The following is a 71,600-nucleotide window of genomic DNA, read 5'->3' on the forward strand; positions in this document are numbered from 1 at the left end:
GGAACATAGGGTCTGATGAAAGGGTGGAACTGAAAGAAATCAGTATTTGTAGGGAAAAGGTGTTAGGAAAATTGATGGGACTGAAGGCCGATAAATCCCCAGGGCCTGATAATCTACATCCCAGAGTACTTAAGGAAGTGGCCCTAGAAATAGTAGATGCATTGCTGGTCATCTTCCAGAACTCGTTAGACTCTGGAACAGTACCCATGGATTGGAGGGTAGCTAATGTTACCCCACTATTCAAAAAAGGTGGTAGAGAAAAAGCGGAGAATTATAGACCGGTAAGCCTGACATCGATAGTGGGGAAAATGCTAGAGTCCATTATAAAAGATGTAATAGCAGAACACTTGGAAAGCAGTGACAGGATCGGACAAAGTCAACATGGATTTACAAAAGGTAAATCATGCTTGACTAATCGACTGGAATTTTTTGAGGATGTAACTGATAAATTAGATAAGGGAGAACCAGTGGATGTGGTGTATTTGGACTTTCAGAAGGCTTTTGATAAGGCCCCGCATAAGAGATTAGCGTGCAAAATTAAGGCACATGGGATTGGGGGCAAGGTATTGACTTGGATAGAGAACTGGCTGGCGGACAGAAAGCAAAGAGTTGGAATAAGCGGGTCGTTTTCCGAATGGCAGGCAGTGACTAGTGGGGTACCGCAAGGATCGGTCCTAGGACCCCAGCTGTTCACAATTTATATTAATGATCTGGACGAGGGAATTGGATGTAATATCTCCAAATTTGCAGATGACACAAAGCTGGGTGGGAGGGTATGCTGTGAGGAGGATGTCGTGAAACTCCAGTACGATTTGGACAGGTTGGGTGATTGGGCAGAAACATGGCAAATGCACTATAATGTGGATAAATGTGAGGTTATCCACTTTGGTGGCAAAAACAGGAAGGCAGATTATTATTTGAATGGCAATAGATTGGGAGAAGGGGAAGTGCAAAGAGACCTGGGTGTTCTTGTGCACCAGTCGCTGAAGGTAAGCATGCAGGTGCAGCAGGCGGTTAAGAAGGCAAATGGTATGTTGGCCTTCGTAGCAAGAGGGTTCGAGTACAGGAACAAGGTTGTCTTGCTACAGTTGTACAGGGCCTTGGTGAGACCGCACCTTGAGTATTGTGTGCAGTTTTGGTTGCCTTACCTGAGGAAGGACATTCTTGCCATGGAAGGAGTGCAGCGAATATTCACCAGGCTGATACCTGGGATGGCAGGAATGACGTATGAGGAGAGATTGTGTTGATTGGGCTGATACTCACTGGAGTTTAGAAGGTTGAGAGGGGATCTCATCGAAACCTATAAAATTCTGTCATGCCTGGACAGACTAGATGCAGGAATGATGTTCCTGATGGCCGGGGAGTCCAGAACCAGGGGTCATAGTCTAAGGATAAGGGGTAAGCCATTTAGGACTGAAATAAGGAGGAATTTCTTCACCCAGAGAGTAGTGAACCTGTGGAATTCTCTGCCACAGAGGGCGGTGGAAGCCAGTTCATTAAATATATTCAAGAAAGAGTTGGATATATTTCTTAAGGCTAAAGGGATCAAGGGATATGGGGAGAAGGCAGGGACAGGGTACTGAATTTGGATGATCAGCCATGATCTCATTGAATGGCGGAGCAGGCTCGAAGGGCCGAATGGCCTACTCCTGCTCCTATCTTCTATGTTTCTATGTTTCTATGTCACAGGTTTGGGAGGTGCTGTTGAAGAAGCCTTGGCGAGTTGCTGCAGTGCATCTTGTAGATGGTACACACTGCAGCCACGGTGCGCCGGTGGTGGATGGAGTGAATGCTTAAAGTCATGGATGGGGTGCCAATCAAGCGGGTTGCTTTGTCCTGGATGGTGTCGAGCTTCTTGAGTGTTGTTGGAGCTGCACTCATCCAGGCAAGTGGAGAGTATTCCATCACTCTCCTTACTTGTGCCTTGTAGATGGTGGAAAGGCTTTGGGGAGTAAGGAGGTGAGACACTCGCCGCAGAATACACAGTCTCTGACCTGCTCTTGTTGCCACACATCATTGAGGATGAGGATGTTCATGGAGCCTCATCCTTCCCATTAGTTGTTTAATTGTCCACCACCATTCACGACTGGATGTGGCAGGACTGCAGAGAGTTCTGATCTGTTAGTTGTGGGATCGCTTAGCTCTGTCTATAGCATGCTGCTTCCACTGTTTTGCATGCATGTAGCCCTGTGTTATAGCTTCACCAGGTTGGCACCTCATTTTTAGGTATGCCTGGTGCTGCTCCTGGCAAGCTCTTCTACACTCCTCGTTGAACCAGGATTGGTCTCCTGGTCCCCATATTGATAATAATGGTAAAGTGAGCAATATGCCGGGCCATGAGGTTACAGATTGTGGTGGAGTACATTTCTGCTGCTGCTGATGGCCCACAGTGCCTCATGGATGGCCAGGTTTGAGCTGCTAGATCTGTTCTGAATCTATTCCATTTAGCACAGTGGTAGTGCCACACAACACGATGGAACATAAGAACATAAGAAATTGGAACAGGAGTAGGCCATTTGGCCCTTCAAGCCTGCTCCACCATTCAACAAGATCATGGCTGATCTTCTACCTCAGCTCCACCTTCCCGCACTATCCCTGTATCCCTTAATTCCCTTAGTCCCCAAAATTTATCGACCTCTGTCTTGAAAAAAATTCAACGACTGAGCATCCAGAGCCCAAGGGGTAGAGAATTCCAAAGATTAACAACCCTTTGAGTGAAGAAATTTCTCCTCATCTCAGTCCTAAATGGCCAACCTCTTATTCTGTGACTGTGACCCCGTGTTCTAGATTCCCCAGCCAGGGGAAACATTTTCCCAGCATTAACCCTGTCAAGCCCCTTAAGAATTTTATGTTTCAATTGGATCACCTCTCATTCTTCTAAACTCTAAGGAATATAGGCCTAGTCTACTCATTCTCTCCTCATAGAGCAATCCCCTCATCCCAGGAACCAGTCTAGTGAACTTTCCCTGCACTCCCTCTAAGGCAAGTATGTCTTTCCTTAAGTAAGGAGACCAGAACTGTACACAGTACTTCAGGTGTGGCTTCACCAATGCCCTGTATAATTGTAATAAGACTTCTTTACTTTAATACTCTAATCCCTTTGTAACAAAATCCAATAAATTGCTTTCCTAATTGCTTGCTATACCTGCATGTTAACTTTCTGTGATTCATGTACAAGGACACCCAGGTCCCCCTGAGTGGAAACATTTTCCAGTCTCTCACCTTCAAAAAATATTCTGCTTTTTTGTTTTTCCTACCAAAGCGGATAACTTCACACGTCCCCACATTGTAATCCATTTGCCATGTTCTTGCCCACTCAGTCAACCTGTCTATTTCTCTTTGCAGCTCACAGCTTACTTTCGCACCTAACTTTGTATCATCAGCAAACTTGGATACGTACACTCTGTCCCTTCATCTATGTCATTAATATAGATTGTAAATAGCTGAGGCCCAGGCACTGATCCTTGTAGTACCCCGCTAGTTACATCCTGCCAACCTGAAAAAGTCCCATTTATTCCTATTCTCTGTTTTCTGTCCATTAACCAATCCTCAATCCATGCTAATATATTACCCCCAATGCAATGAGTCCTAATTTTGTGTATTAACCTCTTGTGTGGCACCTTTTCGAGTGTCTCTTTAAAGAGAATGCCCCCTTAAAGACAGTGCCTCTTTAAAGACAGGGTTCCTTTAAAGGCAGTGCCCCTTTAAAGATAGGTTTCCTTTAAAGACAATGCACCTTTAAAGGCAGTGCCCCTTTAAAGATAGGGTTCCTTTAAAGACAGTGCCCCTTTAAAGACAAGGGGCTAGATTTTCAGTATAGACAGTTTTGGGGCGCTAACCTTAGCGCCCGCCCGAAGTTAGCGCCCGCCCCAAAGTAGCGCCCCGTTGCCGGAAATTCAGTGGCTTCGCCCTAAGAGAGTGGTGGAGCGCTAAAAGAGGCGTTCCACTCCTACCTTTAGGCGCTAAGCCGGCGGTCCAGAGGGATAGCGCCCAGGCGGGGCGCAGCGCGGGTGCGGTCATTTTTGCACTGACAGCAGACCCCGTGGTGCCGACCAGCTCTTAAAGGGGGAAGGGACGAATTGGTCTGCTGCCACGCCCTGCACACTGCAGCCTTGCAAAGAGGCCTCAACACTGCTGCTCAGCCCCAGGGAGTCATGGCAACGCCAGAGAAGGCCCGTCAGCGTGCCCTGCGCTTCTCAGAGGGTGATCTGGACATAATGGTCACAGCTCTGGAGGTGAGGCGCAAGATCTTGTTTCCAGAGAGTGGGAGGAATCCAACCCACCATGACTACACCAAAGCCTGGAAGCAGATCGCCCAGAGGGTGACGTTCACCGGCGAGGCCCCCAGGACCCACAAACAATGCCGTAAAAAATACAACGATCTGACCAGGATTGTGAAGGTGAGTAGCCTTTCCAGTCTCCTCCTCATTCTTGCATGTACACCTGACATGATGGGCAAAGGGACCTGAAAGTCCTATTGGCCAGCCCTCAGCCAGCAGCATTGGGACAGTCATGAGCATCACATGGCCATTCGGCACTCTACACTTTGGCCAAGCTATTCCACCATGGGAGGCAGTGCACAGTACATCAGGGCTTCACTCTGTCCAAGCTATTCCACCATGGGAGGCAGTGCACACTACATCAGGGCTTCACTCTGTCCAAGCTATTCCACCATGGGAGGCAGTGCACAGTACATCAGGGCTTCACTCTGTCCAAGCTATTCCACCATGGGAGGCAGTGCACACTACATCAGGGCTTCACTCTGTCCAAGCTATTCCACATGGGAGGCAGTGCACACTACATCAGGGCTTCACTCTGTCCAAGCTATTCCACCATGGGAGGCAGTGCACACTACATCAGGGCTTCACTGCGCACTTACAGCCCGTCCTTTCTCTTGCAGGCTAAAGTAGCGTTTAATCGCCAGGCCCGTGCCAGGGGTGGCCGCGCCAAGCTGCAGAAGCTCACTCGGCTGGAGGAGCGCGTGTGTGTGCTCATGGGAGCCCATGTGATTGTCCCCACAGCGTGCGGTGTATCCGACCCTCCACTGCCCGGCAATGGTAAGGACCTCGCCTTTTGACCCTCTCGCGTCGCACTGGCCCATCCGAGCTACCTCCTTTGCCACTGTCCCACCAATGCGCTGAATCCCACCAGTCCTAACTCCCTCGCTGACGCCGTCTCCTCACTCTGAAGCTACTCTTGTGCATTCCTGCTTTCAGCTGGTGACGACCAGGACCCTGAAGCTGCCAGTGACAGCACCTCCGACCAGGAGGAGGAGGAGGAGCAAGCCGGACCTTCGGGGGAACAGTCACGTCCCGCAGGAGAGGAGGAAATGCTTGACACCTCCTCACTGGACGAGTGCCTGGAGGAACTGTCGCAGGGCAATGCAGCTTCTGGGACCAGTGGCGTCCAGCCACCCAGCAGCCGTGCGCGTGGCCCGCGGCCTTCCCCCCAAAGGGGGGAAGGATCAGAGGGGAGTGCTGCTGCTCGGCACACTCGCCGTCACCAACGCGGCAAGGGTCCCCTAGTTCGGCCCCCTCCTCCCCAGCGGGAGAGTCGCGACTCCAGTCCGGACACCTTCACTTCGGAGGAGGTGCGGAAGCTGGATAAGATGGCCGACGACTCGGACCGGCGCCACACGGAGCTCATGAGCGTGGTGGGGCGCATGCCTGAGGCCATCGAGTCGCTGGCGACCAGTGTGCGCGAGTTCGGGGCAGCAACTGCCGCGAGTGGCCGCATGCTGACTGATGCCGTCAAGACCCTGGCGGATGTGATGCGCGCGCACACCAGGACCACAGGGCCACTCACTGCTGCCACACGCGCTGTCTCAGGCAGGCATCGCCAGGGCAGGCGCCACGCTGCACCATCCCAGCAAGCCGCCCGTCGGCTGATTGCTGCGGATCCTGCAGTGCGGGCCCGGCCGAGTGCCACCGCGCCACAGCACCAGCCAGCGCATCCCAGACGCCAGCTGGCCCACATTGCGCCATCCGTCGCCGCCATTCCCCCTCTGGGGCGTCAAGGGCAAGCGGCTGCAGCTGATGGTGGCCAGGCTCAGGTGCGCCACTCAGCAGACGGCCCCTCGAGGCCCAAACCCCGTGTAGGCCGCCCCCCAGCGGCATCTGGCGGAAGGGCATCTGAGCCTCAGGCGCCTTCCCCCAGCCTCGCAGCAGCCACTGGGCAGAGCTTGCGAAGGAGCAGCAGGCCGGGCAGGGGAGGCAAAATGCTGGCCAAGGTCTCGCCCTCGCGGGCCACTCAGTAGAGGGTGTGGGCAGCTTTCCTTTAATATGGCGGTGGCCATCTTTATTTTGCCCATGGTTGTGCTTTTGGAGGGCTTATTTTTTGCGTTAGGCCGACGTTGAGGCCCGGTTTGAATAAAGGTGGAGTGGCTCCTCCCCAGTTTGTGGGAGTGAGTCGTTTGTTGGGCTTTTTGTGGGGCCCGTTTATTGTTTTTGGGGATTCATGTGGGAAGGGCTTTTCATTTTTGTGAAATAAAAAATTATCTTTATTCATGCAGTCTCCATGGTTGTTCTTCTTAGTGTTTGTTGGCTTCGCCGGCTGAGGGTTTGCGGAGCGGCTGCATTCATCTTCCCTCATGGCCCCTGGCCATTCCCTGACAGGGGGCTTAGAAGTACCGTGTAATAAGGTGGCATCGTGCGGCCCTTGGCCCTGGTCACTCCCTCCTGGGAACGTACTCCTGCTCCTTCTCCTCCTCCTCCTCCTCATGCTCCTCCTGCTCCTCCTCCTGAGGTGCTGGTCCAACGTCAGGTGGCAGTGCCTGAGTCCTGCGGATAGCCAGGTTGTGTAGCATGCAGCAAACCATCACAAATTGGGAGACCCGGTCCGGCGAATACTGGAGAGCTCCTCCGGAGCGATCACGGCAGCGGAACCGCTGCTTGAGGACCCCAATAGTTAGCTCGATGATGTTGCGGGTGGTTTGATGGCTCTCGTTGTAGGCCTCTTCAGCAGCGGTCCTGGGCGCGCGGAGCGGGGTCATGAGCCAGGTGCACAAAGGATAGCCTTTGTCCCCGATGAGCCATCCTCTTGGGGGAGGCTGTGCCTGGAACATGTCATGCACAGTACTCTGCCGCAGGATAAAGGCATCGTGGCTGCTGCCTGGGAAGCTGGCATTGACTGCCATGATGCGCTGCTTGTGGTCACATACCAGCTGCACATTCAGAGAATGGTAGCCCTTCCTGTTGCGATACTGCTCGCCATGCTCCAGAGGGGCCCGCAAAGCCACATGCGTACAGTCAATGGCGCCCTGCACCAAGGGGAATTCCCTGAGTCTGGCAAATCCCAATGCGCGCTGATGCTGGCTCTCGAGGGCCATGGGGAAGGAGATGAATTGGCTTCTCCTTCTGAACAGTGCTTCGGTCACGTGGCGGATGCAGCGATGCGCGCCATACTGGGAGATGTTTGCTATGTCCCCAGCAGCGTATTGGAAGGAGCCGGTGGCATAGAAGTTCAATGCCACCGTCACCTTCACTTCCACCGACAGAGACGTCCTGCACCTGAGCTTTGGCCGCAGATCTCGGCGAAGCAGGTGGCAGATCTCTGCAATCACCTCCTTTCGGAATCGGAGCCTTCTAACACATCGCGCGGCACTCATGTTTAGGTAGGAGCGCTGCTGGCGGTATAGCCTGACTGGGTAAGGCCTACGTGGCCGACGCCTGTAGCCCCCTCTGCCTCTAGCCAGGGCTGCCCCTCTCACAATGCGTCTGCGAGCCCTACGGACATGGCGCTGCAGCTGCGCGTTGGCACCCCATGCAGCCCCCATCAAATCCTGGCAAACAGTCTAATTTCCAAATGGCCACTTGCAGCGCTATTGCCTGAGTCCAAAAATACCTGGCTCTTGCTGCTTGAAACCAGTTAGCTATCCTCCTTGTTGTGTCTCCAGAAATGCGTTGCACAAGACTGTTTTCTGAAAAAAGGATGGCCTTTATACTGGAGAGGACGTTCCCTTTAATTAGCGCCCCCCGGGGCCCGCGCTGTTTGTGTTGCGTTCCTTTTTCCAAACGCTCCGGCCGCCCGCCGCACAATGGGGCGGTCCGACAGAAGTTTGCAATCGGGGCGGCCAAAGGGCGTTGCACGAGGATGTGACGTCATTTTCTGCGCGCGCATCCGGGCGGGCGCTAAACTTTGCGCCGGCGCTAACGGGCAACTTAATTTGGGGCGGGGCGCAAACTGCGCTGCGCCCGGGCGCTACACGCATAGCGCCCGGAAATCACTTCTCTTAAGGCGCTAACTGCTGGCGCAAGCGACTGAAAATCTAGCCCAGGGTTCCTTTAAAGACAGGGGCCTAGAAATTCAGTTCTGACGCTATTGCGGCGCTAAAGTCGGGCGCTCGTCAAATTTAGCGCCCGCCGGAAAGTGCAGGCGAGCTCGCCGAAATTCAGTAGATTTGGCCAACTTTTTGGCCGAGCGCTGCACAAGGCGTTGGAACCCTGTGTTCAGGCGCTAATCCGGCGATGCAGCCTAATAACGCCGATTCCGGGCGCAGCGCAGGTGCGATCATGTGGTGAGTGTCAGCAGACACCCTGACGCCGGCCAGCTCTTAAAGGGGGAAGGGTCAACTTTGACTGCAGCCACGCCCTGCATGCTGTAGCCCTGCAACTAGGCCTCAGGAGTGGTTGTGTGGCATATCAACGCCTGGAGGACATGGAGAGGGCCCGTGAAAGAGCCGAACGCTTCTCTGAGCATGCGCTGGGTGTGCTCCTTCATGGGGTGCGCAAAAGAAGGCGGGTCGTTTGCCCGGCTAGTGGCAGGAAGGCTCCCAGGAGCCAGTTCAGGGAGGCCTGGACCAAAATTGCCCGGAGGGTCTCCTCCAGCTCAGATGTTCCCAGGAGTGCGGACCAGTGCCGCAAGAAATACAACGACCTATGTCGGCTGGTCAAGGTGAGTACCCTTTCCAATGTCCCCCTCATCCTTGCATGTGCACCTCCCATTAGGGCCAAAGGGACATCCAAGGTCTAATGGCCAGCCCTGCTGCCGCTGCAATGGCACTTGCATGTTAATCAAGAGCTCTTTCTGCACTTACCACACTGTGCAAGCTATTCCACCATGGGAGGCCTCACACAGAGCTACAGGGCACCACACTGTGCAAGCTATTCCACCATGGGAGGCCTCACACAGAGCTACAGGGCACCACACTGTGCAAGCTATTCCACCATGGGAGGCCTCACACAGAGCTACAGGGCACCACACTGTGCAAGCTATTCCACCATGGGAGGCCTCACACACAGCTACAGGGCACCACACTGTGCAAGCTATTCCACCATGGCAGGCCTCACACACAGCTACAGGGCACCACACTGTACTTAGACGCCCTCCTTTCTCTTGCAGGCCAAGCTGGCGAGGAACGCCAGGAGCCTCCGTGTCACTGGTGGAGGCCCTCGCGAGTTCCAGGAGCTGACGCCTCTGGAAGAGAGGGTGGCCCGACTGCTGCGGCACCCGGTGATTGGGCCTGTGGCGATCGGCGACGCCGACCCTATACTGGAGCCCACTGGTAAGGACAGGACCGGCTGCACCTCTATCCTTGCCCTCGCGCATCAGATCTACATCCTTCCCCAGTGGCCGATAAATGCGCATAATGCACCAGTGCGGCCTCCCTCGCTGTCGGCCTGTCCTCACTCTAAAGCTACACTTGTGCCTTCCTGCTTTCAGCTGGTGAGGAGGAGGTGCTCCCTGAAGCCCACACAGCCAGGCCCTCGGAGGAGGAGGACGTGGAGGAGCAGCAGGAAGGCGCCACCTCGGGGGAACCCTCCTCCGCTCCAGGACATGCCAATGAAGGGGATACGTCTGGCGTGCCGGAGAGCCAGGGGGAGGCGGGGGAGGGGAGCCCCGAACCTGGTCCCAGTGGCATGGACGCCCGCGGCAAGGCTCCGGCGGCACGCGACCCTTCTGCCCAGAGGGGGGAGGCGGTGGAGGGGAGGGCAGAACCTGGTGTCAGTGGCATGGCCGCACGCGGCAGCGCTCCGGCGGCACGCCAGCCTTCTGGCCAGAGGGTGGAGGCGCCCTCCAGTCCGGACTCGGACGTCGCCCAGGAGGTGCGCCTCCTGGACGAGATGTCGGCGGCGTCGGAGCGCCGCCACGTGGAAATCATGGAGGTGCTGGCACAGATGCCTCAGGCCATCGAAAGCCTCTCTCAAAGTGTGGTGGCTTTCGGCCAAGCCCAGGCCAGGGGCCTCGAGGTTTTCGCTGCAGTGCACGCCAGGGGGGTGGAGCTCCTTGTGGCAGCGCATGAGAGGGGGGTGGAGCAACTCGAGGCAGCGCAGCACGCCAGTCGCCAGCTGAGAGGTGCTGTCCAGACAATGGGACTGCAGATGCGGGGACATGCCGGCGCAGTTGGGGCACTGACTTCTGCGACCCTCGCACTGGCGGGGAGGCGTCGCCAGGCCAGGCGCCGCCCTGCTGCCGCACACCGGTCTGGCCACCCACAGTTTGGCGCGCTTGCTCCCCGGCCAGGCCGCCCGAGTGCACGTGTGTCTGGCGACCAGCGCGCGCCTGGCATCACCCACCTTCTACCCATTGGTGCAGGCGAGCCTGCCACTCCCCCAGCCACGGTGCAAGGAGCTCCTGCAGCCACTGAAGAGGGCCACCCACAGCTGCAGCAGCCACCAGCCGGCCCCTCCCGGGCCCGCCCTCGTGTAGGCCGACCCCCAAGGGCATCTGGCGAGACGCCTTGTCACCCTGAGGATCCTTCCCTCAGCCTCGGCACAGCCTCACGGCCCAGCTTGAGGCGCAGCAGCAGGACGGGCCGGGGCAAAAGACGCCTGTCCACACACTCGCCCTCTCGCCACACCCAATAGAGTGTGTTCACCGAGGGTTTGGGTGATGCGGGGGCTTCTGTTCTGGGGGGCATTATGTGTTTTGGTTTTATGGGGGTCTTTGTGTTGTTGGGGGGGCTTGTTTTTGTTAGGCCAGTGACGAGGCCATTTGGATGCTGATGTTATGTTAGTCCTCCCCAGGTTTTGGGAGTGACAGAAGTTTGTTACTGTTTTTTGGGGGTCTTCTCTGTTTTGCTCTTCCATGTGGGAAGGGCCCTGAGGTTTTCAAATAAAGATGTTTATTTATTCACCATGTGCAGGTGTCATGTTTCAAGTGGTTGTTGGGTTAACCGGCTGAGGGCTTGCGAAGCGGCTGCGTTCAGTGGGCCAGGCCATTCCCTGACAGGGGGCCTAGAAGTGTCGAGCAATAAGCCCCCGGCGGACGGCCCTTGGACCTTGTCGCTCCCTCCTGGCCTGGTGCTGCTCCTCCTCAGGGTCCTCCTGCTCGTCCTCCTGAGGTGGTGGCCCAATGTCAGGTGGCAGTGCCTGAGTCCTGCGGATAGCCAGGTTGTGGAGCATGCAGCAGACCACGACGAACTGGGAGACTCTATCCGGCGAATACTGAAGAGACCCGCCCGAACGATCCAGGCAACGGAACCGTTGCTTGAGGACGCCTATCGTTTGCTCTATTAGGTTCCTTGTGGCTTGATGGCTTTCGTTGTATGCCAGCTCCGCTGGGGTCCTGGGCGCGCGGAGCGGGGTCATGAGCCATGTGCACAAAGGGTGCCCTTGTCCCCGAGAAGCCATCCCCTTGGTTGAGGCTGTGCCTGGAACATGTCAGCCACAGTAGTCTGTCGCAGGATAAAGGCATCGTGGATGCTTCCTGGGAAGCGGGCATTGACAGCTAGGATGCGCTGCCTGTGGTCACACACCAGCTGCACATTTAGGGAATGGTAGCCCTTCCGGTTGCGGTCTTGCTCGGCATTGCGGATAGGTGGCCGCATAGCCACATGCGTGCAGTCAATGGCGCCCTGCACCATGGGGAAGGCCGCGATCCTGGCAAATCCGAATGCACGCTGCTCCTGCTTGTGTTGGGTCATGGGGAAGGAGATGAATTGGTGGCTCCTCGCGAAAAGTGTTTCGGTGACCTGTCGGATGCAGCGATGCGCGGCGAACTGGGAGATGGTCGCGATGTCCCCAGCAGCGGCTTGGAAGGAGCCGCTTGCATAAAAGCTGAGAGCCACCGTGACCTTCACTTCCACCGAGAGAGACGCCCTGGACATGAGCTGTGGCTGCAAATCTGCATGAAGCCGCTGGCAGATCTCTTCAACCACCTCCCTTCTGAAGCGCAGCCTCTTAACACAATGCGCCGCAGTCATGGTGAGATATGAGACCTGCTCCCGGTATTGCCTGACTGGGTAAGGCCTACGTTGGCGACGCCTAATGGCCCCTCTGCGTCTAGCCATGCCTGGGCCTGTCTCAAAGCGTATGCCAGCCCTTCGCACAAAATGTCGCAACTGAGGGTTGGCCCCCCATGCAGCCCCCATTACAAAGTTCCAACCAGCAAAATCACAAGGATGCAAATGTCAAAGCACTGGCTAGAAGCCAAAAAGACCTCTCCTATGGTGTCCGAAATCAGTAATCTCTGTGCCTTGCTCTCTGTGCAGAAATCCAAACCAGTCCAGTCATTGCAGCGAAATGGGTAGCTTTTATGGGTGAGTGGATGTGCCCTTTAATTAGCGCTCCCCGAATCCCACAGGGCCTCTGTTGAGTTCCATTTCACAGTTCTTAGTAGCGCCACGCCAACATCGGCCGGGCGCCACTGAATTTCCGGTTTGGGGCGCACAAACGGCGTTGCACGACGGAATGACGTCATAAGATGCGCGCGCAGCTGACCGGGCGCTAACACTTTGCGCCGGCGCTAAAGCCCAGCTGAATTTCGGCGTAGGCGCAGATCCGGCGGTGCCCGGGCGCTAAGTGGATAGCGCCGGAAATCTGGCGCTAACGTCTGGCGCAAACAGCTGAATTTCTAGGCCAGGGTTCCTTTAAAGACAGGGGCCTAGAAATTCACTGGCCTTAGCGCCGCTTTTGAGGCGCTAGAGGGCCTAGCGGCGAAGTTATGGCCAGTTTTGAAATTGACAGGGGCCCTAAATCGGCGTTAGGCCGGTAGCGCTGCGCCGGCACCGATGACGTCATCGGTGTGCGCAGCGTCCCGGTTGCCATGGTAACCCGCCCGAACTCGGAAATTGAGTTGCGGCCGCCTCGCCCGTGGCAGCCGCAAGCAACGTTCTGGCAGAGGTGCCTTACAGAACGTTGCGCCGGCGCATTAAAGGCCCCGCGGCGGCCGGCCGCTTTCCCGCCGCCCGCCTGGCCGCAGCTCCCTCCCCGGACTTCCCCCCCCCCCCCCCCGGAACAGAAGCAAGCCCGGCACTTGTCCGAGGTGCCGGGCTCATTTTTAAAAAGATTATCGCGGGCCGCGGCCGGGTGCAGGCAGCTCCTCCTTAAGGGAAGGAGGAGGCCTGCACTTCCCGAACCTGCCGCACCGCAGCGGGCGCCGCAGCGCCGGAATAGCGCCGAAATTCAGCGCATAGCGCCAGTTTTCAGGCGCTAACAGTTTTCAGCAGCGCCGGCAGCCGTTTGGGCGCAGAAGTAGTGAATTTTTGGCCCGCCCAGCGCGACTTAGCTCCGGCACTAACTTCCGGCGCTAAAGCCGTCGCTGCGCCAAAACCCAATTTCTAGGCCAGGGTTCCTTTAAAGGTAAGCAGCAACCATTGGGGCAATAAATAGAATTAGTGGGGGGGGGGCTGGTGGGGGGCGGTGGCGGGGAAGAAGAAACTATGGGAAAACTATAAACGTAGGTTTAATGTTCCAGGACAGTTTAATTGTTGGAATCTTTCACTCTGTCATGAAGTGCTCCCACTTTCATTAGCACCTGAAGGAAGAAGTCTATATTTAGTGAGAGAAATCTGTCGCCTATACTTCAAACAATCAGTATTTATTCGGCATTGGACTGAAAACCCAAAAGCTGGCTGCCATTGCAATGTAATCGGGCATTCCTTTCCCTGGTATGTCAGAGGCAGAATGTTCTCTGCTGCTTTGGGAACAGCTGATGCCAGTGACAGGCCGATCACATAGCACAGGCTGTCTGAGGGAGCTATCGGTTTACATGGGCTACGTCTGCAGCATCTGAAACTTCAATCAGAACTCTGGCAGTACCCCTGCCACTGCTGCCGTCTATTCCTCCTGCCTGACAACTGAAGCTCTGTAGTTGGATGTGCAAGCATGCTCACAGACGAACATTTGAACGAAACCAAAATTGACCTTGGCGAGGGGCAAGGGGAACCAGATCAAAATGTTCCAGCGGCCAAGGAGCAGACCCCATCGGTGGAAGACCGGGACCCCAGAGGTGTCAATACCCACTTAAAGGTAAGTGACGCTTGCCCATATCATGGCAACTGTAAGTAAGGTTGCAAACTGGACTGAAGCACGTAGAACAGTGCAGTCAGGGACTTTTTGCAGTAAGCTTGGGCAGATGTAGACCATAAGCTTGCATAAGAAAGCCATACCTGTAAAGCTTGTCAACGAAAAATACAAGGGTTCATTTTCAGAAACTCCGCCCCCTGGTGTGGAGTCTTGCTTGAAGGGAGGGCAGATTGAAAAATTGAGCACAGTGGCCCACACACCTGACCCATGGTGCTCCCTATTCACTAGTCACTAAACTTAATTTCTAACGCTTCCTACATTACAACAGTGACTACACTTCAAAAGTACTTTCATTGGCTGTAAAGTGCTTTCGGACGTCCTGAGGTCGTGAAAGGTGCTACAGAAATGCAAGTCTTTTTTTTCTTCTTTAATGACAGGAGAACCAAGCATGCTGACCTCTGAGCCTGATGCTCTGATTTGTGGCTTGGAGGAAAATGTACCCTATATGCTGCAAATAAATAATCTCTTCATGAAAGAGTGCTCGGCAAACTTTTTTTTGTTGGGGGAGGGGTGGGCGGTGGGGGTGAGGGGCGAAGCTGAGCTGCAGGAGCCATGCATCATCTACATCTTGGTGATGTCATGCAATGATGCACTCGACACAATTTAGGTCATTGTGTTGTGTGTTTGTAAACAAACAATAAAGACCTACTCAATACATTTTTTGTATGTAGATAGATGGCGGCACTTGAAAGCTGTGCACAGATAAATGGGTGAAGTGTTTGCGTTGAGTCTCCAGTTTTTTGTGTGCACTGGGACATGGTCTATCTTGAACTAAAAATGAATTATCTTTTTTATGGTCAAACACTAAAAGTATGAAACAATCGAGGTGAGAGCGACATCGAAAAAGTGCGAATGCTTAACTTTTTCATCTTGGGAGAAGAGCAATATTTCACCCCTCTCTCCAAGATTTATTTAAATGATGCCCATGTTTGGCTGATGCCAGTAGAAAACTGGGCATTGGGAGCAGCGCAATAACCATGGAATTAATACCATGGCAAAGAAAGGTATCCATAAAAATGCATGTCTACCTTGAGTCTGGGGTCACGCGTATACTCGTTACCTCTGGTGGCATTTATAAGTGTGAGAAAGGAATCCAGTACCTTTATCCAGCATGCTTTGGGAAAATAGGTCAAGTTGGATAGTAAAGGCTCATGGGGGTGTTGACAACTTAAAAGTACCAGCGCAACCGCTGGAAAGCTGCAACTACAACAACTTAAAGGGAACAAGGGAGGTTAAGCAGCGAAGGCCTTGGGATCGTACGTATCCCTTGTCCTGGTGGGTGAGATCATCATACTTCCAGACCCAGTATATCGAATGTCCGAGATAAGATAAGAATTAGGACAACAACTCTCTAGCATAGAATGGTACTGCAGATGGCCGCAAGCAGGGTGGGTAATTGTGCAAGGCATGCAGAGAAACCCGATATAAGGAAAGCTGAGCCCCCAGTTGGGCAGAGCTCTCGGGCGATTAATTCCTGCACGAGGTTGATTCCGGAGATGAAGGGGTTGTCTTATGAGGAAAGGTTGAGTAGGTTGGGCCTATACTCATTGGAGCTTAGAAGAATGAGAGGTGATCTTATTGAAACATATAAGATTCTGAAGGGGCTTGACAGGGTAGATGCAGGGAGGATGTTTCCCCTCGTGGGGGAATCTAGAACGAGGGGGCATAATTTCAGAATAAGGGGGCACCCATTTAAATCGGAAATGAGGAGGAATTTCTTCTCTCAGAGGGTCGTAAATCTGTGGAATTCTCTGCCCCAGAGAGCTGTGGAGGCTGGGTCATTGAATATATTCAAGGCGGAGATAGACATGTATTTGAGCTACAGGGGGGTCAAGGGTTATGGGGAGTGGGCGGGAAAGTGGCGTTGAGGCCAAGATCAGATCAGCCATGATCTTATTGAATGGCGGAGCAGGCGCGAGGGGCCGAATGGCCTACATCTGCTCCTATTTCTTATGTTCTTATGATTCGGAACGCCAGGGTCATTGATAGATGATCCTGGGCACAGGTATTGAGGTTGTACTGTTTGTACCTGTGTATGTTAGATTTATGTTTTAGTGTATTGTTTCTAATTGGTAGTAACATTTATGTTTTAGTGGGTTAATAAAATTATATCAAGTCCAGTGGCAGAACTCTTTATTTAATCGATACCAAGTGAGCAAGTAAGATTAAACCACTCCACAATGAGGTGATGGCCCAACACTCTGGAACTCTCTCCCTAAACCCCTCCTGCCCATCTACTTCCATCTCCATCTTGAGAAGCCTCCTCAAAATCTCTCTGTTCAACTGAGGCTTCCGTCACCACTCCTACTTCTTGCACTGCTGAATAGTGCCCGTTTCTCTCCTGTGAACTTACTTCAGTAAAGGCATTTCAGTAAAGTGCAACTACAGTAGTGGGTATGGTGGTGCAGTGGTTAGTTACTGGGCCAGTAATCCAGAGAACCTGGACTAATAATCCAGAGAGTGTTTGTGAAATTGACTTCAGTTTAAAGAAAATCTGGAATTAAAAAGCTGGTATCAGTAAAAGTGACCATTGAAAGCTGCTGTAAATACCCCACTTGTTCACTAATACTTGGTCTAGACTACATGTGACACCAGTCCACACCAATGTGGTTGACTCTTAACCATCCTCTGAAGTGGCCGAGCAAGCCACTCAATCAGGGCAACTACATGCTGGCCTATAAAGTATAAAAAAATATCTAAAACCTCCTCCAGCCTTACAGCCCTCTGAGATCTTTGCATTCACAAATTCCTTCACCCTACCATTGGCAGCCATGCATTTAGAATTCCCTCACTAAGCCTCTTCTCCTTTAAGATGCTTAAAATCTACCTCTTTGACCAAGCTTTTGGTCATCTAGCCTAATATTGCCTTTGTGGCTCAGCGTCAAATCTTTTGTCTGATAACGCAATTGTGAAGCGCCTGAGGATGTTGTACTGTACTATGTTCACAGCGCTATATAAATGCAAATTGCTGTTGTATTAAAAAAGTGTTTTTTTGTATCATCTGGATGCCCACTAGGAGTGCCCATTTGCCCCTCTGCTGCCCAGGCCAATCCCTGCACCCCCCACTTTCCCTCCCCCATGCAAATGCTTAACAGAAATTATTTTTATCTGGGAGGTAAAAATACCATCAGGGTTGTGACAGGAGTAAACAACCCTGATCATATCGTGTCCCTCGAGCGAGACTGCACCAGCATTTGGACCATAGTTGCAAGCAGGATATTCAGCCAATGCACCTAGAAAAATGAAGAAAGCTGAAGACTTGAGCTAGAAGTTGGCGTTGGTGATATTACAGGACGGATACATAACGGGCTCACTTGACATTTCTCTGCGTGCTATTTTAATACAGGCCGTAAACCATTTATGTTAAATGGGGTAATGCCTCCACTAAAATAGCAGACACAGGAATGTCATCCGACCACGTTAAGTGTTCAACAGCGAATTATAATTTATGCACTGTACATGATACATTCCGCAGTGTGAATAGAAGTCCGCCATGTACATGAATCAATGCTGTATCTCTCAGAATATACTTTATGGTATCGTTGCATTTTCTTGTAATACAGCAACAACTTGCATTCATGTAGCACCTTTACTGTTGAAAAATGACCCAAGGCGCTTCACAGAGGCTTAAGGTGAAAATGGGCACTGAGTCAAAGAAGGAGATATTAAGACGGGTAGCCAAATGCTTGATCAAAGAGGTGGAGAGGGAGGTGATGAGGCAGAAGTGTTTAGAGAGGGAATACCAGAGTGTGGGGCCTTGGTGGCTGAAGGCATGGCCATCAATGGTTGGGCAAAGGGAGGGGCTCTGTGCACAAGAGGCTAGGGGCAGAGGAACGGAGAGGTTGGAGAGGGTGTTGGGATGGAAGAGGTCACAGAATTACGGAGGGGTTAGGTCTTGGAAGGATTTAAACACAAGAATTAAAATGTTAAATTTGAGGTGTTGGGGTACCGGAAGCCAATGTAGGTCAAAGAAGACAGGGGTGATGGGTGAACGGGACTTGGTGCAGGACAGGGTGTGGGCAGCAGAGTTTTGGATGAGCTGCAGTTTAATGAGGGTGCAGGCTGGGAGGCCAGCCAGGAGTGCATTGGAATAGTTGAATCTGGAGGTGATAGAGGCATACACGAGGGCTCTAAATGGTAAATGGGCTGAGGCGGGGTGGAGACGGGCGATGTTACGGAGGTGACAGTAGGCCGTCTTGGTGATGGAGAGGATATGGGGTCAGAAGCTCAGCTCAGGATAGGATGGCAAGGATGCGAACAGTCTGGTTCAGCCTGAGACAATGGGAGGGGGATGGAATCTTATACAAGTGCACAGATGAAAAGTGCATTTCTACCTTGCATTAAATTCACAATGAACCCTGCTTTATTTTTGTTTCTTTAAAGGTAAACTTTGAAGATGTGATTGCGGAGCCTGATTCGGTGCACAGTTTTGACAAAATCTGGATTTGGAGTGACGCGTTGTTTGAAGTGTCTAAATTATGGTGCTATAGGATCATCTCACTTATATTTGCTGTACCTGTGTCTTTAATCTCTGGCATCATTTTTGCTATTTTAAGCTGTCTACATATCTGGTGAGTTAAACTTGAATAAAATTGCATGCTATCAATGTGTTATTTTAGAGTTTCCTACTCAATAGCTCTTCACGGTTGTGAGCATTGAGCACAGATTCAACCCTTAAAAGCCGACAAATCCCCATGACCTGATGGCCTATATCCTAGGTTTCTAAAAGAGATATTGGATGCATTGGTTGTGATCTTCCAAAATTCCCTAGATTCTAGAATGGTCCCAGTGGATTGGAAGCTAGCAAATATAATGCCACTATTCAAGAAAGGAGGGAGAGAGAAAACAGGGAACTACAGGCCAGTTAGCCTGACATCAGTCATTGGGAAAATGCTGGAATCCATTATTAAGGAAGTAGTAACAGGGCACTCAGGAAATCATAGTATGATTAGGCAGAGCCAACTTGGTTTTATGAAAGGGAAATTGTGTTTGACAAATTTATTAGAGTTTTTTAAGGATGTAATGAGCAGGGTAGATAAAGGGGAACCAATGGATGTAGTATATTTGGATTTCCAAAAGGCATTTGATAAAGTGCCACATAAGATGCTGTTACGCAAGATAAGGGCTAATGGGGTTGGGGGTAATAAATAGAGGATTGGTTAACGGACAGAAAACAGAGTAGGGATAAACCGGTCATTTTCAGTTTGGCAGGCTGTAACTAGTGGAGTGCCACAAGGGTGGAGTGCTTGGGCCTCAGCTATTTACAATCTATATTAATGACTTAGATGAAGGGACCGAGTGTAATGTGTCCAAGTTTGCTGATGATACAAAGCTAGGTGGGAAAGTAAGCTGTGAGGAGGACACAAAGAGCCTGCAAAGGAATATAGACCGGTTAAGTGAGTGGGCAATAAGGTGGCAGATGGAATATAATGTGAGGAGATGTGAGATTATTCACTTTGGTAGGAAGAATAGAAAAACAGAATATTTTTTAAATGGTGAGAAACTATTAAATGTTGGTGTTCAGTGAGATTTAGGTGTCCTCGTGCAGGAAACACAGAGTTAGCACGCAGGTACAGCAAGCAATTAGGAAGGCAAATGGCATGTTGGCCTTTTTTGCAAGGGGGTTGGATTACAAGAGTAAGGAAGCCTTGCTACAATTGTACATGGCTTTGGTGAGACTACACCTGGAGTACTGTGCTCAGTTTGGTCTCCTTATCTAAGGAAGGATATACTTGCCTTAGAGGCGGTGCAACGAAGGTTCACTAGATTGATCCCTGGGATGAGAGAGTTGTCCTATGAGGAGAGATTGAGTAGATTGGGCCTATACTCTCTGGAGTTTAGAAGAATGAGAGGTGATCTCATTGAAACATATAAGATTGCGAGGGGGATTGACAGGATAAATGCTGAGAGACTGTGTCCTCTGGCTGGATAGTCTAGAACTAGGGGGCATAGTCTCAGGATAAGGGATCGGCCTTTCAAGACTAAGATGAGGAAGAATTTCTTCACTTAGAGGGTTGTAAATCTTTGGAATTCTCTACTCCAAAGAGCTGTGGCTCTGAATCGTTGAGTATATTCAAGGCTGAAATAGATAGATTTTTGGACTCTAGGGGAATCAAGGGATATGGAGTTGAGGATGAAGATCAACATTACAACAACAACTTGCATTTAATTAGCACCTTTAATGCAGTAAACCATCCCAAGGCTCTTCACAGGAGTGTCAGACATGCAGACCCCGTTTCAATGGGCATCCATACACGTATACGTACAGCAAAAGCTCACTGCATGGCAAAGCAGCATGGGAATCCTGCCTGTTTTCCCGCTGCCCCCCCACAACACCCACAACTCCCCTACCTTAGCACCGCCAAGGACATTTGTAACATCCAACTACTACTCCAGCTGAGGTCAATTAGCTCAGCACAGAGCAGTGATTAAACCTAAGACCTTCTGGATCATATAGCTTTGTGCCACACTGGGCGGTGCCTTTAGCCATTGGTTCATTGGGAGTGCCATCATGATGCTTGACAGATAGGGAGAGATTATGCAAATGAAGTGTCTCTGGTCCATTCTCAGGAAATTCTCCTAATTAGAAAGCCCTCACACAGCATCCTATTGCCTCAGTAAATAAAAGCACCCCTCGGTGGGGTGCTGAGATATGCAGACCAGGAAAGTCCTAAGCCCATCCCTACTGTGTGCCGAGTTAGCTGATCTCGAAGTTGGGAGGGGGTAATTGTAATTAGAGAGGGGGGGGAGAAAAACATCAGTCAGGGTTTCCACTCTTGGGCTGGGATTTCGAAGCAAATGCCTGGCCCTAATCATTATCCATTGGCCTCTGGTGGAAAAGCACACATATGTGGACACTGTGAGGACAGAAAGAAAGAACTTGCATTTATATTGCACCTTTCACTTCCGAAATGCTTCACAGCCAATTAAATACTTTTGAAGTGTAGTCACTGTTGTAATGTGGGGAAATGCAACAGCCCATTTGCACACAGCAAAGTTCCCACAAAAAGCAGCGTGATAATGACCGGATCATCTGTTTTCAGTGATGTTGGTTGGGGGATAAATATTGGCCAGGACACCAGGAGCTCTTCTTCAAAATAGTGCCATAGAATCTTTTACGTCCACCTGCAAGGGAAGATAGGGCCACAGTTTAACATCTTATCTGAAAGACGGCACCTCTGACAGAGCTGCACTCCCTCAGTACTGCACTGGAGTGTCAGCCTGGATTATGCGCTCAGGTCCCTGGCTCAGAGGCGTGAGTGCTACTGCTGAGCCATGGCTGTCATCTTGGATTGAGGACAGGATTGAGCTGGTCTGCAGTGGTGCCCCATTGCCTGCCAGCAAGGATAGTCACTTGGGAGATACTAGAGAGTTGCTGTTGCCTGTGGAACTGCACAAGTCACTACTTTCAGACAATGAGGAGAGAAGTGGAGAGAGCTACACCCTCTCAGTCAGGATTATTGAGTTCCCCATGTATTGATATCATCATCAGATAGTAAAGCACTGCTGGTGATGTCACCAAAGCAGTTGATTGTAGCTGGAGAATAATTCAGTTTGAAATATTTTGCTGTATAGATGAAATGTCAATTACTGTAGTTCTATTGGAGGAGCATCTGCAGGTTAAAGGCATGTTGATTGGAGCTTGGCCTTTCCTTTGAAAATAACATATATAGACCAGACTGTGCCTTTGATTACAGGCCTGAGCTCACTGGTGCTGAGGGCTGGCTGAAAGCTTCTCCTTGTTCATCTTTGCCCTTGTAACTGATGATAAATGATATGCATTTGTAGATTATTTAAGTCTGAAAAGTTGAAAGTAATTAAGGATACATATCTCTTCTGTTGGCCATGCAACAATATGTGATGTTTAGACAATGCGAGTCTATTCAGACAGTTACAACGTGTAGTTATATTATATTGCATTTCTAGCCTATATTTTTGCAAATTTTGATTCCTGTTGCATTATGATATTTGATCGATGATAGTATAAAATTTATCTGACTTGGGCCAATGTAAGTCAATTCAATGAACCAAGGAAAGTCGGTTCTTTATTCATCAGGAGAGGTATTTGGATTTCATTTTCATCACCAATTTTATATTTAGATGCCTTTCTCATTTCTCTCTGTTGCCGTTCATTACTGTGTTTGGTCTCCGAGCCAGCAGTCCGAGAGAGCCTGGGACACACACACTGCCAATGGTGCCTCTTTCATCACCATCAATGCATCAAGGGGTATGGGGAGAGAGCGGGAATATGGTATTGAGATAGAGGATCAGCCATGATCATATTGAATGGTGGAGCAGGCTCGAAGGGCCGAATGGCCTACTCCTGCTCCTGTTTTTCTATGTTTACTGAACAACATGAAGTTCACTTCTGTGGGGTGGGATTGATCCCTAAAAGGTTTTTCTTCTACTTTAAGACTGTTGTAAAAAATGAAAGCACTTCTTCAGTGAAGACAGCTGAGTTTGAATGCTACTTTAGGCTGAAACTGAGGGCTCGTGCTCCTTTGATTAGGGAAGTCCTGTGCCCACTTCAACCCAACAGCTACTCAGATCTCATCAGAAGTGAAATTGTATCTCTGAGTCAAAGGTAACTGGTGTATATTCTATTGCAAGTATCTTTATAAAAAGCCACGGGTGTGTTTTCATTGGCCACTCCTATGGACTGGAATTAGCCTCAGCATTTCAACATGCCTCCTTCAGATCTCACATCTCTCTGGGTTTGGAATCCTGTGCTCCAATCCTAATCAACAGTGACCACTAAACACCTCAATCCCATTGACTTAATCATTGGTTAACACAGTTATGAAAAATGCAAACAAAGCACTGGGGTTCATTTCGAGAGGAATAGATGTTATGTTACGCTTGGTTAGACCACACTTAGAGTACTGTGTACAGTTCTCCATATTACGAAAAGGATACAAAGACACTGGAGAAGGTGCACAAAGGATTTCCAAAGAAGATACCAGAACTGAGAGGTTATAACTATCAGGAAAGACTGAACAGGCTGGGGCTTATTTCTCTAGAAAATAGAAGACTGAAGGGTGACCTTAGAGAGGTCTTTAAAATTTGAAGGGGTTTGATAGGGTAGACGTAGAAAAGATGTTTCCACTTGTGAGGGACCCAAAACTAGGGGTCATAAATCTAAGATAGTCACTAATAAATCCAATAAGGAATTCAGGAGAAACTTCTTTACCCAGAGAATGGTTAGAATGTGGAACTTGCTACCACATGGAGTGGTTGAGGCGAATAGCATTGATGCATTTAAAGATAAACTAGATAAGTACATGAGGGAGAAAGGAATAGAAGTGTATAGGTGTGGAGCATAATCACTGGCATAGACCAGTTGGGCCAAATGGCTTGTTTCTGTGCTGTGAATTCTGTGTAATTCTATGTAATTGCTACAGGACTACACATAGAGTTTTGAATGCCATATTTGGAACCCGTTTGTGTATGTCATATGCTATGATGCCTTCATTCAAAATGGTGCAGTCAGTTCTAGATATGATCACTCTCTGTGTTCTAGATATGATCACTCTCTGTGTTCTAGATATGATCACTCTCTGTGTTCTAGATATGATCACTCTCTGTGTTCTAGATATGATCACTCTCTGTGTTCTAGATATGATCGCTCTCTGTGTTCTAGATATGATCACTCTCTGTGTTCTAGATATGATCGCTCTCTGTGATTTCAACCTCCATCTCAACTCATCATGTCCTCTCTCCACAGAGTTCACTGCCATCCTATCCTCCCTTAATCTCTTCCACTATCTAAATTCCCCTATCCATATTCACGGCCACCCCCTCGATCTTGCCATTTCATGTGACCTGTCAATTCCTACTGTGTCCCTCACAGATGAGGCCATCTCTGATCACTTCCTTGTATCCCTCTCCTCTCGCATCTTCCTTCCAACTCCCAACCCCACTTCCATCTGCGTCCGCCCCTGGAAAAACCTCTCTGCCACGTCACTTACAACAGCAGTTTCAAATTCCCAACTGTCTAGCCTTTGGCCCTCCATTTACCACAACATTTCTGCAGCTACCGATCTGCTCAATCACACCCTCACCTCCACCTTTGATGCCCTAGTCCCCATTAAAACCATTACTCTCTCTCACCCTGGCTGTTCCCCCTGGTACGGCCCCCATCTCTGCGCCCTTAAGTCCAAGGGACCCAGATTTGAATGTTTATGGCTGACAACTGGTTTAGTCATTCATCGCCAGATCTGGCTGGACCGCATAAAGCAGCATCGGGTCCTGCTCTCCACTGCCAAAACTGCTCACTATTCCAGAATCATCCTGGAATGCAAAGATAACCCCCGGCTTCTCTTCTCCACTACAAACCATCTTCTTAAACCCCTCCAAATCAAATCAAATCAAATCAACTTTTATTGTCATTGTTAGTGCACAAGTGCAGTACAACGAAATGTAGGCTTGCGGCTCCCGAGAGTGTACATTTGGATTAAGACATTTAAACATTCAACATATATTTGGCTTGTAGTATATTAACATAAATATGACCATAATAAAGTGCATTGGCAGATGTGCAGGCTTTAGAGTTTATTTGTGGAGTTCAGTAGGATGACAGCCCTGGGAAAGAAACTGTTCCTAAATCTGGTCGTACGGGTGCGAATGCATCTGTAGCGTCTCCCAGATGGTAGGAGGGCGAACAGACTGTGGCTGGAGTGGGTAGAGTCTTTGATGATGGACCGTGACCTCCGTAAACAGCGTTTCTGGTATATGTGCCCCCTGCCCCCTCCACCCTCCACCCTCACCTCCAACAACAAGTGCGGGGAGCTCATGGCCTTCTTTGTCTTAAAGATTGAGACCATCCATTCAGCTGCCTCTCCCAACTTTCTCCAGTTTCTCTCCTATCTCTCCTCATGCCCTCTCTGGGCTCAACTTGTCCAAGAGACCCACCTCTAGCTCCCTTGACCCTATTCTCACCAAACTGCTGATCATCCAACTTCCCTTCCTGGCCCCCATGTTAGCTGATATTGTTAACGGTTCCCTCTCCTCAGATACTGTCCCTCTCTCCTTTAAACCTGCCATCAAAACTCCCTCCTCAAAACCCCTCTGCTTTGCAAACTACCGCCCCATCTCCAACTTCCCTTTCTTCTTCAGAGTCCTTGAATGTGCTGTTGCCTCCCAGATTCGTGCCCATATTTCCCACAACTCCATGTTTGAAGCCCTCCAATCAGGTTTTCACCCTTTCCACAGCACTTATTAAAGTTGCAAATGACATCCAATGTGACTGTGACCATGGTAAATGATCCCTCTTCATCCTTCTTGACCTGTCTGCAGCCTTTGGCACAGTTGACAACACCATCCTCCCCCAATACCTCTCCTTCATCGCCCAGCTGGGTGAGACTGCCCTCACCGTGTTCCATTTCTGTCTATCTAGTTGTAGCTAGCAAATCAACTACAATGGCTTCTTTTCCCATTCCCACACCGTTACCTCTGGAGTCCCCCAAGGATTTATCCTTGGCCCCCTCCTATTTCTCAACTATATGCTGTCCCTCGGCGACATCATCCGAAAACATGTGTATGCTGTGATACCCAGCTCTACCTCACCAGCACCTCTCTCGACCCTGCCACTGCCTCTCATTTGTTATGTTGCTTGTCTGACATCCAGTACTGGATGACCACAATTTCCTCCAAGAAAATATTGGGAAGACCAAAGCCGTTGTCTTTGGCCCCTGCCACAAACTCCCTGGCCAACGACTCCATCCCTCCCACTGGCCACTGTCTGAGGATGAACCAGACTGCTTTCAAACTTGCCATCCTATGTAACTGGTAAAATAGATAAGGGAGAACCAGTGGATGTGGTGTATTTGGACTTTCAAAAGGTTTTCGATAAGGTCCCACATAAGAGATTAGCATGTAAAGTTAAGGCACATGGGATTGGGGGCAAGTTATTGACTTGGATAGAGAACTGGTTGGCAGACAGAAAGCAAAGATTTGGAATAAATGGGTCTTTTTCCGAGTGGCAGGCAGTGACTAGTGGGGTACCGCAGGGATCGGTCCTTGGATCCCAGCTATTCACAATATATATTAATGATTTAGACGAGGGAACTGGATGTAATATCTCCAAGTTTGCAGACGACACAAAGCTGGGTGGGCGTGTGTGCCGTGAGGAGGATGCCGAGAAACTCCAGTATGATTTGGACAGGTTGGGTGATTGGGCAGAAGCATGGCAGATGCAATATAACGTGGATAAATGCGAGGTTATCCACTTTGGTGTCAAAAACAGGAAGGCAGATTATTATCTGAATGGCAATAGATTGGGAGAAGGGGAAGTGCAATGAGTCCTGGGTGTCCTTCTGCACCAGTCGGTGAAGGTAAGCATGCAGGTGCAGCAGGTGGTTAAGAAGGCAAATGGTATGTTGGCCTTCGTAGCGAGGGGGTTTGAGTACAGGAACAAGGATGTCTTGCTGCAGTTGTACAGGGCCTTGGTGAGACCACATTTTGAGTATTGTGTGCAGTTTTGGTCGCCTTATCTGAGGAAGGATGTTCTTGCCATGGAAGGCGTGCAGCGAAGATTCACCAGGCTGATACCTGGGATGGCAGGAATGACGTATGAGGAGAGATTGGGTCGATTGGTCTTATACTCGTTACAGTTTAGAAGAATGAGAGGGGATCTCATTGAAACTTATAAAATTCTGACAGGACTGAACAGACTAGATGCAGGAAGGATGTTCCCGATGGTTGGGGAGTCCAGAACCAGGGGTCACAGTCTAAGGAGAAGGGGTAAGCCATTTAGGACAGAGATGAGGAGGAATTTCTTCACCCAGAGAGTGGTGAACCTGTGGAATTCGCTACCACAGAAGGCAGTAGAGGCCAATTCATTAAATATATTCAAGAAGGAGTTGGATATATTTCTTAAGGCTAAAGGGATCAAGGGATATGGGGAGAAAGCAGGGACAGGGTACTGAATTTGGATGATCAGCCATGATCTCATTGAATGGCGGAGCAGGCTCGAGGGGCCGAATGGCCTACTCCTGCTCCTATCTTCTATGTTTCTATGACCCCGAGATGAGCTTCTGACCCAATATCCGCTCCATCATCAAGACGTCCTCCATAACATCGCCCATCTCTGCTCCCGCCTCAGCTCATCTGCTGCTTAAACCCTCAGCCATGCCTTTGTTAGCTCTGGACTTGACTATTCCAATGCTCTCCAGGCAGCCTCCCATCTTCCACCCTTCATAAACTTGAGCTCTTCCAGAACTCTGCTGCCTATATCCTAAGTCCCGTTCACCCATCACATTTGTGCTCGCTGACCTACATTTGCAACCCTGTCCAGCAATGCCTAGATTTTAAAATTCTTATCCTTGTTTTCAAACCCCTCCATGACCCCTCCAGTCCTACAACTCCCGCGATCTCTGTGCTCCTCCAATTCTGGCCTCCCATTTTAAATCGCTCCACCATTGGCGACCATGCCTTCAGCTGCCTTGGCCCTAAACTCTGGAATTCCCTCCCTAAACCTCTCTACCTCTCTCTCCTCCTTTAAGACGTTCCTTAAAACCTATCTCTTTGACCAAGCTTTTGGTCACCTGTCCTAATATCTATTTACGTCTCTCAGTGTCAAATGTTTGATAACGCTGTTGTGAAGTGGCTTGGGATGTTTGAGGCACTATATAAATGTAAGTTATTGTTGGTGTTGTTGCATAATAACACAAATCTGTGTGAAACCATGATATTCCAATATTGTTTCCATTTTGTTGCCCCTTATCCAGGTGTGTCATGCCCTGTGTCAAGAACTTTTTGATGAACATGCCTTCTATTCAGACGATCTGGGGAAGTATTGTGGATGTGGTCATTTCCCCTTGCTGTGAGAGTATGGGGAGATGTTTCAGTGGTATCAACCTGCACATTGCACGAGATTAAAATTCCTCCCCATCGCGAGTGGCCGAATCTAATTGACTTAACACACTGGATTCTGCATCAGCATTCTGACCTCGGTGCTTCACTGTGCAGAACTCATACAAAGCTGTAAATTCAAAGCCATCGCCTCTTTCAACAGGTGTACAATGCACACGCTGTGTCGGCCATTTTAGAGTGCTCAGTTTCCATGGCAACTTTTGATTCTTTTGTATTAAATAACTTCTGCAAATGTGTTATTGCAGGCAAAGCTGAAAAATCAAGTAAAAATGAAGCAATGTATACAACTAATATAGTAAGCCATTGTACATTCTGAAATAAACTGCAAGTATGCTTGTAAGTTGTGATTTTTATTTTGGAAACGCTGTAGCAGCTCTCAACCCAGCTCTGTCAGAGTTCTTTTAATACTCGCTGCTGTTTTGGCTTATGTAACTATCTATAACTTTTTAAAGTTACTAAGGCTTCTCAAGGAGTAAACTCAAACCCATTGGTTGCTTTAAATACTGTAACTCTATCCCAGCTGCTGGGCGCCTGGCTGTTTATGGAAGCAGCTAGCAGTTTTTTTTTATGATCCCTTTCAACTCTGTACTACTCTCCTGGTAAAGGTGGCCATGTTGCATTTTTCATCCAACACTGGCATGATGGGCCAAATGGCCTCCTTCTGTGCTGTAAGATTCAACGATTCTATTGTTTTTAATAAACGGTGGCTGTTGCTCACATTACCCTGAAGCACATTAGGTTTTTTTCTCATTGAAACTTCCAATTGTTGATTTACAAGATTAATCGATGCAAAGTGAATCTGTGTGTTTTTTCTTTACTTCCTCCAATTAAAAGAATAAATATATTTTGTTTGATGTATAAGCATAAAATAATGTACATCGATATATAAAATTCCTGAGACTTCCTGTTTGTAATGCCTATCTCCTGTTGTCATGAATTAACAATGCTTATGTGGCATTGGTAACACCTCGGGTTATAGTGTAATTTGTAAAAGTGATGTCTGCTTCTATCACCTTCAATAGGTGATGCCTGCTATTCAGCCCTCCCACCACCATTGGCACTGTGGCACAAGCCATCCCGGTGTCCCTGCCATTTTGACGTGTAACAATAAGAGCAGCTAAATAACATGCCATTTGCTTGGATGAACTGTAAGCAAGACCTCAGGAGATTTATTACACTACGTGTATAGGGGCTGATTCTCCTGGCCTCCCCAGCAATGGCCCTGGACAGGGGCAGTGCAGCCAAAGTGCATTCCACTTATCCAGGCCCAGGTATGCCTATGTTGCCGGCCACAAGCCATTAGCATTGCCCTGGAACATCCCTGGCGCAGGACTGCCCCCCCGCTGTAAGGTTCGCAAAAATTCCCACATTCCCCCAAGGTTATTAATAAAAAGGGACCCTGTATGGACAATTTTTAAAAGAGATACCCAAAAAAAAGATGGTGTCCGCACCTCATGACCAAAAGCCTGTAAGATTTTAAAAGCTTGGACTCTGTAGCACAAACAGGCAGCCTTGGGAAATCGAAACTTAAAATGCATTGCTGTGAAAAGGACTTTGTGTTTGAAAAGCCAGACAGCTAGGCAAACACTGAATATGCATTGCGTCAGATCAAAACAGATCAAGCCCAGTTAGGCCTAAACATGAGGCCATTAGTTTGTCCGCATAAATAATCGGAAACAGCTCAAGGGAGCCACCGAGGCTGGACAGGCTGATTAAAATGCATTAATGACAATACAACCCGGACACCGGGGCCATCAGGTGCGATAAACAGTCATCTAAAGCCAGTTAACTTAGATTGGTATAATTATATTAAATGAGCCCGCCCAAATTGGACAATAGACTGACCTGATTTGGCGCGCAGATAAGGGCCTTCGGAAGGAGTATAATTGTAGGCCCATCGGTAACCAACTCTCTCTTGCTCTTCTCCCTGCGCTCGCTACCTGGCCACCGCCCGTGTCTTCCCCAAATCCATCAGGGACGCCCGGTATCGCACCAGGCAAACACGGGCAGACCAGGCCAGACAAGACGAGACAAGACGAGATGAGATGAGATGAGACGAGACGAATTGGAAGAAGATTGAAGAATGCTTCGAATAATCGGGCCTTCAATCCAGCTAGCCTGCGACTATCTTCATGCAAAATTCACCTGCTGCCTCCTGAAGAAGAAGAGCCATCATCCCTGCGAGGTAAAGTACCCAAGAAAAGACTTTAATCTCGGGGTACTTTTACCTGGATGATGCCCTTGCAGCGCCCTGAAATCACGTGATGACGGCAGGCCCCAGAGAGCACAAAGAGTGAACCCCAAACCTCACAACCATTTTAACTCAGCAGATTTTGACTCGGTGAGCGTGAATTCCTGGCCCCTCTTAGCTTAATCTAGTTAGGTATAGGGGTGAGATAAGGTTAAGTGGATTGTTAATGTAGTTGTTTTCCCTCGATGTGCCGTGTGTTCCCCATTCCCATTTAAGTGTATTCTTTTGATAAGTCTGTGACTATATAGTGATTTCTCAGTATTTGTAATTTTTATCATCGTTTTAATAAAGTTCACGGTTTTCTTGTACCAAACCAATTGTCTACTCGTTTTTCCTGTATCGCCGCCTGCACCTAAGTCCGGTGTCGAGAACCCAGGGGTGTGGGAGCGATTCGAACCGCTCACAGGCAGTCAGGGGCATAACTGACTGGCCACACGCCACCCCCTACAGGAAATGGTGACCGCGGCAGGACACCGGCAACAGGGGTGCGATACAGTAGACAATGGTTCGGATGAGCAAACCATGATGGAGGAAAGGATTTCTGATTATGTGTTTAGCAAGGTGACTATCACAAAGAAGTGGATCACCACTCTGCTAAGGTCTAGGCATCCGGTAGATGCAGCAGCTAAGTGGACAGAGGGAAAGGAACACAAGAAATCCTTAGAGAAGGCTGTCTGGCTGATGTGTTTCAAAAAGCAGGTCCAGCTTTTGGACAGGATTGTTGCAGCACAGGCAGCCAAGTTAAAGGAGTCAGCCCTGGAGATCCAGGATAAGGCTCTAGCAGGGGAGAAGTTGTTGGTAGCATTGCAGGTGCTGAATCAGGAGAGAGTGTATTTAATGGGAGAACACAAGGCCCAGTTGGAATACCTACAGTGCCAAGTCACCGAAGCCAAGGGAAATGAGTTACGGTTGCAGGAAAAGAACACCCGCTTGGCATGGCAAGTTAGGGAACAAGAAGAGAATGTACAGGAGGTAAAAGCAGCTTACAAGCTAGCGAGCGAATGGGGGTTTGAGGAGGCAGACCACGGCCCCTGCAAAGAGCGGATAGAAAATCTGAGCCTGGCCCTCAGGAAGGCAAAAGGCATGGTGTGCCTCATAAGCCCAAAGGCAGGTCAGGCGGATTTTATGGGGAACGACGGGAGGACAGTTCCAACATGACTGGTAGTGCACAGGGACGACCCAGTTGAGGGACAGGAGGTCTCACGATCACCACCCGTAGCGCCAAGTTTCAGTGAGGTCTGGCAGCAAGGTGGGGTGGAGCCAGAGGTGGGAGCGGAGGTGGAGCAACCCCTGCCAGAGAGGTCGGAGCCGGGACCGATGTGCCCAGCACGGCATCGGAGGTTCAGCCCACCCGTCAATGGCGACGATGAGGGACCCCTCCAAAACCAATTCGTATTACACTATAGCACTCAACAGCTTAGGGCTATGGTGAACCATATCCCAAAGCTCTCCGAAAAGGGAGTCCCCTCGATCCACTTCAGGGAAATAGAGCAGGCAGCCAGCGTTAACGACTGCGATGGCGCTGAGCAGGCCAAGATGATGCTATTTTCCCTGGAGAGTTAGTCTCCTCCAATCCCTCTCTGACGAGTGTAAGAGGGGGCAGAGCGGGTATGAGGCGCTCAGGGATGAAGTTCTGGAGGCCATGGGGATGAATGAGGGAAGTCATTTCTCCCGTGTGGAGAAGACGGTCCAGCTCGCAGGGGAAACCCCGCAGGCTTTCGCGGACCGGCTATGGCCGGTGTAGCGGAGGGCCTGTCCGGGGACGCCGAACAGGGTGTTCCTGAACGGGGATCCCCTGGCCCATTGGCTCCGTTGCCTGGTGGCGAACAGCTTGCCACAGGTCCGGGCCAAGGCAGAAGCCTGGTTCGACCCCAAGAGTCCCCAGACCACCGAACTTACGGTGATCAGACAGTTGACTCTGGCCTATAAAAACGGTAGGGGAGCCGGTGCACACCCACCTAAGGGGAAGGTGCATGAGGTAAAACCCGGACCGGGTAGGAAAGAGTGGCACCAGGAAGGGAATAACCCCCCCAACACAAAGACGAATTGTTACGGGTGTGGGAAGGATGGTTACTGGCGGAAGGAGTGCAAAAACCCTTGGAAAGATAACAAGGGAAAGAATTCCACAGCCCCAGCCCAAAAGGCGGAGGCAGGAATCCCTCCCGCAGTGGTCGAGTCACTTTTGGACACCATGAGGTCCTTATTGACTGGCCAGGGGTGAGTAGCAGCTGCTACCGGTGCTCTGACCCCGTCAGCCCCATCCAACCCACAGCCCTGACTAGAGCCTGCGCAGCCTGTTTACCTGTGTTCTCTCTGGTACGATGAATGGAAAAGACCCCTCTTGGAGATGGAGATAGAAAAGGCGATGGGGACCTATCTGTTGGACACGGGGGCATCATGCACCGTGGTCTACTCAGCTAACCCCACCACCTCGCCTCTATCTAACGGGGTCCCATACAATCTGTTGGGGTTCACAGGCAAAGAACAGGCCGGCTTGTTTTCCATCCCGCTCGCCAATCATTTAGGACCGCTCTGCTCTAAGTGGACCTGTGTCCTGATGAAGTGGGGAGTGGAGGGTGGAAGAGGGGTCCTGGGAGCCGACTTTATTGTAGGCCACGGGATCCTAGTAGATTTGAGAAATCATTGCCTATGTGGGGCAGGTAAAGGAAAGGACGGTGAGGTAGTAGTGATCCCAGGAAAGGAAGGGATGGGGACCCTATGCAGCATGAAGCCCAAAGAGGGTTAGAACCTCTAGCTTATGGTCAGTAACACCCCACAGGAGTTCCAGGCATTTGTGCAGGCCCACCTAGCCACATTTGCCACCCACAAACACGACTGCGGGAGGGTCAACGGGTTTGAGGTCAGCATAGACGGGGAACCCATGGCCCGACCACAGAAACAGTATAACTTCCCCAGGGAAGCAGAGCCAAACATGGAAGCAGCCATGTCCTCGTTAGTACAGCAGGGAGTTCTGAGACCGATAGCCACCCACATGTATTCTCCATTGTGGCCAGTTAGAAAGCCGGACAATTCCTGGAGGGCCACGGTGGACTATCGGGTGCTCAATAGTAACATCCCAGCCTGTGCACCCACGGTAGCAGCAGTCGCCAACCTGATAGGAAGTATTCCAGCATCCGCGACCACTTTCACGGTGCTGGATATTTCCAATGGGTTTTGGTCCATCCCTTTAAGGAGGGAGAATCAGTACAAGTTTGCCTTTACGTTTAAAGGGCAACAGTACACGTGGAACTGCTTGCCTCAAGGCTTCCATAACAGCCCCAGCATTTTCCATCAGTGCATGGCAAACAGTTTAAAGGAGTTCAGTTGGTACAATACGTGGATGACCTGCTTCTCTTCACCGGTTCGAGAGAGGAGCATGGCCCACTATTAGCCGAACTGCTGGAGCTGCTCGGGCAAAAGGGTTTTAAGGTAAACCCCAAGAAAGCGCAGATCGGCCAGCAGGAGATGAAATTCCTGGGCCTGACCATTCGCGCTGGAGAAAGGGCCATAGATAAGGCTAGGAGGGAGGTGGTACAAGAACGACCGGTCCCCAACACAGTAACGGGTGTGAGGTCGTTTCTAGGGCTAACCGGATACTGCAGGGACTTTATTGAGGACTATGCAGCCACCGCAGCCCCTCTGTTCCAACTCCTACACAAGGGAGTGGAGTGGCTTTGGGATGAGGGTTGCCAGGCAGCATTTGTCAGGCTCAAGAAGGACTTGCAGACCACACCAGCTCTAGGAGCCATAGATGGGGGGAAAGAGTTTTTCCTGGAGGTAGCAGCCAACGGAGACAGCCTGAGTGGTTGTGCTGCTCCAAGAGCGGCACGGCAGGCTAAGGCCGGTGGTCTACACCGCCAGGATACTCACAGATGTGGAGAGGAGTGACTCCAACTGTGAGTGGCACCCCTTGGCTACACATTGGCTGTGAAAAGATCGCTGATCTTCACAGGCACCTCTCCCATCACCCTCATCACCCATCACACACCCACCCAGATACTTCTGGACGGGAGGATCAAGGATGGAACAGTGAGCAATGCCCGCATTGCCCGCTGGACCTTGCTCCTCTCACAGATGGATCTTAAGGTGAAGGGTCTCTGTGAGCCAAAGCTCGCAGCCAATCTGGTATATCCTGGAACCAGGGGTTTGGGAAGTGAACATAGGTTTACGGGCCGGGATACATCCCACAGGCCGCGAGATCTATGCAGACGGTTCAAGCACGGTATCTGCTGGCGAGCGTCTCACGGGGTGTGGAGTTTACGACCCAGCGGCAAACATTGCCCTGGCGATTAAGCTCCCCAGCACAATGAGCACCCAGCAAGCTGAACTGTCCGCGGTAGTGTACGTTGTTACACACCCCGAAATCTTCCCCACCCCCTACATGATTTGCTCGGACAGCATGTTCACGTGCAATTCGTGTACGGAGTACCTGGCTATCTGGTCCCGCCGCGGATACACCTCTGCCGACGGGAGACCCCTCACAGTAAAACCCCTGCTGGAAAAGATCCTGGCAGCAGTGGGGGAGGAAGGGGAGGTTTTCATCCACAAGGTGAAAGCCCATTCCTCCACAGAACCCCGCGGCCAAGGCAACCAGCAGGCTGACTTGCTCGCCAAGGAGGGTGCCCACACAGGCACTTTCTGGGACCCATTTGTGTCCAGACCCATGGCGGCGGTCAGAGGTAGGGATGGGACCCAAGGTAGTGCAGAGGTAGCTTTAGCCCCGGGCCTTAAGACGGTCCAAGCCCAAGACCCCGTCCTCAAAGCAGTCCTCAGCGCAGCAACTGAGGGGAAAAGGGTAGAGGGTCCATACGGCACAGCAACCCTCTCCGTAAAAGAGGGCATGCTGTTCCGGGGGGAACAGTGGGTTGTGCCGCAGCAGCACCGGAGGGAATTCCTTCAACTGGCCCATGAGGGTCCAGGAGCGGGACACCCCGGGCCTGAGACCACATGGCAACGGGTGGAACAGGCGGGATGGTGGCCGGGACTCAGGGAAGATGTCCGTGAGTTCTGTGCCGGCTTTCTTGCGTGCGCTGCTAATAACCCTGACCCCCACAAAAGGAAGTTACCTATGGGACACGTCAGGAGGGTAGAGGGACCATGGCAGTCGATACAAGTCGACTACATCGGGCCCCTGCCCACTGCCCAGGGAGGCTATAAGTACTGCCTAGTCCTGGTGGATGTGTTCACCAAATGGGTAGAGGCCTGCCCCTGCAGAACAGCCACAGCTCTGGGTACTGCTAGGATCCTGGTCCGGGATGTGCTATCGCAGTGGGGGCTACCACAGTATGTGGAGTCCGACCAAGGGAGTCACTTCACCGGGCAGGTGATGCAGAATACCCTTATGCTGCTAGGCATCGAGGGGAAGTGGCACATGGCCCACAACCTACAGTCACCAGGGATTGTGGAAAGAATGAATAGGACCCTAAAAGAAAGGTTGAGGAAGGAGACGGTAGACCCACCCTGCAAATGGGCCGAGGTCCTACCGTTGGTTCTGATGGGGATCCGGGCCAGCAAGTCTAAAAGCACGGGGTACTCCCCGTACGAGCTAATGACTGGCAGGGTTAAGCGGACCCCCCACCCATGTACTAGCCCTGGTGCTCACAGAAGGTCAGCTCAGAGAGGTAAACCGGGACAGGTTCGCCCGAAACCTCTTTGGGCACCTTAAACAGGTCCACGAGCAGGCTGCTGGGAACATGGGAAAGCAGCATCGGAGTAACCGATTGCTGCTCGAGCCCCGAAAGCACCACGAGTGGGAGGTAGGAGATCAGGTCATGGTGAGGAACTACGCCCGAGTAGAGAGTTTGGAACCATTATACATGGGGCCCTACAGCATTTTAGACAAAACCAGCCCCATGGTATACGCCGTTAAGATGCCCCGGCGCACAAAATGGTTTCACATTAATCAGTGCAAACTGTTTAAACCCGAAAAGAGAAAACAGTCAGTTGGGGTAAGGTCTGAGGATAGAAATCCTCAGCCTGCAGCAGGAACGAGTTCACAGACTGCACAGGCAGGCGCTGTGGCTTGTTTAAGGGGAGGGGCCATCCCGCCCACCAATTGGGACACTCCCCCACTCTTCTGGGCTCCAGATGAGGAGGGACCCGAGGGCAAAAAGTCCGCCCCAACCCAGGTGTAGAGGAGGAGAGACCTGAGGTCAAAAACCCCGCGCCGGACCCAGCCATGGGACCTGGGGGCGGAGACTCTCAGCTTGCAGCAACAGGCTGCGAAGAGTTACCTGCCCCTAGCCCAGGTTCAAGAGAGGTCAAGCCTGAGGGAGCAGCGGTTCAGGTTAAAGGCCCACCAGCCAAGAAAACCCCACCCACCAGAGCCCCTAGAAAGTCCCCATGGACGCCCCAGCCAAGGAAGCCATGGTCACCAGCTCCCCAGTTTAAAGGGACAGCCTCCAAGTCCAAGGACAGGGGTCCCCAGCCGGCAGCCACGGGCAGCGAGGGACCAACAGTGCAGGACGGTGCGGCCACGCTGGAAGGAGCGGTGGGCCGCAGCCCAACCACGAATTAGCCTGGCCGCCCGGAGATGGGCGGCGGATGTGTATAGTTTAGGTAATGTAAGTTTATATTTTTAAGTTTAGGTATTTAGCTTAAGTTAAGTAAGGTGATGGGTAGGTTTTAATTAAGTAGTAATCTGCTAAGAGTGTGTGTATTTGAGTCGAGGCCGCAAGGCTCGACTATGCTTCACCCAAGCCAGAGAATCTCTTGGGGGCCTGGCTGCATGTTTTTGTATCTGTTGCAGAAAGACTTTCAGGATGAAGGGGATCGTAATCCTACTCGCCCTGATGGGACTGAGCCTGGGAAAGAGGGGTGACGTGGAGGACTCTCACATCTATGGGTGCTCAGGGGATAGAGCGCCGACAGCAACCGACGGAAGCGGCGAACGGGATGCAGAGGAGACCGCCATCTACATCCACAAGGGAAGGTGACCAGGGTGGCTGGGGTCCAATTCGTCTCAGTACTGCAGCCAGACCGGGTTCACGTATGGGGAGGCCTCCCTCCTGTGCCCCAGGGTAAGGGTCGTTACCACAAGGGTCAGCGTCACCGTAGAGAAACGTGTATGTTTAACCTGCAAGGGACACATTCCTCTGGACAGGTGGTGGTGGCTCAGAAAGCTGAGCAAAGATATGAGGAACCCGCAGTCGAGTGGGAATGGTTGGGGAACAATACCCACTGGACGATTACAGGGACTCATGGGGGATTAAGTGTGTGTTGGGACAAGTGGTGGGAACCGGATCAAGGGATTTACATCTGTATGTGGGGGTCAGAGAGGGTCTGCCCCTCAGGCATATCGAATATTTTCCACAGACAGTTGCAAGACACTGGGGAGGGGAAGAAGTGTAATGCCAGCCTGAAGGCATGCGCAGTCCCATTCTCCCCGATCCCAGTCAATGCCACTGAACTTGTTACCCACCCCCGAAAGCCCCTGCCCATGGCACAGGTGGCACGGTTACCCAGGGAAGTGTGCCCCACCACCACCAAGGGGCCAGGGAATGGGTTGGTACTATTTCCTACCGACCAGATGCTGTACCAGGGGGTACACTATGCGGTAGCCTCCGTGATTTTAAATCTCACTGAGGTACATTTACCGGAGTGGTGTCCCAAAGAAACAGAGCAGCTATACCAGGCCCTATTAAAGGACATGTTCAAGAAGTTTTATGAGTTCGATTTCGCCAATGTTAACAAAACCGAACTGTACACCACACACTGTGAGTTTTTGGGTAATGCAGGGAGACAAAGAAGGGGAGTATGGAATGATGTTTTTACTGCGTTTAATACTGGGTCCTCTGTCATCAACAGTTTAGATGACATAGAGCTGCAGACCCAGATAAACGGTTTAAAAACACAGTTAAGGACGATATTAATGGACGAGAAAAAGGTCGTGGGCTTGGAGTTACATAAGGACCAGGCCATGACGATCCATTAAAAGATATTATAGCGGAGTTGGAGAAGCACGCAAAGATGGTAAATGCCCTCATAAGGGAGGACAGAAATGCTTCTGACCAGGCTGTGCAGAACGAGGTGTGCATGCTGTATGGGGTGTGGTTGCTGGGCGAAGGCCGCAGTAATCTGGAGGATTTAAAACAGGGTTTAGTCCCCTCCTGGATCAGCAACAAGCACCTCACAGCCCTCCATCCATTTGAGAATGCATTAAGCCCGTGCCAATTCCGGCTAGCCTCCGACGTCTACCCAGTCCCAGTGGATTGTGGGCGGTCCAACCACACCATCATGGGAATAGTAGTTAGGATGCCGGTCATGGGGAGGACAGCCCGACCTGCACCGGTATACAGGGTGGAGAACATTGGAATCATTCAAGGGGGTGCACACATTTGTTTCACCGCGGTCCCACCTTACATCATAAAGTGGGAGCACGCTATGACAGGTACTGACCTCTCAGGGTGCTGGAGCCGGGGAGCACACATAATCCTGTGTCCCCAGCACTTGAATGCCTATTCAAAACCGCAGTGCGGGTTCAGAGCTGCTGGCGTGAAACCTATAAATTGTACCATGGAGGCAATGGCACAAGGTGTAGGGGGGCATTCTTTAGCTGGTTTACGGTAATTTACCTTCCTTTACCTGGTTTACGGTAATTTACCTGGTCAGGCAGCCTTTTTCCACTGCACTGAGGCCAATTCCAATCAGCGGTTTCGAATCGCTAAACCCCTCCTTCCAGTTGTGACTAGAGGAACTTAGAATTAATGATATATTAAAACGGACAAATGGTCTGGATGCAAGAAAGTCAAATTTTATTAAAACTAAGAAACTACACCACACGATCAAAGTAATCACGGTAAAATTGCTTAATAAGGGGAGGAAAAATGGACACAACGAGGGAAATCGACTAAAATACAATTCTAACGAAATCCCCACTTTACTCCCACCGTTAAGCCTATCCTAAGTTGCCTTGTGGAAGGCCAGAAAAATATATGCTCACCACTGCAATGCCAGCTCCGTGCCCTGCAATCTTGGATCTTCACTGCCCAGAAGTGAAAAAACACCCCCGTGTTTTAAAAGTAAACTGCTGGTGTTTTACTTCTTCAGACAGACTCCATGCTGTAGAGAGAGAGGCACACAGAGGCAGGCCAGAGAGAGAGAGATGCCCCGGAGAAGCTATCTCTTATACCCCAATTTTGGGGCCGAAATGTTCCCGCCCAGATCCGGAAGTTTCTGGGCTAAAACAAAAGGGATCCAACTGTCCCCATTGTCCAGTAATGGGTGATTCAAACCCATTCAATTTTAAACTGTTCCTTTCCTCAGTCCAAATGTCTCTTCTGTGCTGAGTTCATTGTGTGTGATGGGCTATTGAACCATCTCCGTTCATCCTGATGGGTTTTGAATGGAGTTGTATTACTATGTAAACAGAAACCCATTATCTTGTGGTCACTGAAACCACAGTCAAGTGGTTTAATCCCTTGTGTACACAAAGTAGCAGTTTCTGTAAACAAACATCGATTGTCTCTGCAGGGAGGGGGAAACTCCCCTTTTGATTGACAGAATTTGACTGCCATTACTTCACAGACACAGAAAACTGCTTCCAGGTCCTTTGTCCTGCTTTCTGACTGCCATTTTTATCCCTGGGTAATTTACCAAACTCAAGAGTACATTTTTTTAATAAAAATGTACTGTCTTAAGGTGTGCGATTTTTTTTACAAAGTTCTTTGATTCCGGTGTTGTCCAAGTGCTGCCTAGATGAACGCAGCCTTCTTGCAGTTCTGGGTATGTTTTAAAACATTGTCCAACCCAGAGACAATTTAAATCACGCAAAGTCTTAGTCCATGATGTGGATTAATATTTCCCGATCTTCAGGGGCTGAGGGGATTTTGTGAACCCCTACATTCCCCCCTTGGATACTTCCAACTTGCTTGTAGTATCCTCTTGAAGAAGTGAGCAAAATTTTCTGACCCCCGACAAACAACCATCCCCTGTATTTACCTATAGCTACCTATCACTGATTCCCCAACCCGTCTATTCCCCTCAAATCCGAGAAAAACCGTGGTACGGTAGGCATTTACAGATACATCAATTACAAAATGTTACAATAAGGGGACTTATACCCCTGCACCACTTGTTACATTATAGCATATTACAAAATGTTGCAATCTTGGTTATACAATGTTATCAAATGATTCCAAGCACGGAGAGGGTCCTACACCTCTGCGCCACTTGGAACTGTAAAACAAAATACAAAATCTCCATTAAATATTTGAAACAAAATGCTGAAATAAACCCTGACCATCAAGTGCCAATGATGGGTTGCGAAATTCTAGTGGGTATTGCTCCTCCCACCTGGGCAGTAAATGTTCCTTTCACCCCCCTTTTAATGGTCTTAAACTTTCAAAACATACAGAATGGATTTTTACAGAACAGTCTGCCCCGCCAGCCCCAAGCCATTCCCTTGTCCCTTTGTGGAGGCGGGGTACAACTCATGTTTCACAGATCCAGACCGGAGAGTGTGGGATCGCGACTCCCAGTCCCTCCCCTCCCGTCTGCCCTCGACTGGCTGGAGAAAATGATGGGTGCCTGTGTGGCGGCTCTCACTGGCCCCACACTCAAACTTGGATCCCAGATCCGGCCACCCACTCATCCTTCCCAGCCACACTCACACTCTAACTTTGCCCGTGGGCCCCGGGTGAGTTCCTCCCTTCCCCGAACGCACCCACGTGACTCTAGGGTCTCCCCCTCCCCTTTACAATCTTTCCCGGGCCATCACCACCCACTCCCAGGGAACGCGTCCCTATCTGACAAGGCGCCCACGCTTCCCCACCATGACTCCTCAATAGCGAGGTCTCCCGCAAGTGAAATTCGGTCAGGATAGTGCTGGGTTGGGGCCGTGCCCCACCCAGCTGGGGCCATCTATTCTACGTAGGATGAGTCGGCAGGTTCCTCCGGACCCTGCCCGGTTTCTCCCGAAGGTCGCTGCGGGGTCTGCTCCTGGATTTGTCCAGTGGCGAGATGATTCCTAACATTCTGTATACATAGCTTCATTCGATGCCCAGCTCGGGCTGGGTGAACAGGGCTGCTCCTTTGTCCACTTTCCTGCAAAGAACTTAAAAGGACATGCAGCCAGGTCTCTCACTGACCTGCTGCCTTAGGTGGAGACATGGTTGGGTCCCTCGACCTCGGACCAAAATACAAGCATTTGGCACACTTATAAACTTAGGGGGAGAAATTGGGTGAGTAGCGCCACCTGTTAGCGCCTAAAGGGGCAATCAGTGGCTGTAGTGCCACTGGCTGTGTCTCCGGTGATATTCAGTAGGGGCGCTAATGGTGACATTAGGCATTTGCGTTGCGCCGCCACCGATGACGTCATCGGTGTGCGCAGTGCCCCATTCATGCCCCATTCACGATATTTGGTAGTGAATGCCGCAGTTGTGCCGCTCGCTACCCGCGCCCGGTTCATGGAGCCTTACTGTGCCGGCAGCGGCGCAAGTTAAGGTGGAGGTGCGGGGCCGCAGCTTTTTCGGCGGCCGCCTGCCAGCACCTCCATCCCCGGCCTCCTAACCCCCCCCCCCTCGGCATTGCCGGCTGTTTCCCAAGAGCCCGGCACTTCTCCTTGGTGCCGGGCTCATTTGCCGGCACTCGCGATCGGGGATCGCGCTGTTGCAGGCGCCTCCCCCTTAACAGTGGGAGGAAGGACTGCAGTACCGCAGCGCGCTGTTGCGCAGCATGTGGCGCTGCGGCACGTTGCGCTGCGATAATCAGTTTCAGCACCCTAAGAGGGACGCGGAGCGCCTCGAGCCTCGCCCCGTCTCCCTCGAGGGGCACTGAAACTGAATTTCTGGCGATCGGTATCACACCGATCGCTGCGCTAAATCCTGCGCTTAGCCGACTTTTGCTCCACTTTGGCACTCCAACCCAATTTCTAGGCCTTAAACTTTTAACTTAAACTCAAAACTACTAGTTACAATCTAAACTTAAAATTTAAACACCTTAAAAGCAAGCTATAAACATTTTAAACTTAACACAAAGCTATAATACAAATGCCGCCCGTCTCCAGACGGCCAGGCTAATCTCTGGTGTCACTGTCGCAGATTACTGCTGCCTGCAGTGAAGCTGGACTGCCTCCTGCTTCTAGTCCCTGGCAGCTTATGGCTGCTAGTTGGGGACCTCTGTGATCTGTTTCCTCCCGGGCTCAGGAGATTGCTCTTTGTGGCAGATACCCTGGTGACCATCTTATCTTGGGCTTGCGGACCCGCTGAGACCTTCTGAGGGGCGTCTCTGTGGGGGAAACTTTGGCTGACGGACCCTGAGCTTGGGTCAAAAGCCCTAGCTGGCTGGGAACCTTCTCCCCCTGATGCAAACAGCTCACACTGTTTAATATACCTGGCAGCCTGCCGGTACTCTGGGTTTGTCTCCTTTTCCCTACCCACTCCTGTACTGGGGGCAAGTATCCCCTCACCACCCGCTGCTGGTGGCTGAAAATCTTCCTCTCCAGGTCCAAAGCCTGGCACCAGCCCCTTCCATATGTCCCCTGCAAGAGGAATTGCTATCCCTTCCTCCCCAGAGTCCCGCACCATAGGGGGAACCACTCTAGAAGCGTGCTGGGAAGCTTGTCCCTTTAAACAGGCGACTGTGCCTGCGCGAACCTCCTCCCCGGAGTCCCACGGCAGAGGCTGTGAAACCTCTGTATTCAAACAGGTGACTGTGCCTGCACAGGGAAACTGAAGAGGAGCTGCTGGGGTCACAGGCTGGGGAACTGCGCCTGCGCAAACCTCCTCCCCAGAGTCCCCCGGCAGAGGCTGTGAAACCTGTGTCTTCAAACAGGCGACTGCACCTGCGCAGGGAACCTGAAGAGGAGCCGCTGGGGTCACAGGCTGGGGAACTGCGCCTGCGCGAACCCAGTGTTGGGAAACCTCTTCCCTCAGGCGCGCGACTGCGCCTGTGCAGGCAGCCTCTTCAAAGGGCGGCTCCTCCCTGGAGCCCCCCAAGCGATTTTCTGTGAATGAACTCGCAGCAGCCTGCAGATTTCTACTCTCAGGCTGCTGTTTCTCTGTTTCTGAACTAGATAACTGGTTCAAATTTAAACTTTGGCCAAAACTTAGGTCCCACTGGGGTGGGGAAATGTCCCCATTGGTGGGCCGGACAACTTTTCCCTTGAAACAAGCCACAGTGCCTGTCCTTACAGCCTGTGAACTTGAACTTGCATGGTCAGATTTATACAATTTACATTGGTTGGCGTGGAACCACTTTGTGCACTGGGGTAGTTTTACTGCATAGACCATGGGGCTGGCCCTACCAACTATACTATAGGGTCCCATGTAGAGTGGCTCTAAACTTCCCACCCGGGCATAGTTTCTTACCATCACTAGGTCTTCTATCTCACACTGGTGGCTCCTGCTAGGCTCGAGCAGCAGCCGGTTATTCCGATGCTGCTTTCCCATGCTGTCTGCTGCCTGATCTATGGCCCTCTCTCCTGTGCGGACAGTCAGACCCAGGAATTTAACTTGCTGACCGATCTGCGCCTTCTTGGGGTTGACTTTAAACCCCTTTCTCTGCAGCAGCTCCAGCAGCTCAACCAGCAGTGGGCCATGCTCCCCGACCGAGTCGATAAATAAGAGCAGGTCATCCACATACTGCAGTAACTGAGTGGGCTGACTGAACTCCTTTAAACTATCCTTCATGCATTGGTGGAGGATGCTGGGGCTGTTGTGGAAACCCTGTGGCAGACAGGTCCAGGTATACTGCTGTCCCTTAAAGGTGAAGGCAAACTTATATTGGTCCTCCCATTTTAAAGGGATTGACCAGAACCCATTCGAAATGTCCAGCACCGTGAATGTGTTCGCGGATGCTGGAATACTGCTAATAAGATTAGCCACTGCTTCTACTGTGGGGGCACATGCGGGGATATTACTGTTAAGCACCCGATAGTCCACCGTGGCTCTCCATGAATTGTCCGGTTTCCTGACCGGCCAAAGTGGAGAATTAACATGTGTGGCTATGGGCCTCAACACTCCCTGTTTAACTAAGGAGGTGATGGCTGCCTCCATGTCGGGTTCTGCCTCCTTGGGGAAATTGTACTGCTTCTGTGGTCGGGCCATGGGGTCCCCGTCTATTTTAACCTCAAACCCTGTGATCCTCCCGCAGTCGTGTTTATGGGTGGCAAACGCTGTGAGGTTTGCCTGTATGACTGCCTGCAGTGCCTCCGGGACACCATTTACCATGAGCCCGAGGTCGTAACCTTCTTTGGGCTTCACAGTACACAAGGTCCCCTTACCCTCCTTGGCTGGGATGACCACTACACCTTCTTCCCTGTCTGTGCTAGACCCCCAAAGGCAATGGTTGCGGAGATCCACGAGGATCCCGTGGCCCACAAGGAAGTTGGCTCCTAGGATCCCCTTTTCTTCCTCCTTATTCCACTTTGCCAGGATGCACGTCCACTTAGTTTGGAGCGTGCCCAGACGGACTGAGAGGGGTCTGGAGTATACCCCCGCCTGCTCCTGACCGGTGAATCCCGATAGTATGTATGGAACCCCGTTAGACAGAGGTGAGGTGGTGGGATTATCCGTATGGATCATGGTGCATGACGCCCCCGTATCCAATAGATAAGTCCCTGTAACCTTCTCTACCTCCATCTGTACGAGCGGTCTCTTCCATTCATCGTACCGGAGATTACACAGATGGACAGGCTGCGCGGGCTCCAGTCATTGTGGGGAGGCAGAGTTGGGCAAGGGGGCTGCAGCACCACTGATGGCTGCTACCTTTCCCTGATTGGCCCTGAGGAACGATTTTATCGACTCCATGACGGACTCGACTGTATCGGGAGGAGTTTCTGTCTCTGCCTTCTGAGTTGGGGCTGCGGGGGTCCTGGCTTTATCGTCTCTCCCAGGCTTTTTACAATCCCTGCACCAGTGGCCATCCTCCCCGCACCTGTAACAAGTTACCTTGTTCTGGGAGGGGCGGCTTCCCTCCTGGCGCCACTCTTTCTTGTATTGAGCCCCAGGTTTAACCTCGTGGGCCTTACCCTTTTGCTGGGGGGTCCCACTATTCCTACCTTTCCTATATGCTACCGTGAGCTGCTGGATTACAGTCTCTTCGGTTGCTAGGGGGTCTCGGTGGTCAAACCAAGTATCAGCCTTTGCTTTTATCTGGGGCAGGCAATTGGACACCAGGCAACGAAGCCATTGGGTCCACTGCTGCTGGTTCAGGTGTGCCCTATTTTGTCCCCCTGTACACGCGCTGTTGTAGACTGGCCACAGCCTGTCTGCAAATGCCTGTGGGGTCTCCCCTTCCTTCTGCAGTGTTTTCCCTATGCGATCGAATGGACTGCCGTCATTCGCACCCATGGCTTCCAGTATTTCCTCCTTTAGGTCCTCAAAACCCTTCTGCCCTCTCTTAGCCTCATCTGAAAGGGTCTGACACAGCTTACTATCTACAGAGAAAAGCAACATTTTGGCTTTCTCTTCGTCATCACAGCCGTTAACACAGGCTGCCTGTTCTATCCCTTGGAAGTGCACTGAGGGGTCTCCCTTTTCGGAGAGCAGGGGAATATGTTTCACCAGGCCTCTGAGCTGTTGGGTATCATAGGGTACCAGATAGGTATGCTGAACAGCCCCTGGGTCATTATCGTTCACGGGCGAACCGTACCTCCGTTGTCGGAGGGGGTACACTGGTCCTGGTCCCTGCCTGCCTAGTGGGACCTGCTGGCGTTCTCCTACCACCCCATTGTCCACCCCTTCTTGCTGCCAGAGCTCCTCAAAACTCAGAGCTGTGGGCTGCGGTCTTGGGATCTCTAATTCCCTAGCCAGCTCTGTTCTGGGTGCTGCCTATGGGGCGGTTTGATTTGGGCTGCTGGTACTGTCCGACGGACTTCCCTTCGGACTTATGAGACATATCATCCCTTTAGTCCTTAATAACTCCACACCCAAACTCTCTATCTTTCTGTTACATGGGGTATGATCTGCTCCACTAAATCTTTGGTCGCAGGCCAGCTTATAAGCTGCCTTTACCTCCCTAACCCTTTCCTCCTGCTCTCTTACTTCTGAGGTGAGGTGGGCATTCTCTTCCCGCAGTCTCATCTCGTTACTCTTAGCTTCTGTAATTTGGCACTTTAGGAACTCTATCTTGAGCCTCGCGTGGCTTTTGCCCTCGCTAGCTTCTTGGGTGAGGTGTGTGTTTTCCTCCCGTAGCCTCATCTCACTGTCCCTAGCCTCTGTGACTTCCTTAACAAGGCGCTCTATCTCTGCTTGGCATTTCGTGACCTCTAGTGTGAGGCGTGCATTTTCTTCCCACACCCTCATCCCACTATCTCTGGCCTCATTCACCTCTCTTATGAGATGTTCCACCTCCGCCTGGCATTTTCCAAACTCTGACTCCCGATTCTTGGCCTCTGTAACCTCCTCCCGCACCCTCATCTCACCCTTCTTAACCCAGCCACCTATACCATAATAGGTCAGCTTATATGCTGCTGCTAACTTCTGCAGGGCTGCCCACAGACTAAAAGCAAGAAAAGCAAGAGCTGATGCTTTCTCCAGATCCAGACCACTTATCATATCAAAAACTGCCTCCAGTCCTGCCGCGGTCGTCAATTTGTAGGGGGGCATCCTTTACCTAGTTTACGGTAATTTACCTTCCTTTACTTGGTTTATGGTAATTTACCTGGTCAGGCAGCCTTTTTCCACTGCACTGTGACCAATTCCAATCAACGGTTTTGAATCACTAAACCCCTCCTTCCAGTTCTGACTGGAGGAACTTATAATTAATGATATATTAAAACGGACAAATGGTCTGGATGCAAGAAAGTCAAATTTTATTAAAACTAAGAAACTACACCACACGATCAAAGTAATCACGGTAAAATTGCTTAAATAGGGGAGGAAAAACAGACACAATGAGGGAAATCGACTAAAATACAATTCTAACAAAATCCCCACTTTACTCCTACCCTTAAGCCTATCCTAAGTTGCCTTGTGGAAGGCCAGAAAAATGTATGCTCAACACTGCAATGCCAGCTCCATGCCCTGCAATCTTGGATCTTCACTGCCCAGAAGTGAAAAAACACCCCCGTGTTTTAAAAGTAAAATGCTGGTGTTTTACTTCTTCAGACAGACTCCACGCTGTAGAGAGAGAGGCACACAGAGGCAGGCCAGAGAGAGAGAGATGCCCCGGAGAAGCTATCTCTTATACTCCAATTTTGGGGCTGAAATGTTCCCGCCCAGATCCGGAAGTTTCTGGGCTAAAACAAAAGGGATCCAACTGTCCCCATTGTCCAGTAATGGGTGATTCAAACCCATTCAATTTTAAACTGTTCCTTTCCTCAGTCCAAATGTCTCTTCTGTGCTGAGTTCATTGTGTGTGATGGGCTATTGAACCATCTCCGTTCATCCTGATGGGTTTTGAATGGAGTTGTATTACTATGTAAACAGAAACCCATTATCTTGTGGTCACTGAAACAGCAGTCAAGTGGTTTAATCCCTTGTGTACACAAAGTAGCAGTTTCTGTAAACAAACAGATTGTCTCTGCAGGGAGGGGGAAACTCCCCTTTTGATTGACAGAATTTGACTGCCATTGCTTCACAGACACAGAAAACTGCTTCCAGGTTCTTTGTCCTTGGCCATGCTTTCTGACGGCCATTTTTGTACCTGGGCAATTTACCAAACTCAAGAGTACATTTTTAAAATAAAAATGTACTGTCTTAAGGTGTGCGATTTTTTTTACAAAGCTCTTCGATTCCGGTGTTGTCCAAGTGCTTCCTAGCTTGACGCAGCCTTCTTGCGGTTCTGGGTATGTTTTAAAACATTGTCCAACCCAGAGACAATTTAAGTCACGCAAAGTCTTCGTCCACGATGTGGATTAATATTTCCAGATCTTCAGGGGCTGAGGGGATTTTGTGAACCCCTACAAAGGCCATGTTCCCCCGCAGGTAGCATATATAGGAGGTGGGACATATTGTGTCACCACAGGTGCGTCCCACTACTAGCATGGACAGCATAGCTGGTGTCCGGTAAGTGACAGCAGTTTCTGCTTTAAACCCGAGGCAGAAGTTCAAGTGGCCCAGGAGCGAATTGTTCCCATTCCTGAACCCTCTACTGTGAAGGAGAATTTTACCAATTTGCAGAAGTACGTAGCACATTTCGGCTCCGAAATTCCCCCTCTCCCGGAACACCTTACCAAAATACTCAAAGCTGTTCTAGTTTCACCGAAACATTTTTGCACTATAGAGCAGAAAACAGTAGAGATAGGGGCTAAGATATTGGATATTGTGATTCCACCCTGGTGGGACATTTTCAATAACATAGAGGTCCTTTCGTGGATCAGACTGGATTCCCACATTCTCGTGGTTTGCCAGTTAGGGATAGTGTTGTATCTAGTCTGCATTCAGTGCAAGGGAAAAGGTCAGATGCTAGAATTCGGAAACCAAAGGATCTGGAAGGAACATTATGTGAAGGTGGAGGGAGCTATACCTATTTGAGTTTTTTGTATTTTTGATTAAAGATTGTTGTTTTTTTATGTTTGTTGTTTTTATTAAAGATTTTGCAATGCGTTGTTAATAAAGATGTATGTGTACCAAGTGGTGCAGGGGTGTGGGACCCCCTCCATGCTTGGATGTGTGTAAAAGACTGTAGTTATTCTATGTATGCTTATGTACACTACATTTTTGCGGAATGGGAAGTGCATGTGTCGTGGGTATATTAGATAGGTAATTACAGGGGAAGATTGAGCATGGAGGGTCAGAAATTTTGCTCACCTTGTAAGGATGATACTTCAAGCAAATTTTAGTATCACAGGGGGGAGTGTAAGGTTTGCAAAAATTCCCACATTCCCCCAAGGTTATTAATAAAAAGGGACCCTGTATGGACAATTTTTAAAAGAGATACCTAAAAAAAGATGGTGTCCGCACCTCGTGACCAAAAGCCTGTAAGATTTTAAAAGCTTGGACTCTGTAGCATAAACAGGCAGCCTTGGGAAGTTGAAACTTAAAATGCATTGCTGTGAAAAGGACTTTGTGTTTGAAAAGCCAGACAGCTAGGCAAACACTGAATATGCATTGCGTCAGATCGAAACAGATCAAGCCCAGTTAGGCCTAAACATGAGGCCATTAGTTTGTCCACATAAATAATCGGAAACAGCTCAAGGGAGCCACCGAGGCTGGACACGCTGATTAAAATGCATTAATGACAATACAACCTGGACACTGGGGCCATCAGGTGCGATAAACAGTCATCTAAAGCCAGTTAACTTAGATTGGTATAATTATATTAAACGAGCCCGCCTAAATTGGACAATAGACTGACCTGATTTGGTGCGCAGATAAGGGCCTTCGGAAGGAGTGTAATTGTAGGCCCATCGGTAACCAACTCTCTCTTGCTCTTCCCCCTGCGCTCGCTACCTGGCCACTGCCCATGTCTTCCCCAAATCCATCAGGGATGCCCAGTATCGCACCAGGCAAACACGAGAAGACCAGGCCAGACGAGACGAGACGAGACAAGATGAGATGAGATGAGATGAGACGAGCCGAACTGGAAGAAGATTGAAGAACGCTTCGAATAATCGGGCCTTCAATCCAGCTAGCCTGCGACTATCTTCATGCAAAATTTACCTGTTGCCACCCGAAGAAGAAGAGCCATCATCCCTGCAAGGTAAAGTACCCAAGCAAAGACTTTAATCTCGGGGTACTTTACCTGGACGATGCCCTTGCAGCGCCCTGAGACCGCGTGACGACGGCAGGCCCCAGAGAGCACAAAGAGCGAACCCCAAACCCCACAACTGTTTTAACTCAGCAGATTTTGACTCGGTGAGCATGAATTCCTGGCCCCTCTTAGCTTAATCTAGTTAGGTATAGGGGTGGGATAAGGATAAGGGGATTGTTAATGTAGTTGTTTTCCCTCGATGTGCCGTGTGTTCCCCATTCCCATTTAAGTATATTCTTTTGATAAGCCTGTGACTATATAGTGATTTCTCAGTATTTGTAATTTTTATCATCGTTTTAATAAGGTTCACGGTTTTCTTGTATCAAACCAATTGTCTACTCGTTTTTCCTGTATCGCCACCCCCCCACTGGCCCTTGCATGGAAAATAGGCCAGGAAACTGGAGTCTAGCTGCCCGCAGGTCTCAGAGCCTCCTGGTTCGAGCAGCAGCCAGAATACTCTGAAGCTGAACATACTGCTGGGAGACTTTAAAAATATTTCCACTTACCTTTTTGGTCCTCTTAGGCTTGCTGTTGGACCCCGTCATCGAGCCTGTGGTCAAAGTGGGATTGCAATACAAGCCCTCCACCAATATCTGGGGCAGCTCTGTGTCTGGGTGCTGAATGGCCTTAACAATAGAAAATAGAGTCGGGAGAGCCAGGAAATGCCCCTCCTACCTCATTTGCATTTCGGTAATGTGCCCAAGCATATTGTAGACTCTGCCCCAGCTCTATCTCAGGGCAGTGCACAGGAAGTAGAGACTTGGAGAAATGGATTTCAGCTCCCTTTTCTCTGTCCTTTGTACCCATGGAATGGCATTTCCCAAGAGCAAAGCTCAGGAACATCGGTTCCATGAAATCCTGGAGTTGATAACACTGACATAGCTCAGTCCATTGAAATCAATGGATAACACCCGCGATTCTTCCTTCTTGCAGAGGCAGTGCTATTACTACCATGGGTGGAACTTTCAACTTTGGCCGGGTGTAAAACGGACGATATCGGATCAGCAATGTCCCCTTTAAACCACACGGCTCTCGGGACCTCCGGCACAGCTGGCTCGCTGGATTTTCAATGTGAAAAACCGCGCATGCTTTAAATGGGCCGCGTACCCCCCCCAAAATAAGAGGGAACATTGCGGATCAGCCACCCTTTATTCACCCAGCCCGGTTTTCCTCTCTATTGAAGTCAATTGAAAGAAAATTTGGGTAAGGTGTATAACGGGCGGCTGATCTGAAACCTCCAGTTTTACGCCTTCACCCAAGTTGAAAGTTCCGCCCCACATTACATCAACGTCTGTTATTCTTGCTCATTCTAGAAGTGGTGCTGTAACTTCTCTCGGCCTGTTACAACAAACACAACTAAATGACAGGCCATTTCCTCTGACTGACTGTGCACAACACCAGGGGCGATCCACTATTAAAAGGGGTACAGCAGGCAGACATTGCATCGCACTCCAGATGTCAGACAATCTAAAAATGCTGCGAGTTTCTGAGCTGTAACCTGAAACTTACAAGTACATTCCAATCCAGAAAGTTTCCTGACCAAACATCAATCGCGGGCCACATTTATTTATAGGAATTAAACTTTTTTGGCCTGATAGGGACAGGCCACTCAGACACAACCACCCTTAGCAACAGAATACTACATTGTGTTATATGGCGTAACAGTCCTGTTGCTATAAAGCAGCATGCCAAAGAAAGACTTGCATTTATATAGCACCTTTCACAACCTCAGGACAGTCCAAAGCGTTTTACAGCCAATTAAGTACTTTTTGAAGTATAGTCATGGTTGTAATATAGGAAATGAATTGCCGCACAGCAAGGTCCAACAAACGTCAATGTGATAATGACCAGATAATCTGTTTTAGGGATGTTGGTTGAGGGATAAATATTGGGTAGGACACCGGGGAGAACTCCCATGCTCTTCTTTGAAATAGCGCCATGGGATCCTTTACATCCACCTGAGAGGGCAGACGGCGCCTCGGTTTAATGTCTCATCCAAAAGACAGCACCTCCAACAGCGCAGCACTCCCTCAGCACTGCACTGGAGTGTCAGCCTGGCTTATGTGCTTGAGTCTCTGGAGTGGAACTTGAAACTACAACTGTCTGACTCAGAGGCAAGAGTGCTACCAACTTAGCCACGTCTGATGCCGTCATTTGATTTACTGTGAGCTGGAGACCCACTAGTTCAAACAAAAGATTTACATGGATATTGTATCAATCATTTGAAGAAGCCACATGATAGTCACAGGAACATTCAGGACCAGAGAAAATACTTTGGTCCATCTGGCCAGCAACTCCATCGTTTATAGCACTCAATCGTTTCTTTTACTATTTAAAAAAAGATCCAGTTCCCTCTTGAATTTACTGACATTATCCAACTCCACTGCCTCTCTGTGCAGCCTATTCCATACACTCACCACCCTCTGTGTAAAGTAGTTAGTGTTAGATCCGTGTATTTTGATGTAGTGTGTCCTTCAATAACTAGACACGAGACTGCAGGAACAAGCAACAGGTGTTTACTGGATGAGGGTTACTCTAAAACTAAACATACAGATCTCTACTCAGGGTTTATATACAGGTGTGGTCACTGCCGGTACTACAGTATACAGGAGCTGTAAAAAGTAGTTCTCCCCTTAAAGGTACATACACTACAATTCCTCCCCTTTTAGATTAACAGTACCATAACATTCATTTAACAATTAATACTTCTAACATGCACATTAACTGAAAATAGTCCATTTATAAATTCAGTCTTTGGGGCGGCTTCCTGATCCTTTCTGGATAGCGCCTTTTATAAGAAATAGGAGCAGGAGTAGGCCAATCGGCCCCTCGAGCCTGCTCCGCCATTCAATAAGATCATGGCTGATCTGATCCTAACCGCCAATCCGCTATCACAGAACCATCTCCTGAATCTAACAGAATTAGACACACGAAATAGGAGCAGGGTCAGGCTACACGGCCCCTGGGCCCGCTCCGCCACCCACAGGGCCATGACCGATCCGAACCTAGACTCATGTCCAAATTCCTGCCCGCTCCCCGTAACCCTTAATTCCCTTTACTTCCAGGAAACTGTCTATTTCTGTTTTAAAGTTATGTAATGATGTAGCTTCTACAGCTTTTTGGGGCAGCATATTCCATGGACCTACCACCCTCTGAGTGAAGTAGTTCCTCCTCATCTCAGTTTTGAAAGAGCAGCCCCTTATTCTAAGACTATGCCCCCTAGTTCTAGTTTCACCCATCATCGGGAACATCTTCCCCGCATCCACCCGATCCAACCCCTTCACAATCTTATATGTTTCAATAAGATCGCCTCTCATTCTTCTGAACTCCAATGAGTAGAGTCCCAATCTACTCAACCTCCCCTCATATGTCCATCCCCTCATCCCCGGGATTAACCGAGTGAACCTTCTTTGTACTGACTCGAGAGCAAGTATGTCCTTTCTTAAATATGGACACCAAAACTACGCAGTATTCCAGGTGTGGTCTCACCAATACCTTGTACAACTGAAGCAATACCTCCCTATTTTTATATTCTATCCCCCTAGCAATGAAAGCCAACATTCCATTGGCCTTCTTAATCACTTGCTGCACCTGCATAATAATCTTTTGAGTTTCGTGCACCAGGACCCCCAGATCCCTTTGTACTTCAATACTTTCCAGCTTCTTGCCATTAAGATAATAACTTGCTCTATGATTTTTCCTGCCAAAGTGCATAACCTCACACTTTCCAGTATTGTATTCCATCTGCCAAATCTCTGCCCACTTACTTAGCCTGTCGATGTCCCCTTGCAGGTTTTTTATGTCCTCCTCACTCACTACTTTCCCTCCCATCTTAGTATCATCTGCAAACTTTGATATGTTACACTCGGTCCCCTCCTCCAAATCGTTAATATAGATTGTAAAGAGTTGGGGACCCAGCACTGACCCCTGCGGAACACCACTAGTTACTGATTGCCAGTCTGAGAATGAACCATTTATCCCAACTCTCTGCCTTCTGTTAGATAGCCAATCCTCTATCCATGCCAGAATATTACCCCCAATCCCGTGATTTTTTATCTTAAGCAATAATCTTTTGTGTGGCACCTTGTCAAATGCCTTTTGGAAGTCTAAATACACTACGTCCACTGGTTCCCCTTTATCCACCCTATACGTTACTTCCTCAAAGAACTCCAGCAAATTTGTCAAACATAACTTCCCCTTCATAAAACCATGCTGACTTTGTCCTATTAAATTATGATTATCCAAATGTCCTGTTACTGTCTCCTTAATAATGGACTCCAAAATTTTACCTACCACAGATGTTAGGCTAACTGGTCTATAGTTTCCAGCCTTCTGTCTACTGCCCTTTTTAAATAAGGGTGTTACATTAGCAGTTTTCCAGTCTGCCGGGACCTTTGCCGAGTCCAGGGAGTTTTGGAAAATTATTACCAATGCATCCACAATCCCTACCGCCGCTTCCCTCAAGACCCTAGGATGTAAGCCATCAGGTCCAGGTGATTTATCCACCTTGAGTCCCATTATTTTACCGAGTACCATTTCCTTAGTGATTTTGATCGTGTTTAGCTCCTCCACACCATGAGCAAGCTGAGTGTCTTGCTCTTGGTGCGTAGGCGATTCTGGCCCCCTGTCGTCGGTTGGTTCATCAGCTTCCGATGCTACTGTTTCTGGGGTAGATGCTACCTGTATGTCGGGTTCATCACCAGGTATGCGAGACATGGGGTTGACTCGTTCCTGTGACTCTAGGATCTGGTCAACATGGCGTCTCAAAATGTTCTCCCCAACATCCACTGTGTACATTAATGGCCCCTGCCGTGTGCATATCATTCCTGGTTGCCATTTCTCTGTTCGGTAGTCGCGGGCCAAGACTGGTTGCCCTACATTGAAGCTCCTTGTTGGCTTCTCATTGATGTGATGGAATTGCTTATTCTCAACATCTCTTCGTACATTTGGTCTGAGCAAATCCAGACGAGATCTCAACCTTCGGTTAAAGAACATCATGGCCGGGGATTGGTTGCTGACTGCATGTGTCGCATTTCTGTAGGCTAACAGGAAATTGTCCACCTTATGCTGCAGTGGAATGTCGTCATCGCACATGGCCCTTACTGCTTTCTTAAGGGTTTGTACGAACCTCTCAGCCAATCCATTTGTGGCTGGATGATACGGGACGGATGTGTAATGCCTTACCCCATTCCTTTTCATGAATCTTCGAAACTCTTCAGACACAAACTGTGGTCCGTTATCAGAGCAAATCTGCTCTGGCAAGCCGTTCCTGGCAAATATGGTCCGTAGGACTGCAATAGTTTTCTCCGTGGTGGTGGACGACATTTTGATCACCTCAGGCCATTTCGAGTGCGCATCCACGGCTATTAAAAACATTGAGTCCATGAATGGACCAGTAAAATCAATATGCACCCGTTGCCATGGAGATGAGGGCCACTCCCATGGGTGTAGAGGGGCATGTGGTGGTGCATTTTGGACCTTCTGGCATCCTGAGCAGCTCTTTGTCAGGTCCTCGATTTGCTGATCGATCCCCGGTGTAAGGGGTTTTCCTCGAGAGGTTTCCCTGAGGTTTCTCTCTCTAGAGGCCTCTCTCTCTTGCACAGTAAAACTTTGAGTGGTTCGACCCACTCACCCCTTAGATTCTATAATCTGGACTTAGGTGCAGGAACTGCAATGCAGAGAAGACTCTTGTAGACCAAGTTTGATGAATAAAAATGAAATTTTATTGCAAATGGAAAAATATCAAATCAAATGCAACAAAGACAAGAGTACGGTACATGGGAGGGAAAAACAAATACAAACAAATCATAACGACATTATACTAACTAAGGCAAATATAGGCATCTTATACTCTACAAAGATCATCATGAAATAAAGAAACACATGGAACATCGAGGGACAACAACTCATGTTAATTGTACCCTTAAATCCACCCCCTTATTAAAACTAACTATATCTGATTGTGAAGGGCCAGAAACATGCTCACCAATCCCACTAGGAAGTGCAAGGTTTTGAAAACGATGCTGCTGGGGCTGCAACGACTGTCCGATTTTAAACTGTCCTTTTTCTCCGCTCTCTTTGTGACTGTCCGAGCTTGTTGATTCAAGCTTCCTCCAACGTCTTCTCCCAAGCTGTGTCTTCCTCCTCAAGCTGCGTTCCGGGGTGCTGCGTCCTGGTCCTGTGTCTCAACTCGTCCAAGCTGTCCCTGGGGTCGTTGCCCCTGTCGAGTCGTGTCCCACTGCCGTGTCCTCCAAGCTGCTTGTTCAGCTTGCCTCGAGTGTCGCTTCCAACCTGGTGCTTCTGCTTGTTTCAACTGCTGAAAAGTCTCTTCAGTTATACCTTTCTTCCCGAGGCTTCACTTCCCCCCGCAAAATCAGGTGAGTCTTTGTTTTAACTTTTGGTGGGCTTTGAGCACAGCGGGGCAGTTATTATATTTAAAATCATTTTAAGCAGCTGGTAACAGGCCCATCTCTGGTTTGAAATGGCTTTCATTGTTTTTTAATTTCGTGCTAATCCTGTTACCGAGCCCTTGGTGTTGTCCTCATGAATAAGTTATTGTCTCTTTCATCTGGGTCAACATTTAGATGGCCTCTGTCTCCAGCCAGATCTTGAGTGGATCTGCATCTAATCCATATGCAGCCTGTGGGTCTGGCTTTGTTCTCTCAGAAACAGCTTCCAGAACTTGCTATGGGTCCAATCCACATAGTTGTCTGAGGTTGTGCAGGAACCATTTTAAAGTGTCCCAATAAGCTGGTCACATGATACAGCGGCCATTTTGTATGCCCCTTTTTCTGGGCTTCTTTTAAAACAGTCTTTAAAATCATGGCCTCTTCTGCCCATTGATCCTTATTAATATGAAATCCAATTTTGCGAATCCTACACCGGCCACCACACATAAGCCCTAGCAAGGCTTTTCAATTTTACCCCTCCCAGATGGCCTTCGTGAAGCTCATTTAGCACTCTCTCCCTTAACTTGGGTGGAATTACCACTCGGGATCCACACATCAAGGTCCCCTGGCATACTGACAGCTGTTCTCTTCTGGATGAGAATGCTGGCAACAGTGAGTCGCCATGTGTTGGCCATCCCTTCACCGTCAAGTCATATACCCGAGACAGTGTCGGGTCATTTCGGGTCTCCTTCTCTATATCAGCGTTAGTTACTGGCAAGCGTTCAATTATAGTCGAATAAAATATTTCGACAGGGTCCGCTGCTGGTGCTTCCTCCGCAGTAGGCAGTGGCAGGCGTGATAGCCCATCAGCGTTTCCATACTGTTTCGTGCCCTTATGCTCGATTTCATATTGGTTCGCCCCTAGAAAAAGGGACCATCTTTGTAGCCGTTGCGCAGTCATCACCGACACGCCCTTGTTTGGATTAAAGATGGAGACAAGTTGATGGTGGTCAGTCAGCAAGGTGAACTTCTGCCCGTGCAGATAGTGGTTGAACTTTTTCACTCCCCACACTAGGCTGGGGGCCTCCCTGTCAATCTGGGTGTAGTTACGCTCGGCTGAGGTTAGTGACCGAGACGCAAAGGCTACCGGCCTCTCCGAGCCATCCGGGAACTTGTGTGACAGCACCGCTCCAATGCCATAGGGTGATGCATCACACACCAACCGAATTGGTAGTGCTGGGTTGAAATGAGCCAACACCTCTTTTGATGTGATCAATTCTTTACACTTCTGGAAAGCTCGTTTACATTCGTCATTCCACTTCCATGGTACCCCCGTTTGCAGCAGGGTGTTCAGTGGGTGTAGTACTGTAAACAAATTCGGCAAGAACTTATGGTAGTAGTTCACCAGCCCGAGGAACGACCTCAGTTGTGACACATTTTCCGGTGCTGGAGCCTTGACTACTGCCTCAATCTTTTCAGGGGACTTATGTAACCCCTCTTCATCAATAACGTGGCCACAATACGAGATCTGCTTCTGGAAAAACTCGCATTTGTGGCGATTTGCTCGGAGCCCATATTCCTTCAATCTAGTGAGCACCTGCTCCAGGTTGGCAAGGTGATCACTGTCATTTTCGCCCGTGACCAGGATGTCGTCCAAATAACACTGGGTCCCTGGAATCCCTTGCAGGACTTGAACCATTGCCCTTTGCCAAATAGCCGGAGCTGATGCTACCCCGAACACCAGCCGATTGTATTGGTAGAGACCTTTATGAGTGTTGATCGTGAGGTACTGTTTCGAGGCTTCTTCTACCTCCATTTGCAGGTACGCCTGGGGCAGATCAATCTTAGTGAAGCATTTCCCTCCAGATAGCGAGGCGAAAATATCTTCAATCCGCGGAAGCGGATACTGTACCGTGTGAAGGACTGGGTTCACTGTCACCTTAAAGTCCCCACAGATGCGAACTTTCTTTGGTTCCCCAGGCGTATTACTCAACAACCTCTTCATTACAGGAACGATGGGTGTGGCCCACTTGCTCCAGTCCACTTTGGACAGTACTCCTGAACGTTCCAAACCTTCCAGCTCTGCTTCGACGGCTGGGCGGATCGCATAAGGCACCGGTCTGGCCTTAAAAAACTTTGGGCTTGCATTTTCCTCTATTTTGATCGTCGCTGTTATGCCTTTTAGCGTTCCAAGTCCCTCCTGGAACACTGCTTGTGCGTCAGTTCGCATTTTTGACAGTCGTCCAGGTGTGGCGTCATCATCCTTTTTGGCATCTACAGTCAGTGCTTGTATGGAATGCCAATCTAGCTGTATCTTCCGGATCCATTCACGTCCTAGTAGTGGTGGTCCTCCATCTGGCAATACATATAGGTCCATTTTTGGTGTTTCCTTGCCGTAATATATAACGTTTACCCTTATTTTTCCTTTGGGGTAGACTTTTTGCCCCGTGTATGTCTTCAGGGCAATCTCTGTATCTCTCAAGGGTATATGTGAGAATAGCCGCTTGTAGTCCCTTCGGTTTATGACTGTTAGGGCTGATCCTGTGTCCAATTCCATTTTCACTTGGACTCCAGCTATCTTGAGCGTGACCCAGATAGTTTGGTGATCCTCCATTTTGATCACCTTATGTAGTTTCAGACAACCCAGCTCCTTGCTCCCGGAGTCTGTATCACTTTTTTGTTCGTCTGAACTACTCTCCGTCACCTTATGTACCTTCTTGTATTTCTCCTGTGGAGATTTCTTGCTGCTGGTTTTCTTCCCGACCTGCAGACTCTTGCTATGTGTCCTACTTTTCCACACTGTCTGCACACTTTGTCCTTGAACCAGCAATCATTGTGGTCGTGTGTTGTTCTGCCGCAGCGATAACACTTCACTGTTCCGTATGACATTTCATTTGTGCCATATTCTTGCGGTCTCCGTTGTATCTCTGCAGTGCCCCGTGCGGCTGCTTCATGTGATACTGCCATGCTGAAAGCCTTGTCCAGCGTAAGATCCTTTTCTGATAGAAGCCTTTTCTGGGTTCCTTCACTTTGAAGCCCACACACAAACTTGTCCCTTAAAGTATCTGCTAGTCCCGTTCCAAATTGGCAGTGTTTCGATAGCTTGCACAGTTCCGTTAAATACTCAGCATTACTTTCATCTTTATGCTGGTTCCTTTTGTGAAACTTAAATCTTTCTGCTATCAGCAGCGGTGTGGGGTTTAAGTGGTCCTGTAGGATTGACACTATGTTTCCAATATCCTTTTCCACTGGCTTCTCTGGGGTTACTAGGTTTCGCAGTAAGCCATACGTTTTTGCACCCATTGAATTCAACAATACCAGCGCTTTCCTCTCATCTGGCACTTCATTCGCCTTGCAGTACACTTCTATGCGTTCGACATATGTCGTCCAATCTTCGACTTCATTGTCGAATGCTGTGATACTGCCACTCTTCGGCATCCCTGGGTGTGGTTAGACTGGCTCAAAATGGTGTTTTCCCGTGCTCTCCCTTCTTCTCGCAGCTCAATTGGCATTTTCCCGCGCTCTCCCTTCTTCTCCGCTGTGGCTCAAAATGGCGTTTTCCCGCACTCTCCCTTCTTCCCCGCTGTGGCTCAAAATGGCATTTCCCACGCTCTCCCTTCTTCTCCGCTGCGGCTGCTCGGCCCTTGAACACCGGCTGCACTCTGCGCGTTTCCCTTTCTTCCCCGCTGATGCTGCTCGACCTTTGAACACCGGCTGCGCTCTGCGCATTTTCCTTCGCGCCTCTCTCTCTTCTCCCATCGACGCCGTTTGGTCCTGAACACCGGCTGTGCCCTGTACGCTCTGCCCTCTCTTTTCTCCCGTCGACGCCGCTCAGTCCTGAACACCGGCTGCGCCCTGTGCGCTCTACCCTCTCTCTTCTCCCGTCGACGCTGCTCGGCATTTTCTGTGCCATCGGTCAGCTCTAGCCGCCGCTGTCCGGGAAGGGTCTGCGCTGTACCTGTTGCCAGCCCGTTTCGCTGGACCACCGTGACTGGAGAACCAAACCCAGCTCTCAACAGCCTCCCCTGCGATGCTCAAATCTCCGCTGGATGACTGGGCGGTTGCTCGTGGTCGACGCCCGTGCCTCTGGACTCGACCTTCTTCCACTTTCTCCAGGAGCGAATCCCTGGGAGGTGATGCAGACTTGCAGGTAGGTTCGAATCTGCCTCATCGCCAATGTTAGATCCGTGTATTTTGATGTTGTGTGTCCTTCAATAACTAGACACGAGACTGCAGGGAACAATCAACAGGTGTTTACTGGATGAGGGTTACTCTAAAACTAAACGTACAGATCCCTACTCAGGGTTTATATACAGGTGTGGTCACTGCCGGTACTACAGTATACAGGAGCTGTAAAAAGTAGTTGTCCCCTTAAAGGTACATACACTACAGTTAGGTCTAGATTGCTCACCTTGCTCTTGAGCTTGAGTCTGTGCCATATTAGTTACAGAGTTTGTGGGTCATGCCAGACATTTCTAATTGGGCTTTAGTTAATCTATATCCCTTGAAAAACTTTGATAGGAATTTCCTGAGCTGCCTTTGTTCCCAGATAAACACCCCCAGCTTGCTCGGTCTTCCTTCATAGCTCTGGTACCTAATCACTGTTCAGTTTCCCTTCTCTCTATCAGATGAAAAGCCAAGTTACCTGTGTTACAGTTTCAGCTTTTTCACAACATTGTTCCCCTATTTACAGATCGATTACCAATAGAATCATAGAATCACAGAAAGTTACAGCACGTAAGGAGGCCATTTTGGCTCATCGTGTCCGCGCCGGCCAATAAATAGCTATCCAGCCTAATCCCACTTCCCAGCTCTTGGTCTGTAGCCCTGCAGGTTAGAGCATCCCAAGTGCACATCCAGGTAATGTTTAAATGTGGTTAGGGTTCCTGCCTCTACCATCCTTTCAGGCAGTGAGTTCCAGACCCCCACAACCCTCTGGGTGAAGAAATTTCCCCTCAAATCCCCTCTAAACCTTCCACCAATTACTTTAAATCTGTGCCCTCTGGTTTTTGACCCCTCTGCTAAGGGAAATAGGACCTTTCTATCCACTTTATCTATGCCCCTCATAATTTTATACACCTCAATAAGGTCTCCCCTCAGCCTCCTCTGTTCCAAGGAAAACAGACCCAGCCTATCCAGTCTTTCCTCATAGCTAAGATTCTGCACTCCCAGCAACATCCTTGTAAATCTCCTCTGTACCCTCTCTAGTGCAATCACATCTTTCCTGTAATGTGGTGACCAGAACTGCACGCAGTACTCTAGCTGAGGCCTAACTAGTGTATTATACAGTTGAAGCATACCCCCCTGCTCTTGTATTCTATGCCATGGCTAATAAAAGGCAAGCATTCCGTATGCCTTCTTAACCACCTTATCTACCTGGCCTGCTACCTTCAGGGATCTGTGGACATGCACTCCAAGGTCCCTTTGTTCCTCTACACTACTCAGTGTCCTACCGTTTAATGTATATTCCCTTTCCTTGTTAGCCCTCCCCAAATGCATGACCTCACATTTCTCCGGATTGAATTCCATTTACCACTTTTCTGCCCACCTGACCAATTTATTGATATCTCCCTGCAGTCTGCAGCTTCCTTCTTCAGTATCAACTACACTGCCAATTTTAGTATCATCTGCAAACTTCTTAATCATACCCCTTATATTCAAGTCTAGATCATTGATATATAACACAAAAAGCAAGGGACCTAGTACTGAGCCATGCGGAACCCCACTGGAAACAGTCTTCCAGTCACAAAAACACCCATCAGCCATTACCCTCTGCTTCCTGTCTCCGAGCCAGTTTTGAATCCAAGTTGACACTTTGTCCTGGATCCCATCGGCTTTTAACTTCGTGATCAGTCTGCCATGTGGAATCTTATCAAGGGGGAAAAATTCAGTTGTTTGCGCCTCCCGTTAGCGCCTTAAGAGGGTGCCAAGTGGGGCGCAAAGCAACTAGCGCCCGGGCGCAGCGATGTTTGCGCCACTCGCGAAATTAACTAGACATTTTGCGGCAGCGCTAAACACTACCGCCATGATCTCCTGCGCCGGCAGATTGTGACGTCAGTCGAGTGCGCAACGCCCCGTTTAGCGCCCAGGACCGGAAATTGTGTGGCACTGCCTGCCTTAACGCCTGCCGCTAGCAACAACAGGTTGAGGGGAGTGTTATGCTGTCAGAAAGGGACTAGGGGACCGCTATTTAAAGGCGACCACTTCCTGCCTTTTTTTGTTGGTGACATTTTTGCACCACGCATTCTGAGAGAGAGAGAGAGAGACTTCTGGAGAGATTCAACGCTTTGTGAAGGAGTTTTGGGTACTGAGCAGCACTTTGCAGGTTGATTATGATTTGCCCTTCCTTGTATTGATTTAGAAGAGACTGTGGGGTCTGCACTCTGAGCTCTTTCCCTGGTTCTCTCCATTGTTCTTTCCAGCAGATTTGATGTACAGGTCTCTCCAGGCTGAGATTCAGGCCGAGATTCAAGGCTGCAATGAGCAGGATGTGGATGGAGAGCAAGATCAACCCTCCCCTTTAAGATAAAAACAGAAAATGCAGGAGAAACTCAGCAGGTCAAGCAGCATCTGTGAGGAGAGAAACAGAGTTAACGTTTCAGGTCAATGACCATTCATCAGAACTCCCCTTTAAGAATTGGACGGTGCCAGCGTGTCTGTGTTCCATTGCTGACTGACATCACATGAGCTTCGCCAGCGCTGTGAGGTAACGCCTCGCTCCTTGGCCTTAGCGCCTTAAGAGAGGTGTGAAGCACCTGATTTAGCGCTCCAATCACCTCCAGGGGCGATAAAAGCCAAGTTTGCTGTCAGAGGCGATAATTAGCGCCAGGCACTAAACTTTGCGCACCGCCAATAATGGCGCCCCAAATGGGGCGATACCGAATTTTTCCCCCCAAAAGCCTTGCTAAAGTCCATATACATTACATCAAACACACTACCCTCATCTACCCTCCTTGTCACCTTCTCAAAAATTTCAATCAAGTTTGTCAGATATGACCTTCCCTTAACAAATCCATGCTGACTATCCTTAATTAATCCGTGTCTTTCTAAATGAAGATTTATCTTGTCCTTCAGAATGCTTTCCAATAATTTTCCCATCACCGAGGTTAGGCTGACTGGCCTGTAATTACTCAGTCTATCCTTTTCTCCCTTTTTAAACAAAGGTACCACATTAGCAGTCCTCCGGCACCACACCTGAAGCCAGAGAGGATTGAAAAATGATGATCAGGGCCTCTGCTATTTCCTTTTTTGCTTTGCTTAACAGCCTGGGATACATTTCATCTGGGCCTGGGGATTTATCCACTTTTAAAGCTGCTTAACCCGTTAATACTTCCTCTCTCACTATGTTTATTTCATCTAATATTTCACACTCCTCCCCCGCCCGGATAGCAATGTCTGCTTCGTCCCTCTCCTTTATGAAAACAGACACAAAGTATTCATTAAGAACCCTACCGACATCTCCTGCCTCCACACACAGATTACCCTCATGATCTCTAATAGGCCCTACCCTTTCTTTAGTTATCCTCTTACTCTTATCTATATATATAAAAGCGGTCAATCTGTCTGTCTGTCATTCCGTCTGTCTGTCTGTCTGTATTGAATAAACTCGAAAGTCATAGAGCGTACCTACATGTGTGTTACATCGAAAGAAAGCTTACAATTCCAGAACCGTCATAAGTGTATTTACGTTTCGGCCAGACAAAAATTGCGCCCGCGGTATCCAAAAAACATTCAACATTCCGCTCATTATCCACTCATTAGCAGCGAGTGACGTTGAGGTCGACCAATCGTACGGTCGAGCGACCCGACGGTCGAGCAATCGCTGTGTGGCGGGGGCGGGTTCCTGGCGCTTGCGGGCGAGCCCTCCTAAAGTCGAGTGATGGGACGATTGACCAATCCTACGCTTCGGTGACCTGACGGTCGACCAATCGGTGCATGTGTGGGCGGGCCTTATCGTTCTGAACCGAGGTGAGTCGCCGCCATCTTGATTCCAAACTTTTCATTTCTTTTTCCCGCTTTCTCCGTGTTTCTTTTCAAATCTACATTTCCAGCAAAAAAAAAGTTGCTTTTAAAACACAAAGGCCTAGAAATTCAGTTGCGTTCGCCAGCCGTTAACGCCATAAGAGGGGTAGATTTCCAGCGCTAGGCACTTAGCGCCCGGGCGCAGGTCGATCTGCGCCTACGCCCAACTTCAGTTGACATTTAGCGCCGGCGCAAAGTGTTTGCGCCCGCTCAGCTGCGCGCGCAGCTTCTGACGTCATTTCGTCGTGCAACGCTGTTTGTGCGCCCCAAACCGGAAATTCAGTGGCGCCCGCCCAATGTGGGCGTGGCGCTGTTAAGAACTGTGAAGTGGAACGCAGCAGAGGCCCTGTGGGCCTCGGGGAGCGCTAATTAAAGGGCACTTACACTGACCTATAAAGGCCAGCCATTTTGCTGCAATGACTTCAGTGCTTTGGATTTCTGTACAGAGACCAAGGAACAGACCTTACTGATTTGGGACAACATAGGAGAGGTATTTTTGGCTTCTGGCCAGAGCTTGGAAATTTGACTCTTGTGATTTCACTGTTTGCAAGTTTATTATGGGGGCTGCATGGGGTTCCAACCCTCAGTTCCAGCATTATGTGCGAAGGGCTCGCAGACGCTGTGTGAGAGGGGCAGCCATGCCTAGACGCAGAGGGGCCATCAGGCGTCGGCAACGTAGGCCTTACCCACTCAGGGAATACCGCCAGCAGGTGTCCTATCTCACCATGACTGCCGCGCATTGTGTTAGGAGGCGCGCTTCAGAAGGGAGGTGGTTGCAGAGATCTGCCAGCTGCTTCACAGAGATCTGCGTCCACAGCTGATGTGCAGGACCTCTCTGTCGGTGGAAGTGAAGGTCACGGTGGCTCTGAACTTTTATGCAAGCGGCTCCTTCCAAGCCGCTGCTGGGGACATAGCGAACATCTCCCAGTTCGCTGTACATCGCTGCATCCGGCAGGTCACCGATGCCCTTTTCGCAAGGAGACACCAATTCATCTCCTTCCCCATGACCCTAGAGAGGCAGGAGCAGCGTGCAGTCGGATTTGCCAGGATCGCCAACTTCCCCATGGTGCAGGGCGCCATTGACTGCACGCATGTGGCTATGCGGGCACCTATCGACAATGCCGAGGATTACCTCAACCGGAAGGGCTACCATTCCCTCAATGTACAGCTGGTGTGTGACCACAGGCAGCGCATCCTAGCTGTCAATGCCCGCTTTCCAGGAAGCAGCCACGATGCATTTATCCTGCGCCAGACTACTGTGGCTGACATGTTCGAGGCACAGCCTCCACCAAGGGGATGGCTTATTGGGGACAAGGGCTACCCTTTGTGTACATGGCTCATGACCCCGCTCCGCGCGCCCAGGACCCCTGCGGAGGAGGCATACAATGAAAGCCATCAAGCCACAAGGAACATCATAGAGCAAACGATTGGCGTCCTCAAGCAACAGTTCCGCTGCCTGGATCGTTCCGGCGGATCTCTACAGTATTCGCCGGATAGAGTCTCCCAGTTCGTCGTCGTTTGCTGCATGCTGCACAACCTGGCTATCCGCAGGACTCAGGCACTGCCACCTCACATTGGACCACCACCTCAGGAGGACGAGCAGGAGGACCATGAGGAGGAGGAGGAGGAGGAGGAGTACCAGCCCAGGAGGGAGCCACAAGGTCCAAGGGCCATCCGCCGGCGGCTTATTGAATGGCACTTCTAGGCCCCCTGTCAGGGAATGGCTTGTGGCAATGAACGCACCTGAATGCAGCCGCTCCGCAAGCCCTCAGCCGGTTAACGCAACAACCACTTGAAACATGACACCTGGACAAGCTGAATAAATAAAAAGCTTTATTTAACAAACTCAGGGCCCTTCCCACATGAAACAGAGAAACAGACAAGACCCCCAAAAAACAGTCAAAAACATCTCTCACTCCCAGAACCTGGGGAGGAATAACAAAACTTGTCAATAACATTTGCCTTCATCCTCGGCCTTCCCAAAATAAGCCCCCCCCGCTCCAGAACACAACCACCCCCATATAAAAAAACATTTGGCTTCATCTTCGGCCTTCCCAAAATAAGCCCCCCCGCCAGAACACAAACACCCCCATACAAAAAAAACAGTTGGCAACACACTCTGCTTGGTGTGCCGAGAGGGCGAGTCCTTGTGCAGGCTTCTCCGGCCCCTGCCCGACCTGTTGCTCCACCTCAACCTGGGCCCTGTGGGTGTGGCAAGGCTGGGGGAAGGCTCCTGAGGGGCACACTGCGTGACGGCAGATGCCCTTGGGGGTCGGCCTAGACGAGGTCCGGCCCTGGAGGGGCCGGCTGCTGACTGCTGCAGCTGTGGCTGGGCAGCATCAGTCTCTGCATCAGCTCGTCGCACCTTGGCTGGGAGAGTGGCAGTGGCAGCTGCAGCAATGGGGGCAAGCTGGCTGATGCCAGGCGCTCGCTGGTCGCCAGCGACACTGGCACTCGGCCGGGCTGGCACTGCAGCAAGCGCAGCAATCTGGTGGAGGCCAGACCGCTGTGCTGCAGCAGGGTGGCGGGTGCCCTGGCGATGCTTCCGTGACACCGCGAGTGTGGCAGAAGTGAGTGCCCGAACTGCCCTGGTCTGTGCCCGCATCAGATCAGCCAGTGTCTGCACGGCACCACTCATGAACTCGCGACTCGCGTCCTGTGCTGCCGCGAGTTGGTTGACACCCCTGGCCTGTGCTGCCGTGAGTTGGTCGACACCCCTAGCCTGTGAGTCCCCGAAAGCGGCCACACTATGAGCCAGGGACTCAATGGCCTGAGGCATCTGTCCCACAACCCCCATGAACTCGTTGTGGCGCCGCTCCGAGGCCGCGGACATTTCATCAAGGAGGCGCACCTCCTGGGCGAGGACCGTCTCCGGACTGGAGGGCGGACTCTCCCTCTGGGGAGAAGGCCGCCGAGCTGCCCGACCCTTCCCGCGTGCCTGGACGCCACTGGGCCCAGCAACTGCCCTCCCCTGCAACACATCCCCCCTCTGGGGAGAAGGCCGCCGTGCTGCCCGACCTTTCCCGCGTGCCTGGACGCCACTGGGCCCAGTAGCTACACCTCCCTGCAACACTTCCCCCCTCTGGGGAGAAGGCCGCCGTGCTGCCCGACCCTTCCCGCGTGCCTGGACGCCACTGGGCCCAGGAGCTACACCCCCCTGCAACACTTCGCCCCTCTGGGGAGAAGGCAGCCGTGCTGCCCGACCCTTCCCGCGTGCCTGGACGCCACTGGGCCCAGGAGCTACACCCCCCTGCAACACTTTCCCCTGGCTCTCCTCCAAGCAAGACGTCTCCCCTCCATTGCCATCCCCTGGCGCGGATGAGGGTTCCCCTGATGTGCCGCCTTCCTCTTGGTCCTCGTCGTCCTCCTCTTCCGAGGGACTGGCACTCTCAGCTTCATGGACCTCCTCCTCACCAGCTGAAAGCAGGAAGGCACAAGAGTAGCTTTAGAGTGAGGACAGGGCGTCAGCGAGGGAGGCATGAGTGGTGGCATTATGCGCATTGGTGGGACAGTGGCAAAGGATGTAGATCTGAAGCGCAAGGGGAACGAGAGAGGTCCAAACGGTCATATCCTTACCATTGGGGCCCAGCACAGGGTCCGCATCACCAATAGCAACGGGGCCAACCACCCGGCCACGCATGAGTCGAGCCATGCGCTCCTCCAGCTCACTGAGCTCCTGGAACTGGGCACGGCCTCCCCCGGTGACATTCCGGCTCTTCATATTCTGGGCCAGCTTGGCCTGCAAGAGAAAGGACGGCCTCTAAGTACAGTGTGGTGCCCTGTTGTTGTGTGCACTGCCTCCCATGGTGGAATAGCTTGGCCAGTGTGGTGCCCTGTTGTTGTGTGCACTGCCTCCCATGGTCGAATAGCTTGGCCAGTGTGTAAAGTGCAGAAAGTGCTATTGATGATCATGCCAGTGCCATAGCTGCGGGAGGAGGGATGGCCATTAGGCCTTTGAGGTCCCTTTGCCCATAATGTGAGGTGCACATGCAAGGATGAGGAGGACACTGGAAAGGCTACTCACCTTGACCAACCGAGTGAGGTCGTTGTACTTCTTGCGGCATTGGTCACCAGTCCTGGGGACATCGCTGGTGGCTGACACCCTGTGGGCGATTTCCCTCCAGGCTCTCCTGTACTGCCTCCTGGGAGCCTTCTTGCCACTGTCCAGGCACAAGATCTCTCTTCTCTTTTCAAAAGCCTTAAGCAGCACCCTCAAAGCATGCTCTGAGAAGCGCTGCGCTCGTTCACGGGCCTTCTGCATGGCTTCAGGCGCTATTTGGGTCCACCAGCAGTGTTGAGGCCTAGCTGCAGGGCTCCACTATCCAGGGCGTGGCAGCAGACAAAGTCGACCCTTCCCCCTTTAAGAGCTGGCCGGCGTCAGGGTGTCTGCTGTCAATCAAAACATGAACGCACCTGCGCTGCGCCCGGCCTCGGCGTTATCAGTCCGCACCGCCGGCTTAGCGCCTAAAGATAGGAGTGCAACGCCAGTTTCAGCGCTCGCCCAAACTCCTTGGCCAAATCTACTGAATTTCGGCGAAGTGGCCTACACTTTCCGGCGGGCGCTAACTTTAGCCACCGCCCGACTTTAGCGCCCCAAAAGTGGCGCGACTGAATTTCTAGGCCAAATTGTTTTTAAAAAAAGTTAATTAATTTGTAAATCTTTTCTGTAACATCTAGAATTTTCCTACCTTTAACCGTTTTTCCAGCCCTCTAAGCCTGGGCCTCTGTTGCCCAGCCATGCCCGAGCTAGGCACCTCCCGTCGCGCTGAACAAGCGGCTCACGATCTCCGCCATCTTTGTGAAGGCTGGAGGGGGCGGGTCTGAGTCGAGCGTCGCCACCGCCGCCATGTTAGTAAAGGCGGGTGGGGCAGGAGTCAGCGCACGCGACTTGAGTGCGGGCGGGCCTCACGCGGTAGGTTGCACGGCGGCGTCTCTCTCTCTGCTATTGAAGCCGGCTCGGGCGGGGGGCGGGAATCGGGCCTCCGGAGATCGGGGGGGGGGGGCGAGCCTCAGGAGATCGGGGGGGGGCGGGGCTCGGGAGATTGGGCCTTGGGAGATCGGCGCTCGGGAGATCGGGGGGCAGGGCGCGGGGCTCGGGAGATCGGGCCTCGTGAGATCGGGCCTCGGTAGGGCGGGGCTCGGGGCATTGGGGGCGGGGCTCAGGGACTCCCCCCTCTCCCCCCTCCTCCCCCCTCTCCCCTCCCCTCCCCCCTCCTCCCCCTTCCCTCCCCCTCCCCCCTTCCCCTCCCCCGTTTCCCTCCCCTCCCCCCTCCCCCACTCCCCTCCCCCCCTCCCCTCCCCCCTCTCCCCCTCCCCTCCCCCCTCCCCTCCCACCTCTCCCCTTCCCCCCTCCCCTCCCCCCCTCACCTCCCACCGATTCCGAACCAGCGGCCAGCCATCTTGGTAAAGGCTGGCTGGGCTCACTGCAAGCTCCTGGCGCTTCATTCGGGGGGGGGGGCCGGGGCTCGGGAGGGGAGGGGGAGTGGACAGGGTTACCCCGGCAACCGGGCTCGCCAGCTGCAATCGGCCGTCTCAAGCCGCTCAGGCCCAGTCCCGGATGTGATGAAATATTCCATTCATCACTGCCTGTGACTGTGGTTGGTTTCAGGTTCCCCCTTACCATTGTATTGCCTGTGACTGTGGTTGGTTTCAGGTTTCTCCTCACCATTGTATTGTGTATTGGAATGTATGGAATGTGTTGTGTGTAGGGCTCCGCCCATACCTGGCCTCTATGTAAGCCATCTCAGTCTGGCCTCACAGCCAGTACTGCAGACCTCCAGGGAAGATACCTCTCTCCACTGCGTGTTATCTTCTAAGTTAATAAAAGCCTTGTTTTGTTTCGCTAACATCGAGTCTCGGGATTATTGAGGCACATCAATTTTATTAACTTATTTTTCAACACAATGGATCAACTCCTGAAACCCGAACGTTTGGATTTGGATCAGCATGCTCCGGACGCATCAGCACGCTTCGGACACTGGTTTATGTGTATGGAATTCTTCCTGGACAATTCCGCAGCCGTCAAAGACGCTACGGACGCTGCGAGTATGAAACTCGGAATTCTGCGGAATTGGGTAAGCCACCGGGTTTACCCCCTCATCCAAGACGCCGACACGTACCTGGCCGCCTGCGACATCTTAAAGGCGCATTACCAGCAGCCTACGAATGAGGTGTATGCTAGGCATCTGCTCGCCGCTCGCGCACAGCGACCTGGGGAATCGGTGGAGGAGTTCCTAGGCACCCTGAAAATGCTTGGCAAAGACTGCAAGTGCCGAGATGTAAAAGCCGCAGTGTACACCGACGAGCTTGTTCGCGATGCCTTTATCACAGGCCTCAGCTCCACTTACATCCGGCAAAGACTGCTGGAAAAAACGGGATTGGACCTGAAACAGGCTGCGGACACCGCGCGATCTCTGGATGTGGCCCAGAGAAACTCGGACGCCTACTCTTCAGCCCGCGCCGTCCACGCTGCCACGTGTGCACCAAGGGCGCCGCCATCTTGGAAGGCATCTTCCCCGCCCGGCAGCCCGACACCGTCGGGGCCCCGCTCTCCCCCCAGAAGCCCTACGACAGCCGCGACGCGTCGGGGACCCAACTGCTACTTCTGCGGGCAGCCAAAGCACACCAGAAACCTGTGCCCGGCGAAAGGCACCACCTGCTTTAAGTGCGGTAAGAAGGGGCATTTTGGGAAGGTGTGCAGAGGGAACACCGCTGGAAAACCAAAACCCGCCACCGCCGCGTGTGCGCCGTGGGAGCGGCCATCTTGGACGCTATCTTGCCCGACCTCGTGGGGTCCGCCATCTTGTGAGCAGACAGCGCGGACGCCACCTTGTCTCAATCAGGGCCCTACAGTGGCATCGGTCACAGTGGACCAGACCAGGCCCCACCCGCTATCCAAATCAATGTTGGACATCGAGGTAAACGGGTGCGGGGTTAAATGTTTAATTGACAGTGGAAGCACGGAGAGTTTTATCCACCCGGAACTGGCACGACAACTCTCCCTAAAGGTGGTCCCTACTCGGGGTACCATCTCTATGGCTGATAAAACCCAGACATCGACCATTCTGGGTTACTGCACGGTACAATTGTCCGTTAACGGGACTGTATACGATAATTTTAAAGTATTAATCATGAAGAATCTATGCGCGAGCGTGATCTTGGGCCTGGATTTCCAGTGCAACCACC

General features: G+C 50.7%; 1 protein-coding gene across 1 annotated transcript; it reads left to right on the top strand.

Annotated features, from left to right (window-relative positions):
• The first annotated feature begins 13,870 nt into the window (after positions 1-13,870).
• On the top strand, positions 13,871-28,847 carry LOC147110929 (caveolin-2-like). Its single transcript, XM_086001343.1, has 3 exons — positions 13,871-14,189; positions 18,630-18,817; positions 27,974-28,847. The coding sequence occupies exons 1-3, from the start codon at positions 14,046-14,048 to the stop codon at positions 28,122-28,124; spliced, it is 483 nt and encodes a 160-aa protein (XP_085857469.1). The 5' UTR covers positions 13,871-14,045; the 3' UTR covers positions 28,125-28,847.
• The last annotated feature ends 42,753 nt before the right edge of the window (positions 28,848-71,600 follow it).

The sequence above is a fragment of the Somniosus microcephalus genome, chromosome 11 (assembly GCF_052327205.1).
Source record: "Somniosus microcephalus isolate GS21.2 chromosome 11, FLI_Smic_1.0, whole genome shotgun sequence".
Classification (NCBI taxonomy): domain Eukaryota; kingdom Metazoa; phylum Chordata; class Chondrichthyes; order Squaliformes; family Somniosidae; genus Somniosus; species Somniosus microcephalus.

Bases quoted from the DNA above. Each gene is read 5' to 3' on its own strand.
- LOC147110929 (XM_086001343.1), top strand. From the start codon at position 14,046: ATGCTCACAGACGAACATTTGAACGAAACCAAAATTGACCTTGGCGAG. The intron at 14,190-18,629 runs GTAAGTGACGCT...GTTTCTTTAAAG, and splicing joins GTGTCAATACCCACTTAAAG to GTAAACTTTGAAGATGTGAT. The intron at 18,818-27,973 runs GTGAGTTAAACT...CCCCTTATCCAG, and splicing joins TTAAGCTGTCTACATATCTG to GTGTGTCATGCCCTGTGTCA.